Source organism: Sinohyriopsis cumingii, chromosome 12 (assembly GCF_028554795.1).
Source record: "Sinohyriopsis cumingii isolate HCF-2022 chromosome 12, ASM2855479v2, whole genome shotgun sequence".
Classification (NCBI taxonomy): domain Eukaryota; kingdom Metazoa; phylum Mollusca; class Bivalvia; order Unionida; family Unionidae; genus Sinohyriopsis; species Sinohyriopsis cumingii.
Window position 1 is genome coordinate 99,823,136 of NC_142972.1, and position 72,089 is coordinate 99,895,224.

A 72,089-nucleotide genomic window follows, 5' to 3' on the forward strand; every position below is an offset into this window, starting at 1 on the left:
CTGCAGCGCATCTCAGATATGTGAATATCACCTTTTCTACCGTCACTTCTAATGTATGCGAATAGCACTTCTCAAATATGTGAATAACCCTCGTGGCTGTCACTTGTGCATCTATCAATGGCTCCATTGATTTATAAAAATATCTTTTGAAGTACAATCAGGGATTTCCTGGTTGTCTGACATAATTTGGAATAATTCACAATACGACCTCTCCTGACTAAGAATACCTTTTTCGCTCATATATCACAAGGTAAATAGCATTAGCTCCAGTCGATGGAAACATATAGATAACTGTATTCTCCAAATTATCAACATTTTCAAACCTCTTAACTTACACATGCCTATTTTGCCACATGTTAAAAATTCTTGGTTTTTGCAGTTTGAAGTTTGGTAAACCTCGAGTTTGATCCAATATACGTGATGCTCGTGAGTGAAAAGTAACATATTTAGGCCTATGGCAAAAACCTGTCTGTGATACTCATCCTATTTTCGCCATTTTTATTCAAGCTTTAATAGTCGTCTACATTATCATGTCGAACATTTGATAAATTGAACGAAAGATGTACATCCACTGCTTTATCTGTATCTACTTTATATATGCTATTAATAATTTAAGTATGAGGGATGTAGCTTCATTTGTGACTGCTCTTACTGTATCATTCAATGACATTTTGAATGTGAGATATTAAGACCCATTTTACATGAAACATCTACTCTGGTCTAGCATCACCTACATATTCGTTCATATGTTCCAACATTTCTTTGTTTTCAAAATCATAATATTTTATCATTGTTTTTTCTTTATGATTTTCATTATAGATCCTGACTGCAAAATCATATACAGTTTCAATACCACCGAACTAAAAAACGGATTGATAATGAATATAAAAATATTAAGACATTTTCATGAAGATGATAATATATAAATTGTAATCATGGTGGAAATATATGTTAGGTCATTTTCTTTTCATGATCATTTAAATACGACATCCCCTTCAGCAAAAAAACGATAAGATACCTAATTTGGTAGATATCAGACTAGTACGGTATGTCAATCCCAAAGGATATATATTGATTCTTTAATTTTATTTTTTTCGAGATTGCTTTGAATAATAAACACCAGCAATAACTCCAGATTACTCTTTCTCTGCAATATTGAAATAAGTAACATGTACCTATAGCGTCTGTTCTAGACCCGAAATCTTTCTTAAGTAGATTATGGCATAATCTGCATTACTTAGTTTAGTGTGAATAAAACCAGGTAGCATTGCTATTCACTAGAGTGTGCACGGCGATGATTCAAGCCATTACAGAAAGGGGCCTTTTCACACCTAAACGACACTGTTAATGGGATTGTATTTTTTCTGATGTGACGTCATGTCAACATTTTCTTTGTATTGCATTTTGTGGGAACATCGAGATGAATAGCATTTCTCACTCTTATACGCATGCGTCCAGTGATGATGGTGATTAATATAGTCAAAACCAATAAGCAAGATTCCGTCCTTCATACACGAACCATTTAACTCCTTTCTATTGTTATTCTGCTCATGTTTTATGTTGTTGCAGATATCCTTGTAAATGTGAATTCGCGGTGTTGTTTTTTTTTTTTTTGAAAATTAATATATTCCCCCAAATAGTGCAATTATATATGACTTAAAGCTTGCCCTGTGAATCACATCCACGTGTGGACTAAATACTTATACAAATCTCCCTCCAAACATGAACACAGGGTTCTACTTATGTTTGCCTTTTTATTTACAAAATATTCTTAATATTGGCTATTAATCTTATCTAATCCTGCAGTTGCTCTAATATCACAAACTCATTCATTCACCCATCCATTATTCCATCAATCCAAATCAGATGTCCGCTACTCATGAAATATATCGACACTGAGGACTATATCCCGTCCATTTTTCGGTAGGTGTGTGTCAAGAGGTGATGGGGATGGATTAATTGGTGGTGTTGTCGGGTAATGTGCGAATTTTCCAGATGACAATCTTGTTGGTGCTGACAGGCATTCAAATATATCAAATCTACCCATGTAATGAGAGAATCATCCTAATTACGAATGTTATGCACAGAAACTTGTGTTCATTCTGAACAATCACAGTTACACAAAGAATGTCGTAATTGACATAATTATAACGACACATTATTTACGCTGTTATTTTACAACTGAATATCTTTAGACAATACAATATGGCGTTATGAATTGAACTATTATCATATGACCGACCCCTCTCTCGACGTTACATTTCATACCCTCGTATTTTGACCATATATTTTACCCGCAAATATAGCTTTCTAAGTACAAATGTCGGACTTATACACCCATCTTATAATCTTTTACGTACGAGTGTATTTATGCAGTGTAAAACCAATGGCTTAAATAACCACACGACATTGTTCTTCTTTTGTACTATCAACTACTATATGTGCATCAGTAAGTATTTAACATGATATATCCTTGTATCGACTTTCTTTATAATAGTGTTTTATCCATTGACTACTCATTTTCTCACGTGACAAAACTATTCTGCGATAACCTTTAATGAAACACAGAGATAAGATGTGATAGCTACAAAATAAAATTGGCAACAGCATAACACTGGCTAAAAGGTGCAAGGAAGAATATATATATATATATAGAGAGAGAGAGAGAGAGAGAGAGAGACAGAGAGACAGACAGACAGACAGAGACAGACACAGAGAGACAGACAGATAGACAGGCAGACAGAGAGACATACATAAATACAGATAGACAGACAAACAGAGGGAGGGAGGGAGAGAAATCTACTGAAAGACCCTTGATATGCAACATTTGTATTCTCCAATGAACTTTCTCCATCGGTTATATATCATCGAGTTCAATAAAAGAGATATCAGTGCCACAAGGTATCACTGATCCTTTTATAGTGACATGACTTTATAACAAACATGACTTGAAAGTTACCGGTATTATGATAAAGAGACTCAAACGATGTTGGCTGCTTTTGATCCTGATATCAACACATTGCCAAATAGTTTACACCATCGCTCTGCTAATCGTCGTATATTGATCCATTGCCATAACCTTTAAAGGACCAATTACTGTTCTTGTTTTAGAGAAAACATAGATATATTAAAATTACGGTTGTTGTTTAAGCAAACGGAACTGATTACGCAACAATTTATGCCTTAAAGGACGGTTACACTGGAAAGTATGAAAGCATGTTTCCTATTGAACGGATAATGCACATCGCGGTCCTACTATGTAATGGGAATGAAATTATTTAAAATTAAGTTCTATAAATGTTCTCAATACAATGGTCACACACATTATTTTAATAATCGACCGAAAGGATTGTTATTAATGGGATTTAGACTGTAAACCCTTATATTTTGTCAATTGTGACAATTAAATTATTCGTGGGATAAAACAACCCATAGTACTTGTTTAAATTATCAATGCAGCTCTATTGTTCCATTTATATCATAATTTCAAAGCTGATGAGATGCCTTTCGTATGGGTAATTGTACGGCTACGCTAGGGGGTCCCGAGTGGCCCAACCGTCTAAAGCGCTCACCGTTCCGGATCACTGCCATCTCACCTCTGTCAGCGTGGATTCGAGTCAGGCTCGGCTAACGTGGGTACGTGAGAAAGCTTGCCAGTAGCTTCTCGTGGGTCTGTGGTTCTTCCCGGTGTTTCCCAGGGTTCTTCCTCCACTAGTAATACTGGTCGTCATTGGGTTGAAAAATGAGGTTAAATCCTACAACTACAACAGCAAAGGCTACACTATTTGATCCAGTCTGGTTTGCTCGCGCATACGTTGCATGAATAAGACCGGACCACATCCAAGCTTGAAACAAAGGATTGAATATGTGGTTCAAAATGTGTTAATTGGATGAATACGTGTTGTAAATCTTTTGGCAAGTAAGATATCAAAACTATGGAAAGTTCTACCTTTACGCAATCTATTTATATACAAGAAACCTTCCAAGGGTAAACGGATTACATTGTTTTATTAGTTCACCTAATGAAAGGTCTATTTGACTGTTTATTTTGTGAATTAGCATAGTCATTTATGCTACATGGTTTTCACTAGAATTTAATTGTCCTTTCTTTCCTTAGCAAGCAAATGTGCATGCTGTGTTAATTGTGAGCAAGGAAAATGGACCGATACTCGTTTCCAAACTTGTACAGATCAATTTATGGCTTCAATATAAATAGCCGTTGTAAGCTTAACAGCTGGCCTTTCGATTAAACTACATTTACGTTATTGTTTACAGTGCACGCTGGAACGTATGTGGAGACTATGCAGAATTATTATGTTCTTTAGATGGAATGAGAAAATGAGATTCTCATAGAAAAAGCGAAATACATTAGTGCAAAGCTTGTGCTAAACCACCCAAGCGCGTTCAAAATCTACCGTTTCCTTTATCAAGAACATAAAACGTCAAAAGATAAATTCACAAACCGGAACAAAGCAAAACGCGAAAACGCGAGTACTATACGGTTTCTACATTGCGTTTTGCTGTAGACACGTACAATCAAATACAAAGTAAAAAATTAAACGATCTTGAGTAGTGTTACTTTGTAGTACTAGCAATGCATGAATAGATAACAGCTGACTCAAATCGACTGTTTTAGGAGGTCGGCAGACTTAGAACAGTACTCGCGTTTTGTTTTTTTATGTTGTTGTTTTTGTGACTGTCTTTTCTGGCTCTGTCAGCCTGACAAATTAATCGGTAGGCTGGTACGATACCATTGTAGTACTGCTTTCTGACAGTCTTTTTCTGGCATATTTCTTATTTCTCCGACCACCAAGTAGTAACATCTGTAAGTGTCTGATTCCATCCAGGATCAACCAGATCAACGAACCATCATTGTTAAATTGTTTCATGATTATTTTGAGGACCGCACTACCGTTTACATCCTGCAGGCACTGTTTAGCTGTTGTATTAATGCTTGAAAATGCATACAGTTATCATCAATATGATTGTTCTTAACATTTAATACATCTTTACGGCAACTTGTGTCTTTAACGAAATCGCAAAGCAAAGAACAAACTGGTATATGCCTTCAATCTTCTTTGAAATTGCTATGCCTGACTCCATAAATGACTCGATAAAGATATCACGCATTAACCTGGATTCATACAACTATTATGTAGGAAGTTTTATTTAGATGTTATACACTTATAGTGGTGTCAAACAGGTATTATTACACTGTATTTGCCTTCCAGGTTTAATGGGTTTCTTTGTGATAGCCAACACGCACTAGTGTTCATCGAGACAGCCTGGAAAACATAACCGTATAATATATTCCAACTCTACGGATTTTTTTGTTTACAAAGTATGTTTCAAAAAGAATATTGTGGATCAGAAAACTGTCCTAAAAATTTCTTCCTTTTTCATGTACTATACAAAACACATTTAAGACGAACTAAAAATTGCCAAATTTATAATCTAAGTGATCAGGAAAGTCGGTTGTAAGAGTAGTCTGTTACGACTCTACGGTCACAAACTTACGTAACAGAAAAGAAGCAAACCTAATAGGTTTTGTAAAACTTAGAAAACAACTTAATTATCAAAGAATTGAAAACGTGAGAGGAATGTACAGTATTATGAAGTGAGTCCAAGCTAGTTCTTACACGTTTTATGAAAGTCTTAAACGTATTAAAAGTCCTTATGAATTTCAAAACCGGAAATGTACTGGTCTACCAAAATGGCGTTGTCCATAATTCCTTCGTATGATTTATAACAGTTTTAGAATAAAAATTAAAAAAAATAATGAGCACCATTTTCTCCACTGAACAGTCCAAACACATGATTTTCCTCTCGAAAAATATCTGAGTGCAACATAAAACAGGTCTGGTGACTTTCAAGAACACAATAAGTGTGCATGACTTCAAAATCTGGAATAAAACTGAATGTTGAATTTTCTCCTTACGTACATCTTATATTACGACTGTATTTCGCAGTAGACAACGTTTGACAATATACACTATTGATTTTCATTACATTAATCATATTCATGTGATCTCGCTCAACCAATGGGAAACCACTTAATTTTTCTTCAAATTCCATACCCCATCAGTCACTGAGAAAATGAGTTGAAGGCGCCACTTTAAGTCTTCTTATTTATAGTATTACTACTAATTGTCAACATGCACGTAAATATCCATTTATAGATCCTATGCAACTTAATTTTTAACAGAGCTAAATTACGTACACAATTTATAACAAAAGATATTCTATACAGTTTACAATCATAACTTAAAATTATGAAAATGAAATAATACCATATTCCAGAATTTACAAAATATATAGCTTTACATGACAAGTCTAACGTTAAAGTGCGTCTGTAACGATGTCGGCATAGTCGCAATTAAAATAAACACACTATTTGTAAGTATGTATTTAAAAAGTATGTCCATGAAGTAACTTTATACATACATGTACTATCATGGAACAGTTTGATCTCTGTAATTCAAGGCCGTTACACCAGACGTAAGTGCTTTAATTATAGGAAAAGACTTAAACTGGTTGCTCTGTTTTAGTATGCTAGTATTATTTGCTAGTATTATTTGTTTTGAGATTAAAACATAGAAAATAAAATATAAATAGTGTTGTATGGATACTCAATTTATTCAGCTAAGGTAGCTTGACAAAGGTAAAGTCACAATGAAGCATATAATACAGTAAGTACACACATTTGGTTGTTTTTTATGAAAGAGAAGGACAGAGGAAACAGACATGAATTATACAACATAACTATTGTTCATTTTGTTAATAAAAATAATTTAATGATCGGGAGAGTTTAATGCCATAAACATTCAGCTACTTGATATGATTTTAGGAGCGGTGGTTTATTCCGAACATTGTTATGTCACGCAAAAATTCTAATTACGACATAATCTGTCAATAAACTAATCAAACAATAAATCGCATATACACATACACGATTAACAATGTGTGTGCAATAAAGAACCGAATATAGTTTGACTTAAAGCTCCAGTGGAGGTTGCATTTACTTAATAATTGCATATAATCCTTTTTCTTTGACACATACCTTATGTCATATAGTAAGGGAGGGGCCAGAAGTGACCGAGTGGTCTAAAGGGCTCTCCGTTACGGATCACTGCCATGTCACCTCTGACTGCGTGGGTTCGAGTCTAGGATTCGGCTAATGTGGGTATGTGAGAAAGCTTGCCAGTAGCTTCTCGTGGGTCGGTGGTTATTCCCGGGGTTTTCCCGGGTTCTTCCTCCAACATCAATACTGGCCGCCATGCATAGCCTACCGTGTGCTGAAAAATTGCGTTAAACCCAACAACAACATCAGCATATAGTAAGGGTGAACATAGTGGTCGAGCGAAACAAAAATTCGCAACCCTATATTTTTATATCAATGTTACTGAAAGATCTTCTTGATGTAATGATTTATTATTTTGATCTGATACGTATGTATCTATTTTTCTTCAAAATCGTAATCAGATTAATGTTACACAATGTATTCTTTGATTTATGGACGAAAGCTGTCTTGAATACAAGCTTATTTTAATGTATGCTATATCGGTTCACTGGGTTTGCAGATGGAAATGATCTCACAAAATGAAGACGAATTTACGGTTCAAGATTTATTTGTCTGATAATATATTTGAATAAACACATGTCAACAATAATGTGTTCATAATGCCCTAGTTCATAATTTGTTTTCATGGTCATAATGTTTTGTAAGAGATAAAAAGGTATTTATAATATTGCTCATTAACTAATATACAATATAGTTCATTACTCATGCAGCTACACGGTAATAGTTTTGACTAAGATATATATATATATATATATATATATATATATATATATATATATATATATATATATATATATATATATATATATATATATATATATATTTGAATGCAACAGGACAATATTACTAGGCAGAACGGAATTTCTTTAATCTTGTGTCTTTAATAAGAAGACTCGACACAATGATTTCATTCAAAATATAATATCAGCCGTGTATTTCATAACGGCGTTCACCAACCATTTCCAGAATTCTTCCAATTTAGCTTGATTTTTTTAACCTGGCCATTTCAGTCTTGTCCACTTGAAGCAGACTTTTCTCAGAGAGGCCGGAAGAGATATAACCATTAAATCTCCAATTGTCACTAAGATGATTGAATTCCCGTGATACAGTGCAATGCCCCGGCATTAAACTCGCACTATATGCTGCGTGCTAACTCATTTGAGATGATGAATAGCACAGGCGAAAAATACGCAGTTCTCTATGAGACCTAATATGAAAGAAACATACATATTTTGCATTCGAAGTAGCTGAGTCAATGTATCTGATATTCCTGATCGTATAGATCTGTTGATAGATTTGCACAAGTATTATTACTGATAATTTCTTTTCTCTTTCTCTCATTCACTAAATATAACAGAAATGGAATGGTGTTAGTATCATCATCATCATACATATTACCACCCAGTACGTGACTTATCCTCCTGATATGTGTTCCTGCTAAGCTCATAGAGGTCTTGATCCTTACTCACCGCTTTTGAAAGAGATGAATCATATCAGCACAAATTTATTTTTCTAAGGGACAAGGTACAAGGCACACATGTAAAGGACACTTACAAAATTGTGAATTAAACCATAAATAATCCCAAATGTTCTATCACAAGTTCAAGACGCATGTAATGTTCCGAAAACAATTCCATAAGTCTTAATTTTCCTGATCTTCCAATAGTCTTCAATGACTTGATATACCAATAGATTTCAGTTTAGTGATGCACAAATTGTGTTGCTTTGCAAGGCGATGGGTGCTATTCCTGGATTCTATAGAAGAATGCTTGATAAAAGTAGGTAGAATTAATATTTTAATACAAATAATACCATCATACAGGTTAAAAAATTTTTAGTTCGTACTTTAGAGAGATTCGAACCCAGGTCCGCGGGTAAATGGCACCCATCGCCTTGCCTGCACACACGAGCCCATATTCCCACACGACTAAGCACACAATAATATAACATGGCCTGCTGTATATGTGTTGATAATGGATCGCATACCAATATTCATTACAGACATCCGCTTTTGGCCTATTTGTTCATTCTTACCATTAAACTTGCTACATTGCTGCGTTGGTAATGAATGTTCAGAAGATCTACAAATCGTTTCCCAAATAAGTCTCCCAAGCACCAAACACTGCATCGAAGGATGCAATGAATGCTAACTAGTCTAAGATACTGGTCTACACATCAAACGTTCATCATAATAATGCATTGTGAACGGCTGGTAACAATGACCAATAATGTCAATATATTTGGATGTATAGTCCTTGAATGTCCACTAACTGATGTTAATCATGACTATCAAGCTCATGTAGGACCACCCACCCACCTCTCTCTCTCTCTCTCTCTCTTTATATATATATATATATATATATATATATATATATATATATATATATATATATATATATATATATATATACATTTGTGTGTGTGTGTGTGTGTGTGTGTGAATGCATGTTGCCATTTTGTAGCTAATCACAACATATATCTTTGATTTCATCAATGGTTATTTCAAAATATTTTGTTGCCATTCGAGAATTAATAGTCAATGGCTATAAAACTGCTAGAAAGAAACTTGATACCGGTATATGTCACACTAAATTATTACTGATACATTGATAGTCGTTGGTTGTACCAAAGAAGAACAATGTCCTGTGGTTATTTGTCATTATTTCTGCACAGCATAAATAGACTTATACTGTAAAGATTATTAGATGGTTGTATAAATTAGACATTTTTACGTAGAAACCTCTATTTGCAGGTAAAACATATCGTCAGCATACGGTGATATGAAATGTAATGTCGATGGAGGGGTTGGGTATATGATAATAGTTCAATACATAACGCAATGTTGTATTGTTAGTAAAATTAATATTCTTTTTATTGTTGTTGTTGTTGTTGTTGTGGGGTTTAACGCCATTTTTCAGCACGATAGGCTATGCATGGAGGCCAGTATTAATGGTGGAGGAAGAACCCGGAAAACCCCGGAAAGAACCACCGACCCACGAGAAGCTACTGGCAAGCTTTCTCACGTACCCATATTAGCCGAATCCGAGACTCGAACCCACGCAGACAGAGGTGAGATGGCAGTGATCCGTAACGAAGAGCGCTTTAGACCACTCGGCCACTCGGGGCCCCACCTTTTATTATTCTCACACCAATTTGCAAAGCATGTGTATGTATGGGGTATGATGTTCTGCCATTCTGCAAGTGCTTTCGTACGCTAATACCGCTCCGGTGGCCTAGTGGTTAGAGCGTCCGCCTCGGATGCGGGAGGTCGTGGGTTCGATTCCCGGCCGAGTTATACCAAAGACTTACAAAAACGGTACTAACAGCTGCCTCGCTTGGCGCTCAGCATTAAGAGGTTAGTGTTAGGACTGGTCGGCCCGGTGTCAGGATAATGTGACTGGGTGGGACATCATGCTACATGTCTGTGGCATGATGCCCCAGTGCTAGACATCACTATAAACTGCCACATTGCAGACATCGTAGCGATATGACTGAAAAATTGTTAAAGCTACATTAAAAATCCAAATCACATCACATCACATCGTACGCTAATATTGTCTGAGGAATGGTGAAAATCGAAACTAACATAAATGCTGATTTTATGTCCCTGAAAATTTTCATTAATGATAGCGATAATAAAATTTAATTAAAATAATATGTGTTATAATTCTCCTTTGTAACAATGATGTCTTTTTCCTGGATTCTTAGGTCCCTACTATTATGCAAACTACCTGTTTTTTTTCAACAGATAAATCATTGTACGCTTTTAAAGGCGTTGTGAAATCTTAGTACGCTATTTGATTATTTTGCGAAATCACAGTAGCCTAGTTAGTTATATTTCAAAATTAGAGTTCAAATGTTATATTATACGTATTTGTACTGCAACAAGATTATATGAGTATGGTCAATTTTCCGAAAGATGCTCTTCAGCGAAAGTCTAAATATTTTAAGTTGTAAAATAGCAGCATTAAGAATTTATCGTTATGGTTATTTTAAATACGTCATTCTTTGCGTGACTAAGCCTGTTAAGACTGAAGACAAGTTTCTATGCATAAAGTTTTGTAATTACATGGGTCGATTTGATATCTTCCAATGAGGGTCAGCTCCAATCGGACTGTTATCTGAAGAATCCACACATTATCCGACGACACCACCCGAACTTCCACCCACCCATCCTTTTTTTGCACAGACGTAACGAAATATGGATGGCATATAGGTCCTGAATGTGTTTATTTTTCATGCGTAGCAGACACCTGGTTAGGATTGATGAATGATTGGATGGACGCCTGAATTAGTTTGTGATATTAGGTCAAATGTTGGATTTTAAAACTTTAAAACTTGGATTTGAAACCTTTAGCAATCAATATTCAAAATAGATATCAATAAAACTTCAAACATAGATGGCGATAAAACCCTATGGTGAGTTTTCGAGGGAGATTTTTTTGCAAGTATTTTGTCACCACGTGGGTGTGTTAATAAAGTGCAGCTTTAGGTCAGGCGTCATTGCGTCGTTCTGGAGAATATGGTAGTTTAAAAACAACCCACCCACCCCCCCCCAAAAAAAAGAAAAACGCACAATGACTTTACATATACAATGATATCTGCAACAACACCAAATATGGATAAGGTAATAGTACAAAGGAGTTAAGTGCTTTGTGTATGAGGAAAGGAATGTTGTTTATCGTTCGTTTCCTTTTTGTCTCTATTAATAGCCATTTCCGTTGCTCGCATTCGTGGAAGAGTGCACGATGTTCCCAAATGTCGCACCCGCATTTTATCTTATCTTGAAATTTAATACATATATGCACACAGCATATGTGAGAAATTGCGATACATAGAAAATATTGACATGACGCACCTCCAGGAAAATGAAAGCTCCAAAAATAGAGTTGTTTATGTCTGAAAACCTCACTTTTTGTCATGTCTTTAATCATCGTTCTGCACACTCTAGTGAATCACAATACAACCGGGACTTAATCACAAAAGAACACGTAATGCAAATTTACCAGGATGTATTTAAGACACATTTCAGGCTAGGACAGACGCTATAGGCACATGTTCCTTTTTCTCAACATTGCAGAGAAAGAGTGAAGTGGATTTATTAATGCTGGTGTTTATTATTTAATATTATCTAGACAAAACTAACAACAGTTAAAGAATATATATATATATATATATATATATATATATATATATATATATATATATATATATATATATATATATCTCTTTTGGGATCGACATACCGTTTTATTTCCAGGTCTCCCTAATTAGGAATCTGATCCAGTTTATTCTTTATCCTCTAAGCATTGAAGGGAAGGTCTTCATTTGTTTATATTAAGCATATTTAAGTGATCATAAAAAATGGCCGTATATACATTTCCATCATGACTACAGTTTGTTTGTTAACATCATTAAGAAATTGTGTTCATTATTTTCCGCTTTTATGTCATTCCAATATGATATGCTTTCCGTCAGGATTTGTAAAGAAAATCATTAAAACAATCATAAAATATTTTGATATTTTAATAACAAAGACATGTTGTAACATATGAGCGAATCTGTAAGTCTGTAAGTCATACTTGACTAAAATAGATGTTGCAATTAAAATAGAATTACTTGCTCAAATTCAAATCGGCATTGCATGATATAGTACGTGCAGTCACAAATGAAGTCCCGTGCCTCACACTTAAATCCATAAATAACATATAGAAAGCAAATAAAGATAAAATGATGGCTTTACCTCATTTATTCAATGAATCAAATGTTTGACACAATAATATAGAAGACAATTAAACTCGAATAAAAATGGAGTTATAACTCTGAGCAACGCAAACACGATTTTCCCTTAGGTATACATATGTTACTTTCAGCTCACGGGCTTCAAATTTATTGACCCAAACTCAAAGTTTTCCCAACGCCATAAAGCAAAAAGTAAGAATATATCACGTTGACATGTGGTAAAATAGCCAAGTGTAAGTTAAGAGGATTTAACATGTTGATAATCTGGAGAATACATTTCTCAATAATTTTCTTTCGATTTTTACAATGCTATTTACATTGGGATATATTAATGAGAAAGTATTTTTAGACATTATGTCACATTATGAATTCTTCCAAACAGGCAACTATGAGAGTCGAGCAACGCTAATACGACTTCAAAAGATAATATTTTTTATAAATTAACGCATTTATTGATAGGTCTATGGACAGATAGGTGTATAAAAGCGGACAGCAAATGGGTCAAATAATTTTTGCATGGAAACCTATATTTTGACAGACTTTGACATATTACGAGTACAAACCAATGCTATCTCACATGTAAATATTAATATTTTGACAACATATATGGTCCGGAAATCGTTTGAATGCTTGAGAAGTGCCCGTAGCAAGGATTATTTCATATCAGAGAAGGTGATGTTCGCCAACATTCGAATAGACCGAAGAAAGGGGCAATTCATGTATTTGAGAAGGGCAGTAGAAAGGGGTTCTTCGTATATTTGAGAAATGAAAGTAGCACGGGGTTATTCACGTGTTTGAGAATTCGTATTGGCAAAGGAGTCAGTCACGTGTTTGACAAGTGAGATTAGGAGGTGATTAACATATCTGAGAACATAAAGCAGCAGAGGTTTTTCTCCACCTGTAATTTTGCACAGTCAGTACCATTCAAGACGAAAATGGAAAAGGCCTCACAGAAGCGAATGACATTGCCGAAAGATGGACTGAGAATTGCAAAGAACTCTACAACCATGAGTCCACAGGAGACCAAGATGTGCTTGAAGTTCCAAACTCCTCAAATGACGATTATTTCCCCATTCTCAAAGAAGAGGCTGAGTCAGCAATAAGAGCACTGAAGAATCGGACGGCAGCTGGCGTAGACAACATCCCAGCCGAACTTATCAAGAATGGTGGGGGGATCAGTGATAGAACTACTAACTAAAATCTGCAACAAGATCTGGCAGACAGGTGAATGGAAAACACAGTGGATCCAGTCACTGATTATAACACTCCCCAAAAAAGCAATCTCCAGCTGTGCCAAAATTACAAAATTATTAGTTTGATCAGCCATGCTAGGAATTGATGCTGATGATCATTTTCAACAGAGTGAAACACAAACAGAAGAAATAATCTCTGAAGAACAGGCCGGGTTCCGGAGAAAGAAACACAACAGAACAAATATTCAATCTCAGGGTTCTGTGTGAAAAGCACTCGCAACACCAACAAGACATCTATCATGTTTTCATAGACTTCAAAAAGGTCTTTGACAGACATGAGGCATCGTGGGCCACAATGAAGAAGTAGAACATGGATCAAAAGCTGACCAATACCATCAAGCAGATGTACGCCAAGGCTACCAGGGTCTGTGGGGGAATGGTTTCAGACAAATGTCGGAGTATGTCAAGACTGTATCCTGTCACCCACGCTTTTCAACATCTACTTAGAGCGCATCATGAGCGAAGCCATGGAAAACCACTGTGGTATAGTCAGCATTGGAGGGCATATCATCACCAACCTCCGCTTTGCAGACGAGATTGATGGGTTGGCAGGCAATGAAGACGAGCTTACCAACTTAATGGAGAACCTGGATGAAACATCTTCCAGATTTGACATGGAGATAAGGGCTGAGAAGACAAGGCTGATGACAAATAGTGGCAAACAAATCTCAGCCAAGATTAAAGTCAGAGGACAGGAACTGGAAACAGTGGGACAGTTCAAATAACTTGGTTATATAACCACCGAAGAGGAAGCAAGAGCAGACATTTTGTCAAGAGCAGCACAAACAACGGCAACTATGTTAAGCTAAGACCCATCTGGTGAGACAAGAATATCTGTCTGGAAAATAAAATCAGACTACTGCGAGCACTAGTCATCTGAATCTTTCTGTATTCATGTGAGGCCTGGACCCCAATAGAAGAATTACAACAAAGAATCCAGGCACTTGAAACGAGATGCTACAGAACGATCCTTGGTATTTCTTACATGGACCACATCACAAATGAAGAAGTGCTTAACACCATCTGGCGCTTAGTAGATATTAGGCGAATATGAAGACCTCCTCACCACCGTCAAAAAGAGAAAGCTGAAATGGTATGTCATGTCACTAGAGCCAACAGTCTATCCACAACAGTCATGCATGGCAGCGTCCAGCATGGCAGAAGGAGATGTAGACAGAGAAAAAAGTAGACTGATAACATCACAGAATGGACCAGGACAAGTTTTGCGGAGACACAGACACAGGCATTGGTGCATGGTCGAGACAAGTGGAAGGAACTGGTCAGATGTTCAGCAGCACAGCGCCTCGACGTCCACACTAGGTGAAGAGACTGATGATGATGATGATGATGATGATGATAATGACTTTTGCACAGAAACTAGTATTGAAATATTATTACATAAAGGAAAATATAATTTCATGAGAAAATGGCTGCATGAAACATTAATTTTAATGTCATTTCGATGAGGACTAATTCCTTGACTAACATGCGAGACATATATATATATATATATATATATATATATATATATATATATATATATATTTATTTATTTATTTATTTATTTATTTCAGACAGAACGGAAAGTGCTATCCCTGGATTCTATAGAAGAATCCTTGATGAAAGTAGGCAGACTTAATATTTTAATACAAATAATACTATCATATAGGTCAGAGAATTTTTAATTCGTACTCTACGGAGATTCGAACCCAGGTGAGGGAATATGGGCTGGTGTGTGAAGGAAGGCGATGTGTGCCGTTTACCCGAGGAACTGGTTTCTCATCTCCGTAGAGTACGAATTAAAAATTCTCTAACCTGTATGATAAATATACTATACGGAGATTTGCGCTATTGCTCACACACCCATAAACGTGCTTGATATTTCATGCTACATCAATTGCATTTCGACCATGCACTTCACCGAAAATGAAACAATTCATGCTACAAAGTCGCCAGTGTTAAAATTCGTGCGTAGGTGACGCACTTGCATATATAAAACGGACCCAGTGATTCCTTATCATAGGAGTTCACTATCACTCCCGACTTTTCCGACAGTAATTAATATATTCATGTTATTGAAGAGACGTTGTATCAAGTATGTATTTACATGATCCAGGGATAGTACTTTCCGATGTGCTTGATGTAAATTTCTGTATCTCCTTCTCTGTCTCTCTCTCTCTATATATATATATTGCTAATCTATACATTATGTAGCTAATTAGAACCCTTTGCATAGCACGAATCACAACGGAACTCTATTTTACATGAATAGATTTCTCAGGCGATATATTTTAAAGTAGTCCAAGGCTATATCACTACTCGAACGAAACTCGATACCAGTACAATACAATAAGGGCATACAAAATCTATAATAGTACAAAATAAGGAAAATGTCATGCGATTATTTAGGTTATAAAAGGACCTGTACGTTAAAAATATATTAGCTTGGTGTATGAACAAGAAATTTGTATTTAGAAAGCAATATATGCAGGTAACATGTGGTCACACACGGTGACATAAGATGTAATAGGAACGAGGATAGGGGCAAATGATAATACTGCAATTCATACGGGTATATTGTATTGTTAACACAATTATTGATATTTTATCATCATCGTACCACTTCGTGGGAAGGTGTATATACTTTGTTGTTCTGTATATGCCTGCATCCACAAATAGAGTCTAAAGAATGGCGATAAGTAAGACTAGCATGGGAACCATGCTAACTTTTTTCATAGACATTTTCATTAGTAATTGCGAGAACAAAAATTAATAATTAAATGAGTTGTTGTTCGAATTTGTAATAGGTATCGCTTTCTTCTGGGTTATTTAGTTACATCTATTACAATATAAACAACAACTGGAATAAATAGCTGTAATTTCCAATATATATATATATATATATATATATATATATATATATATATATATATATATATATATATATATATTCTGAACGCTTCTTATTTATGTTGAGAACTGTACGTTCTTTTCTTATGCTGTGAAGTGGGTGTCGCAAGTAAATTATGTTGCAAATCATTTTTTTATGTAATGATATTCAATATTTTCTTTTACTTGCGCGTTTAAATAGTTTCTGTGATGAAATAACGGTACAAAGAAATCATCTTTGAAATTATATTAAATATGTAATTGCTCGTTTGACAAAGAATGTTCAACATAAACAAATGCACAGTGTTTGTAATTGGCATGATTCGCTCATCATGTATTGATTACATGATTTTATATGGCGTATTTCAATGGTTACCAGCTCAAACCCGACTGTCATCTGGAGAAAATGCATTGTTTCAGCGGACACTACCATTACCTCCAACCCTTCCTGACACACAAAACGTACAAATTGCATGAATTTGTAGGGTACATTATTCAATATCATTTCTCTGGTTCAACATGAAATTATTATTAGGAAGAGTCACATAATAATTTCTTCCAAAATTTGACAGATATGACGGAGAACGGAGTGACCATAATATTAATTAGAAAGATAGTATTGTGCAAATTGATGTGTTTCTTTATATTGTGTGTTAAAAGTTTTACCATGAATATAGATATTAATGGTCATTCGTCAACACCATGCTGTATAGCGAACTTTTGTCCATGATTATACTTTACGATAATGATCATTTGTAAACAACATACTTGGATTTACATTCATTACATTTTTTTGCTTGGATATAACATTCTATTGCTGACTTTGGTAAGATTGTTTGCTAACTGTTTTGTCTTTTTACATATAAAAATGAAAATCTATATTCTCTTCTTTAGGTCACATTTAAAAGCTTGTGATAGATAATAACCACCATGGTATTTTTACCATTCAGTCAATCTCTGGTAGAGCCATCATTTAGTTCTGAAAATGAACAAAATGATTACAATTCGATGTCACATGACGTTACAATTGAAATAATAAATCTCCATAAGCAAAGTGGATGGATCATATGAATCCGCCAGGCTTGAATATAGATAATCTGCTTTTTGTTATTGCGTCCACGTGTAAGGTGGACAAAGCCAATTAGGAGAAATAATCCAATGCTTAGAATTACAATCAAGTGAATAAAGTATGGAAGTGTGTACAAGTCACACCTGTACTGCTTGTCGACTCCTGGCGCCGATAAACTTCTTCACATCTTCCGGAAGATACCAAAGTGTAGGTGCAACAAAAACTCTGAAGACGATTGGACCAAATTTCGGACAATAGGCATGGTATGAAAACCTGACACGAATTGCAAGTTAAACAGCATATATGCCAAATATGTGGGATATAAACACCGTCAAAGAAATTTGAAGCCGTAGCTTAGTACTGATGGATCAATTGCATTTCGACTTGTGGTTGCAAAATAAGTGAACTAGGGGTGTCCGCGTAAGATTGATCCTCAGCAGTGCCGAATTCCATTTGACGCAAGCAGCTGATGCCACTTACAATATCATCATCCAAGAAGAGGAGTATTTATTGAATAACTGGAAACTATATTATATGACTTCACTCAAACCCGACACCCGAGTCCTACTCTTAAATCAGAACATGGGCGGATTACTATGCAATCTGGGCACGTGATAGTGGGGCAGGGGGAATTAAACAATATATGAAGGACGCGAGAGACCATACCACATAGGGCCGGCTTCCGCTAGAGCGAAGACCCAACTGCCTCTCATACGCCTACCGGTTGTATGCAATTCCGCCTAAGAAGCAATGCCACAAATAACATAGTAGTATAGGGAATGGTATAAAAAATACACTGTGAGGTGTATTCGAAATTTTTCGTTTCTTCATTTTTGTCATATTTTATTTCTTTTTTAAAATTTCTTTACTATCAGTATTCCTTTAGATAACCTAAACACAAAAGTCAAGACATTTGTGGCGCGTTGGTCGGTTGAGTAAAATAATAATAAGTAAAGATTAAGAATTATTAAGATGCTGTACAAACAATTAGGATCATAAAGAAAAATACTGTCCCACATTAATGAAATATAGGGTGGTTACTAGACCAAACCATCAGGTCCAACGCACAATGCGGACTAAAATATAATACAAAATAAATGACCTATACTTGGCAATATTGGCACAACCCAAATAACCTTGTCGCAAATATAAGTTGGTTTAAGTCCAGAACCACCAAAACCGGTCTCAAAAGAAGACACCATTGGTAGTAATCAATTTAAAACTTAAATAATAAAGCTATGTCACATATAGCAGTTACAACTCAACATATCGAGGAGACGTAGATGTTAAATAAGGGTTGGTGAACCATACATAGTACGAAGAACCAACAAACACTTATTCGAAATTTCCGCACGGAGACAAAATTTACATTTTGAACAGGAGGCAAAATTGATACCAATATATATGGATTGTTGACTGTGAAGCCTTGGGGCTCCATTTTTGCCCTTTCCTCGGTTGACCCGTCAGGACCAAACGCGACGAGTAAGCGGTGCTCACATTAAATCACACGGAGGTTAGGCACTAATTTCCCCGGGCGAAGAACTAAAGATCTCACGGTGCGGAAATAAACGGGTCGCGCACGCCCGATTAGGTGAATGCGACCAAATTTAAGTTAATCAGTCAGTCTGACCATCATTCAGTCATTCCATTCATTCATTCCATTGCATTCACTCAAGGGACGTCGAAGAAGCAAAATCATAGCACCAGCTGCTACATTGAAATGGGGGAAGGCGAGGGGAAGGAACATCGTGCTGCACGTGCGGTCATGACGAACCTCAAGACTAGCAGAAAAGGGAGCATGGAACTGTGCATGTGTTAGCATGCTACAAACCCACCGACCAACTCATTCAACAGTCCAGTCAGTCAGCGATGATTCCTCCATGTTCAAGCTGGGAAGCAAATGCCACCAACCATATTGGACTGGAAACCAGCTGGTGTTTGCCGAACTGTCAAGCATCAGCTCTATAAATAGGCGAGATAACATTTTGGTTGGAAGGGAGTGCACTGTGCAATGATGGCCACCTGAAATTTAGAAGAAAACTCGCCAAAATCATTTTGCATCATGGAGATGTCAGGATGTCCGTATAAGCGAACTCGACGTCGAAAGGCTGAGTACTGACAATATTGCATGGGTGGATTGAAAAGGTTTGCTAATATCTTTATTTGATAAATCCTGATTTGATCCTTAATACACCGCCGTCAAAAGTATACCCTTTTACATAATTTTGCGTGATACAAAATTAACACGAGTAATTTAGATTCAACTGATTGATATTATTTCGGAAAATAGAAGTACACTTTGTATACAAAATTCGTATTAAATGTATGAATCATTTAATGAAATTTGTCTGACTAAACGGATTGCGCAGGTGGCTTACACAGTATTGGTAATTTACATTGTCCATTAGAAGAACTGCACTAAATTTGATTTAAGTACGACCTGAAGTTACAGTACTTCAGTTGGCGCTTGTTGTCTCTTGCCGGTCCCTCTTTTCCTCTTCCACGCTCGAACATTTACACGTACATGACGAAATGTGGAACTATATCCACTCGTCTAAATTAACAGTGCCTAGATGAGCGTGTAAGCACGGAACTGGACAGGAGCTATGAATGGTGGTTCCCAATCAGGTCTTGTATTAGATACAGACTTTAATGATGGGCATGTGTGTTTTTATTCCCGCCCATCATATGTCCCGTGGGGTATAAATGCCCTGGAATCGAACTGATTAAACAGCACACTTTATGTGCATTAAAACACTGGGGGAAGAGGTTCTATTGCATTCCTTCTCAATAATTAAACAGCCCGCTTTGCTGGCATTAACTGGTCGCGCATGCCAGATTAGCCATTGCGACCTAAATTTAATTTCATCATCATCTTCTATCTGACTATTCATTGTTGACTTGTAAAACCGTAAAGATGGCTTCCAAAGTAGCCATGTTGTACGATTCTCATACAAATTGACATCGTGTCAGGCAATACCTGAAATCCGGAAGAGATAGCAAATGTGAGAATGATTAAGGTAGCACAAGACCTGATATAAGAGATAATAAATCAGAAAGGGTCAAGAAGAGGAAGAGTGTACAGAGAAATACAGACTTCAGAATAAGCAACAACAACAGCAGGAGCAATAATGAGTTCTCCTTCCTCAGAAGCAGGCCGTATCCCATGGGAAAGCCTGGACAAGACGGGGGCGTAATACAAGGTGATAATAGAGATTGCCAAAACCCCATAGAAACAAAACAGCCCTTTACAGAGCTACCCCCTAAGTTTATAGAAAAGCATATTACTCGAGTGCCAAATTGTTGTTGTTGTGTGATGGTATGTTAGTGGTTTTGTACGTAAGAGATAGATATGTGTCAATAAACACTTCGTTTCCATGGCTTGTAGGATAGTGTGCAAGTAGTGTAGATTTGTATGCATGGGTGGCAGTAGAGTGTCTTTGTATGAAAAGGTGGAAGTGAGTGTTTATTTTAGGCCCGATGGTCCATGGTTTGGCTGTGATGTGTAGATTGTTAATTTTTGTATAAGGGGTGTTTTCCTTCACGTCCGTACTTCAGGCATATTAAACTGTGGTCGTCAGTCTGGCTCTTGTAGTTGGTGATGGATATTTAAACGTTATAGACATAACACTGAGATATTTATAAATAATAAATATAACGTAGCGAACCTTAAGCCATAAGTTACTAATTAATCAGTTACAGTTATACTTATAATATACAATTATGTATATGCCAAACCTTAGTTGAATAAAGTGATCATAAACCTAAGACGATCACGTCCAGCTGCATAATGCGGCAACTAAATAATTTAGGACTATTATTAAGGTCCCCAAATAAGATTATATAGTGGTCTAACGTCCAGAACTACAAGGCCTAGCTGCACAATGCGTTAACTAAATAGATAACAGTCATTAAGACCTCTAAATAAACAATATAAGGTGGCAAAATCCCTGCCATCAGGACCTTCCACGTAATGCAGAAAACAAACTATTCGATTTGACCCAAATTGTTAACGCTAGGAAAACAAATAACTTCTGGCCAGAATAATAAAATATATTATTAAAGCCATCGCTCTTGTAGATCTTCTTTCTTATAACAGCACAGAGTCTTTCATCAGAATTGTGCAGGTATCATATTGTACCTTTCGGCCACCCGGGATCAAAATTATACCATGGATAAGAAGGGTGTCTTCGCTGGACGTGGGCGCCTCACTTCCTTCATACCTGCCTTCCTCGTTAATTATTAGAGTTAGCTGTGTACATACGCGCGATTGGTTGAGGCTCATTTCCACCCTTACCGACTATCTCTTCACAAGAGCTTACACACGAATTGACTGGAACATAATTCCCGAAGGACTCCAACCGAATTAAATAGCTCATTATGAGAGCATACATGCGTAGGAATTGTAGCTCTTTTCGCCTCGTACGATTAAATAATTAGAGAGCCTTGCCGGCATAAACTCGTCGCGCATTCCTTATTGGCGAAAGTGATGTAAATTCAAAATAAGTAATTAAGTAAATCTGGCCACATGTTGGAAACGAACATAGTAAAAAGTAGCAATAATATTATCAGACATGACGCTAGCAATGGAATTACTTCCAGTCACGGCCATGATTGCAATGAAAGGTCTTGGACTTAATGTAGCAACTGGCTGGAGTATAAGAACGCAGGAGAAAAGGATTACTCTTCTGCTGATATGGGAGAAAACATATGATAACATAATAAGTAGCCCAAAAAGAAAACAGCCGAGAAGACGAAGTGGGGACAAAACAACATGAAGGGAGCAAGTTACCCAAACTCCGATGCCGAGAGTGCTAACGACTGAGGCTTATGTGGAGGAAATAACACTCACATCTGGTCGAAAATCTATCATGGGTCAGTCAATTTCAGAATCTACAATGACTCACTCGTTGACTAGAAGGTACATCAAAAACCGTTACCTCCATTAGAAATTACACAACAGAGGGTTAAAAGACAACAAATAAGGAAGGGCCCAAGTAAAGGAATATTAACACATGAAAAGGGAAAGAGAGATAAAATACAGGAGCCCACACCAACGATACTCAAGATTCCCGTCCGGAGCTCTATATCAACTAAGTCACCCAAAATAGATGCATCTAAACCAATACAAGAAAAGGATGATCCTAACAAAGAGGCTCACGGAAGTATACCAGCATATTTATGATAAAGCTAGTCAATTGATAATCGCAGAACACTATACAAATAATATACCGGATATCCAGAACATCGAAGATCATGATGTTTTGAGGGAGTTAGAAGCAACAAAAACCAACAATTCACAGACCAGAGGGTGGAAAGCGGCAACAAACATGAAAGCATATGTTAACAGACAATTGATTGTCCCACGCCGCTTGCATGGGTTATCGTTAGAGGGTTACATAACGTCCATGGACTTGAAGACGAAATCGGGTTGAGCTATCCCATCTAGCTGTAATCGAGGTATAGAAAGAAAAGTACCCCAGAAGTCGTCCAAGGCGTTCCAGTGACGTACCGAAACATCTGGATAGATACTTCCGCTCCAAGCAGATAGACTTCTTCCACTAACAGCCTTTTTAAGGGCTACTGATTGCCTTATTTGCCATAATGGTTTTCAGTGTGACTTGAAAACAGTTTTTGATAATACTTACGACACAACCATGATCCTTTTAATACACGTTCAAAATTATACCTTCTTCCCAAATATGAATGAACAAAATTTCACTGGTCACTTTGACCTAATACAGATATGATTGCGCTTTATTTCGTAACATAAAAGTAAACTATGTACACAAAATTCAAACATATGAAACATGTAAGGAAAATTGTCTAACTATCATTGATAAGGATAATTGCACAGGTGGTTCACACACCATTGGTATTCTTAAATGTCCATTAGAAAAACGGACTAAAATGGATTAAAAGTACGACCAGGGTTTTCAGTGCATCCAGTTTGAGCAGGTTGCCCCTTGGCATTTTCTTTTCCTCCTACCTTGCTCGGACCACAAATTGAAGAAATGTGTGACTATTCCCACTTTTCTAAAATAACAGGTGACTCGATGAGCGTGTAATCACATAACTGAATGGGTGGTTATGCCCAACAAGCGTCTTACCATAGATACAGACTACCACGATGGACATGTGTGTTTCCAACCCATCGTTTGTCCCGTAGGGCATAAATGCTCCGAAATCTGACAAATTAATTAGCACACCGTGCGTGCATAAATGCGCTGGGGAATGGGGCACTTTTTCGTTCACCCGCGAATAATTAATAAACCTTCGTATGAGGGTACAAAATAGTCATATATTCTCAATCTTCGATAACGACTTAAATCCAACAGTCAATCAGTTAGTCTGGCCACCCATCGTTGCCTGAAGAACAACAAAAAGATGAGTTTAGTTGCAAAGTTACTTGAATTCAGATGAACCTAGAATGTGCTCCTCGCCTCCTAGACGAGTTGGTTATGGAGTCGATATAATAATCAGCCAAGCTTGAAGAAGAGAAAAAGATAAAGAAAAAAGAAGTGGATGGAAAGAAGAAAACAATTTTGCCTCATTTCAGAGTTGTGAGGTCAAACCTGTGGTGAGGACACCGTCAACACCACAACGCAAAGCACCACAACCAATACCACCACCGAGAGCCGCTGTCGACCAGATAGAGAGCTGGGAGGAGGAATTGAAGAGGCAATGGCAAGAATGGAAGCCTAAGCGACAGTAGCCTCCGCCGACGAGCCATAGAGCAAGGAGGGAATGTGTCTTTAGAACCTCTAAAACAGAAGATTGGGGTTCTGAAGCAACTCAAATTCCCTCCAAACTCGGGGCCCCGAGTGGGCGAGTGGTCTAAAGCGCTCTCCGTTACGGATCACTGCCACCTCACCTCTGTCTGCGTGGGTTCGTGTCTCGGATTTAGCCAATGAGGGTATGTGAGAAAGCTTGCCAGTAGCTTCTTGTGGGTCGGTGGTTCTTTCCGAGTTTTTCCCAGGTTATTCCTCCACCATTAATACTGGCAGCCATATCTAGCCTATCGTGTGCTGCAAAATGGGGTTAAACCTCACAATAGCAACCATCAAAACTCCCAACAACACGCATCAATTGAGATAATAATTGGAGTAGACGTTGTGTGTGTGATGCTAGACCTGGGAAATGCAGGCATTGACCAGTGCATCTGGAGCTCCCAAAATCAGCCCTTATCATGGCTAATCAGATCTCTAGAAAAGAGAGACCGAGCAAGTTGCCAAACAATAATAGTCTTTGTTGGTATTGTGTGTGTGTCTCTTTTCCCTTAACAAAACAATTGTCCCTACACTACTGACTGTTTGTTTTGTGTGAAAGTGGAGTAGTGTGACTATTCACACTAACTGAATTTACTTTCCTGATAGTGTGTGTTTGTTCGGATTGCTGATTGACTGTATGTGATGTTTTGGGTGTTTTTTGTTTTGAAGAAGAGCTTTTCTTCTCCACTATGTGTTGGTAGGAAGTAGAGTGTGTTTTATTGGTAATGGTGTGTTTGTGTGTAAAATATGTAAAGAATAATATTTTAGGTCCGCACTATTATGTCTTTGGGTTCTTTGATATTTGATATGTGTAGTTGGTGTACGGGGATCTTTTTTTCTAAACGAACATGTTTGAGATTTATAAAGCGTAGCGTTCGTCAAAAGAATGCAATAAACGTGATAGGCCTAAATGTTGCATCAGCATAGAGTCTTAGAACGCAAGTAAGACGAATGACGTTATTGGTCATTTGGGAAGAGAGAACAACTGAAAATTACTGGAGTAGTGCCCATAGGAGAAGAAGACCGACGACCATTATAAATAAGGATGCGAAGACAAGGGAGCGTTTAATATCCATTCCAACTCATGCCACCGATGGCGTCAACACTTCCAAAATCCTGAGCGACAAATCAACTATAACTAGAACCAAAACTACAACTCCTACTAGATAGCCCCACCTCAGTTTAACACCGTCGCGGGATACGCCGCCAAGTATAACTACAAATACATATTATACTACCAGTAGGACAATGAAGTCTCCCCGTCTGAGTAATATACAACCCATGATATACTCGAGGGGCAATAAGGTTAAGAAGTATACTAGCATGGATCGCTCGTACAGTGAGATAATTGAGTTTACTAAATCTCAGGATGCTCGTAACAAAAAAGGAGACATCTCCTACAAAATCAACACCAACTATGGTAGCGCAAACTGTATGTACAACAATACCGACGTTAGCAAGGTTACAAACAACACAGTGTACAAGAGTTAGCCCATCCTCAGGAACGGAATTAGAAGAGTAGCACCTGCTATGTAAATTCATTTGCTATCCAGAATCAAACACAGAATCTGTACACTATGCTCTATGTTGTTCACTAGCTCCAGTCCAATACACTTATCTGACATATCTTTTTTATAGGAAACTTTCACTTCTCTTCCAACACTAGCATTTTCTCTTACAGGGAATTTCCAGAGTTGTTCCTCTAACGCCATGTAAATTCTATTGCGTTAAACTTTCAACAACACTACTGAATTCAATAGAGGTAGATACAATGGTGACGAAATATTTACGCTACTTTATCTGAAGAGAACTCGATATTTACAGACATTATAAAATTCCCTTTAAATTTGAAAAGTCACTACAATTTTTATGCATTCGCTCCATCGACTTTATCGTAGATTGCAAAAGTAGCGTAAAAAGGTTTTAGTGATGATTATTTATTAGTCAAATTATTTCATTTCACCAATCAAAGTAACACAAGAACACTTGTTACAACAGGTCTAGAAATGCTAAAATGCCATCGAAAAAAGGCAAGTTAAGATGGTAGAAAAGTCAAAACTTTCAAAAGTCCCATTTAGTACTAGATTATATTTTAAGTAGCATGTTTTGTTTAGTATTTTTATCTTCTTTCGTTTCATATTAATATTTAAATCGGTAATACACAGTTACTAGAATATAAATACGATTTTTTTACAAACGTTGCTCTTAGCAAGAAAATATTATTTATAATGTATCTAGTAATACATTTTTTATTGTTTTCAATATCGGTTTTGGTTTTTCGTTCTCTGTTAACTTTGAAAAATGTATTCGTTTTAATTTTAAATAAAGAAAGCAATTTGTACTCAAAGAGAAACTTCCAGCCAGACTTTTCTTAAATGAAAAGGATCAAAACAGAAAGGATTGCAATGTGTTTAATATTAACTTTCTAATCTCCTTTTGACTTCGTCAAAACATCGAAAGAGGTCAGTGAAATAGATTAACGAATAAACTGCTGAAAAATATATGTTTACTTCATACAAAGAATATTTTTGTTTGATATTTCACATTAATACAAATAGCTTATTTAGAGCCAAGGTAATTGGAGTTAATTGCCTTGCCCGAGGCACACCAGGGTAGCTCAGCCATGTTTGTTCTAATGGTTTGATTCACGTGCCCTTTATGCCGTGAGTCCGGCTCCGATATCTAGAGGATAATATCAGAAAGTGGTTCACACAAACACGATGGGGTTGGATGAGTGGGGAATAACCTACCACGAGCAATGCAGGTAAAAAAAAATTCATTAGCTGAAGATCTTGTAGACCTAGTCATATACATAAAAATTTGCAGATCCTAGATGTTCACTTAATTTATCATAAAATATCGTACGTCACACGTAAGTATATTGAGCGATGAAACGAATTAAAGGTACATTATATAATGTTAAGTTTTATTTCATTACAATTATGGTACATTATATAATGTTAAGTTTTATTTCATTAAAATTATTTGATTAGTATTGTTTCAAAATCGGAACATTTAGTACTTAACCAATAAACTGCTAGCAAGTATTCAAATAAGATACGTTAAAACAGTCTGTTCAGCAGAGACAAACTGATTCCTGCCTTTATATTGTCTACATACATAGTTGCTGAACATATCACATATGTTGCCATTCTTCGTTGTTCGAGACTATATGTGACTCAGAAAGATGAATGTCAGGCATCAATTCAATTTGAACTCCAGAGTCTTGTAACAAGTCAACATGTACCAATAATCTGGCACAGAGCCTAACTGGGGATAAAAGGCGTTCATTATTATATTCATCAGGACCAAATCTACTTTAGAAAACAAGTATGCATGTGAATGTTTACAGGAAAGGCTTCATAAGAAAGCTATGAAACGGATGGCTTGTTTTCACTAGCAACGGTATTGCATCTTCACTAGAGTCTATATTGACTAACATGAACCTAAGACAAACGGTACAATTGATATATATTTTGTTCGTCAATTAATGTTCTGGATTCACGAGATTTTCGTGCCAAAGCAAAATGTGTTATTTCCGTGCAGACTCTATTTAATGTGGATATAAAATTCTAACAATTAAAACTAATTGAAAACAATAACATATTGATAAAACTTTAGACTGACCCGATTGTCTCCAATTTCAGTGTATCATGTACCTAGGACTTTATTCCCCTAAAAATGCAAAGATTTCTTTCCCAATGGCAGTGACTCAAACAGAGTTCTAAATGCAAGGGATAAAATCTATTCCAATTCACCTCACATTGATAGAAAGTCAGCTTTTAGTTTACACATGTACATCATCTGGTGTGTTATTAGCATCAGCTGTGTATTTAATGATGGCTTTTACCAGCTTCTTCCAAAATTCCTCTAATTTCTCTTGGTTCTCGGCGCCTGGCCATTCCAGTCTTGTCCATTTAAAACAAACCTTTCTCAAAGAAGAGGGAAGGGATCTGACCTTCACCTCTTCCAGGGTCATCAAGATGATTGGTTTTCCTTGATACAGGGCTATTTCCGCCTCAAACTCGCACCATCGACTGCGCGCAAACTCCTTTGAGATGATAAATAGCACAACACACGATGAAGTGACGGCATGTATGATCTCATCTGAGATACTTACTCCAACATCAAAGTCTCGATCGGATATGCACACTAGATTCTCCTTCTGCCCGACTTCCTTCTGGAGTCTTCCCTCAAGGTCAGGAAAAATTTTATTTAACACAATGTTGCTATCAGAAAAGCTATATGCAAGGTACAGAAGAAATCTTCGCTGCACGTGGAAATTGTCATAAACAAACTCGTTGAGTTGCTTGCGGATTCGTCTGATTCTGAGGATTCTCCTATAATGCCGGAGGTATAATACAACACAGATGGCCACTATGATTGGAATGGTACATAGCGCAATAAGACCTCTATACCTCAGAAACTTACAACTATGACTGTAGGAATCAATGTCGTCCGTATAAAGTGAAATTAAACCCCCAGTTTCGGCGCAAAAAAGTCCATTAATATCAGAAATGTACTGACGTTTAGCTGACAGCCACCGTAAGACGTCTTCCTGATCACAACTGCAACTAATTGGATTGTTGGCTAGTTTAAGATGAATTCCGCCGGCCTCGCCAGTCGAGTTATTATACTCATGTGCAGAATCGTCAATCATTTGTCTTGTTCGAGTATCAATGGTCGTAAGACTGTTTGTACTTAGATTTACTGATTGCAGATTGACCAACCTATGTGACAGCCAGTCAGTATTGCGTAAGAAGTTATTTGAAACATTTAAAATCTCCAGCTTTGTATTGAATATAAATATGTCTCCGGGAAGACAGGTGAACCCATTTGCTGAGAGATCCAAAACCTCAAGGTTAGGGTTACCCCGGAACAGAACGCTCAATTCATCGGGATTAGATTTCTCCATTTTTGAAAGAGAGTTCCCGTTTAAAAGTAGTGTCTTGAGAGCTGTTAACTCAGAAAGGGCTCGGCTAGAAAGATATTCGCACAAATTTGAAGAAAAGTCAAATGTTTCGAGTCGGTTTAAGCCACTTGCAAGCAGGTCCATTCTCAAAATGCAAAGGTGATTTAAGTATAGTTCGCGAAGTACAGTGTCATTGGGGAAAAGACATTGACTTCGACCTACACAATAAAAAGTTTTGATTTTGTGACAGTCAGTGCTGCCGCCAATGTTAAACACTTCGAGACTCTGTAAGGGTCGTATTTTTGTCTCATTATGAAAGTATTTGCAAAGGAGATGATCCTCTCTAGGACGCTCCGATTTGTCATCTTCGCATGATTGCTCCATTCTACCTTCGGGAAAAGGAACATTTGAAGCAATGAGTTTCCGCAATTTTTTTAATTGTAGTATCGCTTTAAAGGTTTCTTGGTCGATGAAAACATCGTTTCGCGACACATCGAGAATTTCTAAGGATGGGACATAAAGGTTTAGATTTGGACTTGCAAGTATCTTTATGTTTGACTCAGGTATGTACAACACTCGAAGACTGGTATTTCGAAAACAAGTGAAAAACTCATCATCAAGCATTCCTTTAAATGTCCAATAATGACCATCGTTTATACCTTCTGCGTAAACTTCTTCTAAAGATGACCCTGATATGATGACAATTTTGAAGAGCTGATCAAAATTTAGGTCTCTCGAGGTACTAACATCTAGGTATCTAAGTTTGAGCCTTAACGACATATTAACCGGAACAATTTTTGCATTCTTTACATGGAAAGAAAGCTTTGATAGACGCGGCAAAGGTTCTAGTGTTTCTATTGGAAATAGTGAGAGGTTTCTTGCAGGGGTAGTTATATTACTGACAATGTACAGTTCTCTCAAGGATACAAATTTTAAATGGAAAAATGCTTCAAACGGAAATTCTAGAGAATTAACATTCTCATTGTTATTGAATTCAAGTCTTAAGCTTGTAATGTTTTCAACAGGAAAATCAAAGAAAGCGTCTGCTGTAACGTTGTTATCAACATGTTTGTCAAACACACACACGCTTGAATAGTTCCCAGAAGTTCTACACTGACAAACTGGTGCGCATGGTTTTGCTGTGCTCATTACTATCAAGGTCACGAACGTAAAAAAAAGGCAGACATCAGGGTCAGTCCTCATTTTTAGTTGATATGGAATCCTCTGAAATATAAGCCGTGCAATGAAGTTAATAACATATCAATATAGTTTAAGAATTGAAATAATTAGGTAGGTAGGTTGGAAGGTAGGTATGTAGGCCGGTAAGTTGGAACAAGTATCGATGCAAGGTTCGAAGAACTATATATATAACCTTTGTGAATGTTTTGCAACAAATCATTTTGCAGTGATGAGTGTATGAAAGGTACAATTTATGAATAGTAAATTAGATGTCTGCAAATAAATAAAAACAACTGGGTTCTTTTACGTTTGCACTAATATATATGTTTTATTTTATAGACGGTTCTGGGACTCCTCAATACATAGCAGAATCCGCCCATTAAAGTTATCGGCCCATAACAAACTCGGGCTACCCAAATCGGTCCATAAAATACTCGGCCATGTTGTTACATACTGGTCCCAAGATTTATATAATATTAATGCGCGTATAATATTCTTTTTGTCAACGGTCGTTTATTTGTTTAAATTCAAAATCACTTTGCTTCTCTTCCAACGGTCATTTTGTAGTAGAACTATAGGGACCAACATCACCATTCCACAATAATTAACTTATGTAATGCATAGTCAACAGCGTTCCGTGCCTCTATGTTAATTTGAACTGAGCTGAAAGTAAGCACATGTCTACCCTACTACGTGTAACTGCAGACATGAGCCGACACGTGCTTACAGTCGCACTTTTCATCTGAGTACTGTATATTTTATATCAAAAGGAAACATTTTTCCAGTATTTTAAGTTTAAAGCATCTCTGTCCTTGTAAGTAGTCTATATTAATTTAATCACAATGACATTTAAAAATGCATACAGATAAGCACACAGAGAAAGCATACATTTCTAATTCTTCTGTATGTATTTAGTTAGTCTAAAAATGTATGTCTTTGCCGGTCTGTGCCCTATCTAGTTCCATCTATCAATACCAACCTTAGTTACGTATTTTTTATAGAAATTTAGTATCAGCAGTACATTTTCGACATTCAATTTAGAACCTGTTTAGAATGAACAATTTTGTTCTGAAAGTTTTATTTTTATGACATATCAGGTACCAAATATTCAATTATAGCGACTGAACTGATGTTGTTCAGATATATTAGTATTAAATTGTAGAATAACAATTAATATTGAATATAATCCGAGTGATTGAGCCCAAATGACCACTTTGACACACACTTTAAGTTTAACAGCAAATAAACTGATAAGGAAAATTCTAAACATGCGATATTTTAACATTTTCTTTCAAAGATCCACAGCAAGTAATTGTTTGCTGTTTAGTGTTCAATAAGAAAAAATGTTACCCATACCAGATCAAATGTAAGAACCGCCTTCTCCGTAATGAGCGGAGTGTATTATTGGCCGAATCTGTAATGGTCCGACTTTGTTATGGCCGACTCCTTTACAGGCTGAGTATGTTATGGGCTATCGCCCGTCACCTGATATACATCGTGTAGAAATCGTGTCTTAATTTATAAACTTCACCTACAAATTTTGCAGGGAATGGAACATATGACGTGTTTACTGAAGTTTCTTCATCATTTTCGGGATTTGTTTTTGTTCATATATTCGATCTGCTTTTGGTCTAGGGTTTTCTGAGATAACAGTTATTATGTGTTAAATAGTTTTCATTCTTGGGTTTCATGTGATGAAAAATAGCATTAAACAAATGAATCTAAATGACGCAATCATGATTTGACAAATTGTATGAAAATAGTGTGTGTTTATGTTGTTTATTGCAATTAAAATCGCAACAAATACAGGTACAAGATGCGTTGAAGACTTTCAGATTAAAACAGAATGACGTTCACATGATACGTTTGAAACATTTACATATTTAATAATTAAATATCTTAGAAATTTTAAAAGTTCACATTCATTATTGATGCAAGACAATTTCTGCTTTATAAATACATGTCGGAATCATAATCTTTTTCAGGAACTGCGCCTTGAAATTGATAATCTTTTACCAATGTACGACCCAAGTGGTTATGATAGTTTGAAGTCTTCTGACTATCTTTTATCTGTAAAATGCCTACGTGGTTAAAGCATTCCAGTATGGTAATAAACAATGACATAAAAACGAGGACGAAATCGTAAAGTAGTGCAAGTATTTAACCAAGCTTGAAGAAGAAAAACCCTTTTATAAATACGGACGAACTTGTTCCAACCTGCAGTTACTAATATCACTTAATCGCAAAAAATATATTACCGCGATATAGCACATTTGATCTTCTTGTAGAATAATTCAACATATTTTAACTAATTCATGCCTCATACCAAATTATAAAAATGATCTTACCTAAAGTCTCAACGTTGCAAAGACACTTGGACCCTTGTATGTAGGAAACAAGACGTACGACTTATACATATACATGAGAGAGAAATAAGTGATTCCTTTTGAAATAGTTTGTCAAATACAAGCGTGCAGACAGATGATATTTTGTATTGACCCTTTTGCAATAGCTCTAACCATTACTTATGCAAAATTGTAGATATCAGTTTATTGGTGCTCATAAATAAAATACAATTGGTGAGGAGTATGCAAACATAGAAGGCGTGTGCAGTTAAGTCTAAAAATGCAAATTCGTGACACGCTATTAGTTATGTATAAGCTATGATTGACCGCAGGTGGGGGTGGGGTGTCGGAAGGGACATTCATGAACTTTCTAGACAACACAAATAAACAAGGAAATTTTTATATTTTGTCTTACGTATCTAGACCGTAATCATGTTTCAGAACACAATCAGATGTATATGTTATGTTTAGAAACAACCACGTAAATTGCTTTTGTTATGATCATGAATTCATTGCTGAGATGGCGATCATAATAGCAACTTAACTAGTGATCATATTTTTTAGTTGTTGGCTGAAATTGAGGTAAAGGCTTCATTTTGTCAGCCTTATCGTATAAGGCAATTACGTAAAAAGACGAGTAAGATCTGTGTTTCAATACACGAGCTTAGCTATTATTACGATAGTATGGTCTTACAATAAGCAATACAAGAAAGTGAGAAGTAATAAACATTGTAGCATTAAAATTCAACAAATAATTGACTTCCCTCTAATACAAAGTGAAAGTGCAAACAAAACCTTCGGTATTGCGATTTAAATTCTTAATAATTCTTAAATTACATACACATATCCTAATACTAAAAGTTATGAATGTCTATGTCTAAGGATCTTAAGTTTGTTATGAAAACAAAATAAATTAATTCGATAAACAAATTATAGTCCAAATGAATTTCTGGACAGATCAATAATACAATTATTCACGACTGAATAATTATTCCAATTAATAATTATAATTATTGTATATGATTCTACTTGACCTCAGATTTCAATAAACATTTTCTAATAAAAACTAATTAATTAATTATTAACCAATAATTTCAGTCTGGAAAATTCGAAATGCTTAGAAAATAAAATGTGAGTTATAACTTTAACGTCAGTTACTAAACGCTAGAAATATTAATCAAATATGGGAAATGCCCAATGTGCCAATGTATGACATTTAGGTGACATCATAAATAAATTCTTTCTTTTGCTTCTACCATATTAACATATCTATGTATATCTTTTGGTCACACTAGGCGAAGGTCGATGGCAATACAAAACAAAAGAGGAAAAACTATCGCATTGCATACTCGTCACCATTTTTAACTTCATATCTCAGGTGACTTCATTACACAGCTTTCTTTAGTTATATTTTTTCATTCATATCTTCACCTTATTCATGTTTCAGGATACAATCGAATGTATATGCTATATTTAGAAACATCAAGGTAAATTTCATATGTTTTGATTACGAATTCATTGCTGAGATGACAATAATCATAACAGTTTGTTAACTCATGATACTAATGATAATATTTTTTAATCCTGGTCTGACATTTGAAGTAAATTCTTAATTTAGTTAGCCATAACATATAAAGCAGTTAAGCAAAAAAGACGAGGAACATGTGTTTTCATACACGATCTTGCTATTATTACCACTGTATGGTCTTAAAATAAGTAATAGAAAAGAGTGAGACATAGCAAGCTTTGTAAATAAAAATTCAACAAATAATTTTTTCCCATGAATACAGGGAGAAAGTTTAAAGAGAACTTTATGTATTGCGATTTAAATTAAAAATATTCACATCATTTCGTACACAGGTCCTAATAATAAAAGTTCTGAATAAATTTAGTTGAAATAAAAATTAAATCTAACGCTGAAAGTGTTCGTGCGTCTGTGGTGGCCTTTGTCTTGGCATTGGACTGATAGTCTTTTGTTGAAACACAGTCTTATAATTCCAAGTTTGAATTAACTATAAATCCCAGTGAATATCTATGTCTAAGAGAAAAAAATAGCTTAAATAAATAAATCATAGCCCAAATGAATTTATGGACGCAACAATAATACAAATGTTTCTGCTATATCTTAAAGCACAAATGAACAATTGTTCCAGTAGCAAGATTATATAGTATTCTGCTTGACCTCAGGTCACACTTAGCATTTTCTAATAAAAACTATTACCTTATGGAACATTACAATCTGGAAAATTCATAATTTTTACAAAATAGTCATATTTTGTAGGTCTGTTACTAAGATTAAAATATAGAACCTGGAATATGTCAGGTACACCCTGGAGAATATGTTAGCATTGTCTTAGTTGTTATCATTACTATTATTACTATCTTATATTATTATTATTATTATTATTATTATTATTATTATTATCATCATCATCATCATCATCATCATTACTTTGAAGGCAGCGAAGAACAATCAAACACGTTTATGATATAAATTGCGTCATAATCTAGATCTTGGATCAAGTTGGGTTGTACATCGTTTTTACTTTGCAACAGTCTTTTGTCCACCGTGTCAGTTCAAAGTATAGACTTGGGTAACTTAAATTGAACGTATAGCAAAGGGGATAAAATAAATAATGGAGATAGATTCAGCAAAAGAGAACCATGACTATTCATAAAGGCAGTCTACAAAGATAAAAAGTTAACAATATTCCAAGCGAGTGACCCAAAACATCGTCATTATATACTGTCTGATTATTCTCTTTCACGCCTCAAAGAACCAACTATAAAAGGAGTTACTGAAGAACCAACTATGAGCAAAAACGAATTACGAAGAGGTCTTTAAAAAAAACAAATAAGGAGGTCCTATAATTGATTTCTCTATAATACAAAGTAAAAATTAAAAATGAGCTTAAGTATTGTCAATTAAATTCCAAATAGTACTAAATGGTATATCACTAGTCCTAAGGTATAGACTGTTTTGAATGAATTTCAGTTTTTAATGTGTCATTAACCTTCATTGAGCCGATGTGCCAAGTCTTTGTGTATCACAATGATATAATCAGAAAATCTTTGAATAAATTCACAATAATGCCAAAATAGTACAAAACGTCAACGAGTAATTTGTAATTCCAATTGATATTATTCACATGTACCATTTTTCTCATATTATGTCTGACCACATCTGAACGTAAAGTAGGAAGGAAACAGTTTTGTTTATTTTCAACCAACATACATACCGCCACCTGACATATGGCTAAGACATTGCCTTATAGTTAGGCCATTTATAATAAAAATTTAAATTTCAAAACAAAAGTTTGACAAAAGTCAGGTAGATCATCATATTTTCCAAGGAAAAACAAACATTGTCCAGAACTCAAAAGTAAGTAGGATGCTATTTAATATTTATCATTATTTAATCTACAATCATAGACAAAAGTTAGCTATGTAATATGTTGGTAACAAATGTCCATTACTGTTAATATTTATTTACAACAGTTAAACAAACACATAACACTTTACAAAATATCTTTCAGAATCATATTAGCGTTGGAAGGCTCTCTGTTATCTGTAAAATGTTTAGAAGATATCATTTGCATGACTATTACTTTACAATAAGTTTTTGGTTCAAATCATAGAGGAATATAATTTGCTCCAATCGTAGAAATATAATTATTGATGAATGTATCCCTCCATTCTCTAAATCTTAACGTGACTACATATTTTTCATTTGCTTTGTTGGATTTGTAAACATTCGTTTGTGTATGTGTGTGTGTGTGTGTGGCTATGTGTGTGAAAATCTCAGTATCGTCTATGATGTAACATATTACACAATTCAACTTGAAATAAAGGTTGCCTTTGCCAAACAAAGCTATGATTGGAAACAAACTTGTAAAACTCTGCCTTTCTATTGATACATATTCTTGATATTGAGCATTAAAATTGTATATTCCTTCTTTTTTTCTGATATTAGAATTTCATTAAATCACCCATCCATTGAACAGAATGCGTGCTAGATGTCTGTTCATTACCATGTGTCATCAATCTTTGTGGGAGGTGAGCCAGGATGTGCGATGGGGGTAATGGTAGTCTGGTCTGGTGATGTGCGTTCTCTATATATAAAATTTGGATTGTAACCTGCAGCCATTGAAAGACACCATATAGGAAAATGTAATACCTGATGAGCAAATTACAAACTAGATGAACAGAATAGTATATTTAATGTCATCATGCTTCAACACACAATGAATGGCATCGTGAAAATAATTATAACGATAAATTCTTTACACTATTATCTGCAAACTAAAATTATTCAGACATTCATGAAAAGGAATGTTCTGGGAAAGACACCAAGTTGATGAGACTATTTTTGGATACAATTACGATTAATATACCATCTCGGAGCTGACTTGTCAGTAGTAAATGGGGTCACCCTAGCCTCAATGGGAATTAGCATTACAGAGACCCCTGGGTCACTCTAGCTTCAATGGAAATTTAACATGGAGAAAAATTGTGGGTCACTCTAGGCTCAAGGGGAATTTAACATGGGAAAAAGTCTTGGGTCACTCTAGCCTCAAGGGGAATTGAACATGGGAAAAAAGTCTTGGGTCACTCTAGCCTCAAGGGGAATTGAACATGGGATTTTTTTTTTTTTAAATTTTTTTAAAAAAGGGGTAGGCAATTGAAAGGCTATCTCTTTTCGAGAAATATGGCTGGCCCTGAAAAGGGCCTTTGGGTTTATGTTAATATTAATATTAACATAGATGGCATCTGTCACATCTTCTTCTTCTTCTTCTTAAACTCCTTCTAACTGCCGGTCCATACACAAGTACCCTCTTGAGACATCCTTGTCTTTCTATGTAAACTCTCCTCATCCATTGACTAGTATCTATCCTATCAACAACAGTCCACTTGGACCGGACATACATGAGCATGTCCGTCCTAAACATCATGGAAGACACAAGGGTGGATGACTCAACTGTGGTCCACATCTTGAAGCGACGAAAATAGGTGAATCAATGCAGTGAACTGCGCTTATTTATAGGTACAGGAAGGATTGAAACGGATTGAATTCATTCACCAATCCGAACACGCGTTACAAAATTCAGTCAGCTCGCATCCAATCCGAAGAGAGCAGTCTGTGACGTCACGTGGTCTATATAGATTCGTTAGCGCTTGTGTGCAGTCAATCTATGCGACAGTGATTCAACATGACGGAAACTCAGAAAACGATCCATTGGGGTGCACCAGCAGGGGAGACTGCCCAAGGGAACCCGGACTTACTTTCAGAAGAGGTACATTGGGATTTTGTGGATTTTCTTACCTCGCAAGAATTTGTTCCGGAACCTTCGTTACCTTCTTCATTACCGCAAGTGGAGAATTTTAGACAGAGACAGAAAGAAGAATTGGAGAAATTTATGCAACGACAAAAGGAAGCGGAACAAGCTTTTCTCCTACAGCAACAGCAACAGCAACAAGAAGAGGTAAGAAAAAAACAAGAAGAAGAAGAAGTAGCAGCAAAGAAACAAGAGGGTGAAAATCAAACGGCTACGGTACTGTTGGACATTTTACCGGAGTTAAGAAGTCTGAAACAAATGTATCAGACTTCTTTATCACGACCGAAGAGAATACGACCTTCCCGAGCTAAACACGCCAACCCTGTAGTTACGCCTATCGTACTACCCTTAGTGATTTCAACCCAATCATCAGAAGTAGGCCTCGGCCGTGGCAAAGGCTTGAGGCAGTTAAAGTTGATTGGTTAAACTCACCCCTACACCAAAATAAAAAAGGCCCTTTTCAGGGCCACCCACATTTCTCGAAAAGAGATAGCCTTTCAATTTGCCAATAACTCAAAAATCAACAAAAAAAAAAAAACCATTTTACCCTTATAGTACGTGTCTTTTTTGTATGAGTGCGTGAGTGTAGCTTCTTATTTTAAAATCAAAACTCAAAGACACTTACCTTATATCATTCATGTATTCTTTTATCCATTTTTTACAATCCAATTCACAATTCACCACAGAACACTTTAATTAAAAGTTCATTGACTTCTTCTTTCTCCTTGTTTAGTCTCTCTGTTTTTTGAATTTCTTCACCGTTTTTTCCTCATTTTCTTCCCTTCTTCTTTTCTTCTCCTGTTTCTTTGCTTCTTTTAAATAGAATTGTCTTCTTTCTTCCTCTTCTTCCTCTGAAGAATCCCTCTCTTCTTTCGAAGAATCCCTCTCTTCTTCCGAAGAATCCCTCTCTTCTTCTGAAGAATCCTTCTTTTCTTCTGACTCCTCTTGTTTCTTTTTTGGGCAATCTGGAGACCAATGTCCTTTTTCTTTACAATAATAACAGGTATCTTGACTTTTGTCTTTTATAGCCCCTGTTTTTTTTTTCTTTTTTGACGGTCTGGACACTCTGAAGACCAATGCCCTTTCTTCTGACAGATATAGCAAGTATCCTGACTTTTATCTCGAAAGGATGGAGAGTAGTCCGTCGGCTGGTCTGAAGAGAATTTTCTAATGACCCCTCACAAAGCTCTGACGAAACGTTCCATCTGGGTAGTCTCTTCCATCGTTGTGCTCGGCTTGAGAGTGAAATGGATAGTGAAAGAACAAGACACACACCCTTTTATATACGCTGGTCTGCCATGACTATAAATTAGTCTATGGTGTTTACACTTGAGTCATTTGACGTTTTGCACTCAAGATGAAACGATCCCATTCATTCGAGAAGAAAGAAGAAGAAAGTAAGAGGCAGAAACGTGATCTATCGCCTCGTACCAGAGCTGAAATCTTGGCACAAATTCATGCCAGTGATTTTGAAGAGGACATGAGTGAACCAGAATTTGAAACCTCTAAACCAAGTTCGTCACCCTTAGTCAACCCTGAAAAATACTATTCCATTCGAGAGACGGAAAAGCGCTCCTCTAGAAAATTTGGAACCACGGCTTACACCTACACGGTGAAGTTTAAAGATTTCAAGGCCGACGTACCATTGGAGAAAGCAGAAGGGTTCATCACTGGGGTGTGGGATTCTTTGCTCACCGCACTCAAGCGACAATGTCAACCCAAAGAAGACGATCGCTTGACACTATCCATAGATCACGACGGTTTGAAATCCCCTGTTTGGATCGAGTTTAGCAGACCCGCAGAACTAACCCCTTCCAAAGTCATGGACAAGATTCAACACGTACAACAATCTAATGACCAGTTTGACATCACCGATGGTAAAGCCACACTGAAAATGGCCCACGTCACCCTTCCTCAAGGGACTGGACGCAAAAAGATGTTATTGGTGGACGACCTTCGCAACACCAAAACAAGTCTCGTCCGAATTAACAACCCTCATGACCAGATGTGTTTAGCCCGAGCCATCGTGGTGGGACGAACCTATGCCAACAAGAACGACACGACAGAATGGAAAAGAGCCTGGAAAACTATTCGACAATCGGACCGAGCCAAACAACGAAACGAAGCAGAACTCCTGTTGCAACAAGCTGGTCTGTCCAAAGACACACCCTGTGGCATTCCTGAGATGCAGAAATTGCAAGATGCCCTAGCTCCACGCTACACCTTGAAAGTGCACCCTCAAGAAATGCGTGGGTCTCTGTTGTTTCGAGGCCAAGATTTTAAGGACGGAAAATACATTCACCTTTATCATCACGATGACCATTTCGATACCATTACCAGTATCACCGGATTCCTGGGATATGTTTATTATTGTGAGAAATGTGACTATGGTTATAACTATCGAGAGCAACACAAGCATTGTGGATGGAAATGCCCAGGATGTTTAGCCTCTCCACCCTGTCTGAGCGAAGAACCAGTGACTTGTTCAACTTGTTTGCGCACGTTTGTCAGTCCTACCTGTTACCAACAACATTTGAAAACACAAGGTTCACAGAAGAAATGTGCTTGTCAACTTGTGAGAATGTGCCCTACCTGTGGACAAGGCATACGTACCAATAGTACCAAGGCACACGTATGTCGAGGAAAGAAAAAATGTCACATTTGTCACCACATCGTGGACTTGGAACATCAATGTTACGTGCAAAAATACCAACCCCCACCAGAGAAAGAGGACGGTCACAAGAAGAAAGGCAATTTCATCTTTTTCGATTTCGAATGCATGCAAGAGACTGGCATTCACATTCCTAATTTCTGCGTGGCTCATCGAGCGTGCGAGAAGTGCATTCAAGAACCTATCTTCAGTCATTGCCCTCACTGCAGCAAGATTCCTGGAGGGCGTGAAAAAATCTTTCGAGGACCGAACACGTTAGCCGATTTTGCCCAATGGGTCTTAGACCCCATCGACAAGACGTGGAGCCAAGAGGACATCGAACGTTACGGAGATTGTCATCGTCAAGCCACGGTGATGGCTCACAATTTCTCCGGATACGATGGACAGTTTCTTTTGAGATACTATACGGAACAAGGCACCGAGCGTCCTAAAGTGACTTTGAACGGAGCCAAAATCATTTTCATGCAAGTGGGACAAGTACAGTTTAAAGATTCGATGAGGTACTTGGCCGTGCCTTTGAGCCGAATGCCTAAAACGTTTGGAATGACAGAAATGGCTAAAGGGTACTTTCCTCACTTTTTCAATACAGAAGCCAATCAACACGCCGTTCTACCCCATTTGCCTGAGGCTCACTATTACGACCCCGACAACATGCGTACCGAGCAACGAGAAGCTTTCTACGCTTGGTACCAGGCTCACGCCTCGGACCCTTTCGACTTTCAGGAAGAAATGCTAAAGTATTGTCGTTCCGACGTGGACATTTTACGACGTTCCTGTGGAAAATTTCGAGAACTGTTCATGGAACACGGAGGGGTCGATCCTTTGAAAGAAGCTTCCACCATTGCCAAAGCGTGTTCCTTAGTGTATCGACAACGATTCATGCCTGAAAAGACCGTGGCTGTCATCAGACCTCAAACCACCCACTGTGTCAAGCGTCAATACTCGGTCAAAGCCCTACGTTGGTTACATTACTTGTGCGACAAGGAAGACAAGTAGATTCAGCATGCCCGCAACGGAGGAGGCGAAAAGACCATCGGAACGTATTCGGTCGATGGCTGGGACTTAGAAAACCCCAAGATCGTGTACGAGTTTAACGGTTGCTTATTTCACGGATGTCCCGTCTGCTACCCTGACCGTGCCACTAAAAATCAGTTTTTACAACGAACCATGGAAGACTTGTACCAGGACACTTGTCAGCGGCGCCTAAAGTTAGAACAGCAAGGATACCAAGTGGTGGAAATGTGGGAACACGAATACGATCACCGTATGAAAACCGATCCCGAGTTTAAACGCCTCGTGGAAAGTTACCAGTTCATGGACCCACTGAACCCTAGAGATAGTTTGTACGGAGGAAGGACCAATGCCACCTGTTTGCTGTACCAAGCCGACGAAGAGAAAGGATAAGAAATCAAATACTTGGACGTGTGTTCGCTGTATCCCTACGTGTGCAAATATTGTCGCTTTCCTGTAGGGCACCCGCAATTGCTGACGGAACACATCGACCTGAAAAACATTCGACAATACGAAGGCTTGATCAAGTGCAAAGTTTTGCCTCCCACGAATCTATACCATCCCGTCTTACCTCACCATTGTCAAGGCAAACTGATGTTTCCCTTGTGCCGTACTTGTGTCGAAACTTGCAACCAAGATCAGCCTTGTCATCACAGCCAGGAAGAACGGGCCTTGACGGGAACCTGGGTCAGCGTAGAATTGTTCAAAGCTCTGGACATGGGATACCAACTGTTAGAAGTGTACGAAATTTGCCACTTTCCCAAGATACAACAGTACCACAAGGGTGACCCTACTCAGAAAGGCATTTTCGCCGACTACGTGGATGCCTTTTTGAAACTGAAGCAAGAAGCCAGCGGCTATCCTTCCTGGTGTCACACTCCCGAAGACCAAATTCAATTCAAAGAGAAATACTATGCACAAGAAGGCATCTCTTTAGACCACATCGAGAAAAACGAAGGCAGGCGATCGTTTGCCAAAGTGATGTTAAATTGCTTGTGGGGTAAAATGGCACAACGACCGTGTTTACCCATGACGGAATATTTGACAGAACCTTCCCGCTACTTCCAGATGATTCACGACAAAACCAAATACATGAAACACGTGGACGTCGTTCGAGAGGATTTGATCTTGGTCAATTACGAAGAAGATCTGGACTTTGTACAAGACGACCCTTTTGGAAATGTCATCATTGCGGCTTACGTGACAGCCCATGCTCGCTTAAAATTGTACGAAGCTTTAGAACTGTTAGGGGAACGCGTCCTGTACTTTGACACGGACAGTTGCATTTACATCCATCACCCGATTCAACATCACCCTGACATCGAAGGAGACCGTTTAGGAGCCTGGAGAGACGAGCATCCCGACGACAACATTCTAAGTTTCGTCAGTGGCGGCCCCAAAAATTACGGCTACGAATACCGGGACAAACAAGGAGAAGTGCACACGACGTGCAAAGTGAAAGGACTGACTCTGAATCATCGTACCAGTCGAGTGGTCAACTTTGGGGTATTGAAAGAAGCCTTGCAATCGGGAGAGGATGGAAACTTTAAAGTGACCACCTATCAACCGAACAAGATTGTACGTTTATCCACTCACCACATCGTCAGTCGACCCTTGGAAAAAGTCTATCAAAGTGTATACCAGAAGCGAGTGCGACTTCCCAATCACTTTACGTTGCCGTACGGTCACGTCGGTATTGGTCTGTATATAAAAAGGAACCCTAGGCAAGATCGATAGTTCATTGTTCATTGAAGTAACTTACCATGTCGTTGACGAAGAAGAAACCAGATTGGTTTGGCTTGGACCCAAGAGGTGGCCCAGTATGCACGAGAGTTATTCAAGGAAAAAAGTTACTTTTCAACCCGTGTTAGTGACGGTGCCAGAAGAACCCGTCACCCAGGACGGGACTGTCGTGGACAGGCCTGAAAGACCCTTTCGGGAGGACACTTGTGTGACCTTACCCCCTACTATAGAACTGGTTAGAACTTTACCCAAAACATGTTGTACAGACACTTGTGTTTATTCCACGTTCATGGTTATCATGTGCCTTTTATTCTTGTACTTAAGCCTTTGGCTTTTATCTATTTTTGTCTTTCGTATTCATGTTTGAAAAAAAACATTCAATAAACGTGTTCTGAAAAAGTATATAAACTCTTGTCTTGTTTGTTTTTCGTGTCACAAGTGACATTTCTCACACAATGGCTACCTCTGCTGTCTCTGCTCCCTCTTCCTCTACTGTCAAAGTCATCGACGAACACGTAGATCGTGCCAGTTGGGAGGCTTTGTATCTTCGCCATCCCTTTAACATGTTCATTGCTGGACCTAGCGGTTCAGGCAAAACCGAATTCGTCAAACGTTTGATCGAACATAAACATCATTTGATCGATCGGCCACCTCAACGGATCGTGTGGTGTTACAAAGAGTGGCAATCGGCGTACAGCCTCTTGCGAGAAAGTCAAGGCGATTCCATCGTGTTTGTGGAAGGCATTCCTAAAGAAGACGACGGCATCGTCTATGACTCCCGTCAAACCCATTTGGTCATTTTCGACGACATGTTAGGAGAAGACGAAGAAGAAATTAAACTGTGGTTCACGCGCAAAGGGCATCACCGTAATGCTAGTGTCGTTTACATCACCCAAAATTTGTTTCAACAAAGTAAAGCCCATCGCACCATCAGTCTCAATGCGCATTACGTGGTCTTGTTTAAAAGCCCTCGAGATAAATCGCAAGTGCAAGTCTTAGCCAAACAGTTAGGAACGCCTTGGCTGACTCAGGCGTACGACGATGCCACTCAAACGCCACACGCCTATTTACTCGTCGATTTGAAACCTACGACCCCCGAGGATTTGCGATTTCGTACCCACTTGTTTCACCACTGGTGCCAAGACGGAGGGCCTGTCCTGTACACGTCTCCGTCCTCGACTTCATTTCACTCCCCATCAAAAAATCTATAAAAACCTCAGACCCTTTTTCGTCTGTCTCACTCTCAGCGCGAACATGACGTCCCTTCCGTCGCATCTTCCCGTCAAATTGATTCGTGCCTTGTATGGCATCAGTCGAGAAAAAAATCCACAAACACGAGCTCGTGTCTTAGAAGCTAGTCTCAAAGAAGTCTTACGATGGTTCACGGTGATGGCACGTCAATTACTCCAAGGAATCATTCAGATTCCTCATCAAACCAAACGCTTTTTCGATCGAAACAAAGTCGCTTTGGTCCAACTGGCCGATCCCCGCATCGACACTCAAACCAAAAAACAAATCATTTTGAAACCTAGAGCGGTACTCTAGGAGGGGTCATCATTCGCTCACTTTTAAGATGGGATCCTAATGCCCCCAAAGTTATCCCCAAGACAAAAGTCCAACAAAGCCCCAAGAAGAAAAAGACAAGGTCCCCAAGGAGAACTTCTCCAGTGGCAGGACCCTCCTCTGACCAGACACCGCCACCCCGGAAAACGAAAGAAGCAACCAGAAAAAGAAACAGAGAAAAAGTCCCCAGAAAAAGAAAAGTCCACAGAAAACTAGTCGCAAGAGAGGCACTTCGGCCAGGACGCAACCTTACACTCGCAAACCACGACCTGCCACGGCGGTGACTGCGTCTCCGGCAGCCTCACGTTTGTCCACTTCTCCGTTAATGACACCCAGAACTGAAGAGTACTTGGAGACGTTGATCACACCAAGAACTTCTCCGTTGATGACCCCCAAAAGAACTTCCCCAGTGGCAGGACCTTCCAATTTAGTGGCAGTGGCTGCTGCTCACAAAGTACCTTCTCCCAAAATCAAAGTTCAAGAAAGATCGGGCATGTTACAAAGTTTACTGGATTTGTCCAAGCAAGAACTGGCTCGATTTAGCCCGTTACGTACCCCTGCACGATGTGTCATGCCTGTCCTCAAACTAATACGACGTAAAGACAATCAGTGGCGACGCGTTCCAGTATAAAAAAGGCCTGTGACCAAGTCGGGTATCAGTGTTTTTTGGTGCTCCTGAAGACTCAAAGATGTCACCCTCCAGAAAACCCCAAAGAAAGAAAAGGAAAGGACTGCCACAACGTTTAGCCAAACATGGGGACATGTTATCTGTCCTGTCCAAAGCTTCTCCACCCCTACGAAAAAAACTCATTCAAACAGCCTCCAAAGAGGTCATCGATACCGTGTGCGAATGTTGTTTGAACGTTTTGAAAGGCACGATCCCTTTGTCCAAACACCAGAAACAATGCTTAGGCAAACATCGTCACGTTCTTCGCCAAATGGTTCAAAAGAAAATTCCCATTCGTCAATAAAAGAAGATGTTAGTGCAACGTGGAGGTATTTTACCTCTCTTGTTAGGCCACATACTGAAAGCAGTCTTGGGAACCATGTTGGGAGGACTGGTGGGAGCAAGATAAAAAGGCCTCGGAAGTTCCAAGATCTCAGAATCGACCACTGACAACCCCATGGAAGGACGAAAACTAGCTTTAGTGCCTTACAAACGATGGATGGAATACCATCGGTGGCAAGAACAACACACCCCGCATTTACCTCCCAATCCCAATTTGAGCGAGATGTCCCAGTTACAACACGAATTGCAGTCCTTGATGGATCGCCAAGATTTGTCCGAAACAGAAAAATCGCAAAAGTACGGTCAACTCTTGCAACGACTGCAACTCTTTCACCAGAAAGCTTTAGACGAAACAGCTCTACCCACTCTGAAAGATTTTAAGACCTTGATGAAAAGTCCAGCACCATCACCAGTACCAGTACCAGTACCAGTGACCAAGACAGAAAAAGGAAAAGAAGAAGAAGAAGAAGGGTTTCAAACTCCACCAGAAAAAGTACGCAAGTTAACAACACCACCTACCTCCAGAATTGGATGGATTAAAAAGATGATGGCCACCCTTTCTTCCTCACAAGAGAAAAAGAAAGTGAAGACAGAAGTGAAGACAGAAGTGAAACAAGAACCGATATCCCCCGCTCAGACATCCTCCTCCTCTTCAACACCTATTGCCGGTGGCACACGCAAAGCATTGCAATCCAAGAAAATACCCCAAGAGAAAAAGAGTAGCATCCTCCAAGAGTGGGTGCCTTATTAACACACCAACCAACACAAAAAAATGGAAAAAGTCTTAGCCAGCATTTACTACGATCCCTCCCATCCTGCAGGTTACGCAGGAGTTCAAATATTGTATCGTGCTGCCAAAACGCGACTGAAAAGTCTCCGTTTACCTCAAGTGCAACGATGGTTACAAGAACAAGCTACCTACACTTTACACAAACCCATTCAACGCAAGTTTGCCAGAAGTCGCACCCGAGTGGAAGGCATCGTTCATCAATGGCAAGCCGATTTAGCCGATGTCTCTCATTTGGCCAGCAACAATCGTGGCTACAAATATTTGTTTTGTGTCATCGACGTTTTTTCCAAATTTGCTTGGGTCGTACCCTTGACTTCCAAATCGAGCAGCGAGTTAGTGCGAGCCCTGCAACGGGTGTTGAAGCAAAGCGGTCGTCACCCTCTTCGATGGCAAACGGACAAAGGTACCGAATTTCTGAACCAAGCTTTCCAAAAAGAATTAAAGAAACGTGACATTCATTTTTTTTACCACCGAGAATCCCGAAACCAAAGCCAGCATCGTGGAACGTTTTCAACGCACTTTGAAAGAACGCATGTGGAAATATTTTACGCATCACCACACTCTGAAGTACATCGACATCTTACCGCACCTGGTGCAAGCGTACAACCAATCTTACCATCAAAGCATTGGACGTTCCCCGCAAGACGTGACTCCCGACAACGAAGTGTTGGTGTTTGAGCGCCTGTTTGGTACGTCCCCGACGAGGGCTGTCCCCAAGAAAAGTGGAGACTTGGCCGTAGGAGATTGGGTGCGCATTGGCAAAACCAAACGCACTTTCGACAAAGGTTACTTACCTAACTGGACGACCGAATTGTTTTGCGTCACTGGACGAGTGCATGGCCGTCATCCTGCCGTCTATAAATTGGAAGACATGAACGGAGAAGTGCTCAAAGGAACGTTTTATTTGCCCGAGTTACAACGTGTCACCAAAAAAGAAGACGACGTGTACGACATCGAAAGTATTCTCGAACGCAGAACCCGTAAAGTGGGCAAACGACGTGTCAAAGAAGTCAAAGTACGTTGGAAAGGATATCCACCCAGTTTTGATTCTTGGATCGACGCTTCGCAAGTCATCGACTATAAAAAGAAGTGACCATCATGCCTTTTCACACAGACGCAGCTACGTCGACCACTCCTCCTTCCCCTAGTTCTTCTGTGCAAGATTTACAAAAACAACCCTTGTGGGTGTGGTGTGGAGAACGTGTGCCTAAAACGCAAATCGTCTTTTTCTGCCAAATCTTCGTGGTGTATTGTGTCATCGGGGCAGCCATCGCCAATTTGAGTTTGCAACAAGGAGACAAACAATTGTGGACCATTTTATTGAGCAGTTGCATCGGTTACCTGCTTCCTAATCCCTCCCTGAAATTCACCTCGAACGGGAACCACGGGAACCTTGTGTCCAGTGCCAGTGCCAGTCACCACTCCAACCACAACCAGAACCCCATTTTGGGCGGAGACACGCCTCTGACGTCCACTAACCCCTCGGACAGCCACAGAACTCTGGAATTATGAGTCACCAAAACCAATTTTACTTAACCTTACCCAGTGACAGTTCCATGGAGGTGTTTCCCAAGAACACGTTGTGCTGTTACACGGCCAAATTACCTCAAGCCATCCAGTTAGATCACGAAGCCCATTGGGAAGTGGCTTTAGTAGAAATGATTCACCCGACCCAAGTCCTCAATGTCCTTCCCAATCAAAATTTTTTTGATGTGGAAGTTCATGACGAACAAATGCAACAGTGGATGGATAGCAATGTCAAATATGACAAGAAAACCCGTACACAAAAGTACACCACCTATCACTTGTTCATTCCCCCAGGCTATTATTTTAGTGGTCAACATTTAGTCAGCGCCATAGCCTCCAGGTTTAATGTCGTGTTTCTGAAAGCTTTGGAGCATGTCAACAAAAGTGTCACCATGGAGTACCACAAAGCAGCTCGTCGCTTCTTGATGAAACTTGAACGAAGTAAAATCGTGTCCATTTTATTTTGTCTTGAATTGTTTGACATGTTGGGCGGAGACATGGACATGAGAAAGACCATGCTCAAGAAAAACGAATTACCCATCGTTTACGACAACGAGTCTTTTAGCAAGTTATTTCGTGCCCCGGTAGAACTGAACCAAGGACTGAATTTGATGTTCGTGTATTCCGATGTGGTGGAGTACAACGTGGTGGGACACACCTCCGTACCGTTACTGCGTGTCATTCCTTTCAAAGTAGATTCTGTCACGAACGCTGACGAGGAAGGTGGAAACACTTACCACGTCCACCGCGAATTTGTCCATCCTCACTATTTGCCTGTCAGCAAGTCGTATTTGGACACGGCCAACATTGCTATAAAAGGAGATCTGGGACAAAATATTCCATTCACCAAAGGAAAAGTCACGGTAAAACTCCATTTTCGAAAACGGTTCTCTCACGACTCGTAAGTAAGTCATGTATCCAGTGTACCGAGGGGTTGCTCGACAGCGAGGACACGGCTTAGGAGACATGTTAAAATCCGCCTTTCGTTCGGTGGCCCCAGTGTTGAAACCGATGGTGACACGCGGATTGCACGCCTTGAAAGATGCGGCACTGACGCAAGGCAAAGAATTTCTCCAAAATGTCATCATCGACAAACAAAACCCTAAAGAAGCCTTCATGAGGGCAGGCAAAAATGTCTTGCTGCAAACGGGCAAAGACATTTTGGGTCACCGAGAGACACCTATAAATGCCCTGCACGCTACCGAGTCAGGCATTCAGCAAGGACAAGGCAGAAAGAGACGACGAAGAAAACACCCTTTCACCAGACTTCAAGCGAGAAAGGCCAAGAAAAGAAGAACCGTTCGAGACTTAGACGTTTTCGATTATTGAGAAAAGAGACAAAAAAAATGATGCACCGAGAATCTTGCGCTTGTTCCAAGACGGAACTGGACCTGTTTGCCATGCCCCCCACGATGATGACGATGCAAGAATCCCAATGGGTGGAATTTCACCCCGTCTCCTCACTGACTGATTCCGCTCCCATCGAGTTTGAAATCAAAGGACAGCCCGAAGATTATATCGATCTGAATAGCAGTTACTTGTACCTGAAAGTCAAAATTCTAGATAAGACTGGAGGTCCTATAGACGATGAAGCAGTAACTCCCGTCAACAATTTCATGCATTCCTTGTTCAGTGGAGTGGACTTGTACTTGAATAACAAACTGGTCAGTAGCAGCATGGATACTTACCCTTATCGTGCCTACCTGGAAAATCTCTTGACGTACGGAATAGATGCCAAGAACACTCATCTCAATGCATGTGTGGTATGGGAAGCTGACGAACCTACCAAGTTTGAAATATTGGAAACTGATGAAAAGAAAGACAACAATGATGGATTTGTAGAACGAAGAAAGAGAATCACGGGAGTCGACACAAGTTTAGAACTGATGGATCGTTTGCATTTGGACATGTGGTTGCAAGAAAAGTATTTGCTGAACGGGGTGGATGTCCGCCTGAGACTGAATCGTAGCAGTGCCGCTTTCCATTTGATGGCTGATAGTGACGGTTACAAAACCAAAATCCAAGAAGCCAGACTCTACGTACGCCGTGTGGAAGTGTTACCTAAAGTGGGAAACGACATCAGTCAGACGTTGAGCAGAACGACCGCCAAGTATCCCATACGACGCGTGGAAGTGATCGAAGATCATCTGTTCCAAGGACAGTTACCCAAACGTTTGATCGTTGGTATCGTCGAGAATACAGCCTTCAACGGAGCTGCCGAAAAAAATCCTTTCTACTTTCAACACTTTGGCGTGTCCAAAATCGAAGTCAGTCGCGATGGCAAAACCTTGTGTACCCGACCGTTTGAACCTGACTTTGCCAAGAAGAATTACTTGAGATCGTACTTGTCCTTGTACGAAGCCACTGGACAGTTAGGAACCAATACCAGACACGGTATTACGTACGAGGATTATGCAGGAGGCTATGCTTTGTGGGCTTTCGATTTCACTCCTGACCAAGGCAGTGACGAGGGACATTTCCACCCTATAAAATCCGGCCAGATTCGTGTGGAAATTCAGTTTAAAGACCGAGACCCTGATGAAACGGTGAACGTCATCCTGTATGCAGAATTCGATAATACGATAGAAATCAACAGTTTTAGAGAAGTCATCCTAGATTACTAGAAACCATGGAAGACTGTTATCCCTCTTTACCTAGTGGAGAAACTTTTATTGTTGGATTATTGTTAAAAAATGTTAGAGTTGTTGTTGTTTAGTGTTAAGTGATTTTTGAATAAAAAATGTTGTGTTTTGAAAAAATTGTTTGATGTTATACTGTTGGATTATTGTTAAAAATGTTAGAGTTGTTGTTTAGTGTTAAGTGATTTTTGAATAAAAAATGTTGTGTTTTGAAAAAAATGCCTTTGTCTTTTGTTTAGCTATAAGAATGTTGGATTGATGCTCTTTCATTTCTTACTATCCCTCTCATGACACTCACTAAACGTTGCGACTCAAAAACCGTGTGGGGGATGTTTTCATTCACGTCCGCGCTTTGACTTTAAGAACCGGGTTGTTTCCAGTCTAACCATCCATTGTCGACTCATCCTCCTACGAAGATGTGCTCCAAACTAGCTAAGCTCAACGAAGCCTACGTGAATTTGCATAGGGTCAGACACAGTCTGATACCGAAGCCAGAAGAAATAGAGAATGTGAGAATGTTAAAAATCACTGAAGACCTAATAGAAGAGCTCTTCAGAGAAGAAATGAACAGGGAAAAAGAAGAATGGACAGAGAAGTACAGACTTCAGAGACAGCAGCAACAGCAACAACAACAACAACAACAGCAGCAGCAGCAACCTGAAGCTGACAGAGGCTTTGTCGATTGTCGTATCGACACCAAAGAGTTCTTCTCTTTCCGAAGAAGCAGACCTATCGCCAGAATGTCTATCCTCAGAGGACATCGCATTCTTAGAAACTAAAAAAAAATACCATAGCAAAGAAAAAATACAGCCCTTTTCAGGGCTACCCCAATACTCTAGAAAAGAAATAACGATCGATTTGCCAATGTGTGTAGGTAGAGTAGTGTGAAAATAAACACTAACTCTTTTTTTTAAAAAATGTGAGGGTATGTGTTTGTGTGTTTGTGTTTGTAAGTGGTTAAGTAAGTTGGTATGGATAGTAGATTAAAATGATGTCTTTTTTTTTGGTGTTTGAGGTGTAGATTAGGAGTTAGATTGGATTGCTTTGCGTATGTGGATAGTCTATTGAAGTGATTTATAAAAAAATTTTAAAATAGTGATGGATAGCATAAAAAAGTGAGTGAGTGTTTCTTTTAGGTCCGCGCGTTGTTGTTTTTTTTGGTTATGATCTAGGTAAGATCAATTTTATGTTTTTTAGGGGGATGTTTTCCATCACGTCCGCGCTTTCACTATAAATTGAAACTCGCTGGGCAGTCTAGCTACCCTTGTTGATTGATCAACACAAGAATGAATAGCAGAATAAGCAAACTTCTTGAACTCCAGATACATCTGGAATATGTCAGGCGCCTGTTAAATGAACTGGCCGCGGAGGCTATAGTAGAAGAGGAAAGAATGAAGAACGAAGAGGAGGAGAGAAGACAGAGGGAAGAGGAGGAAAAGAAACTAGAAGAGAGGATGTCGTACAATATTCCCGAGACAGAGGATTGGGGTGTTGAAGCGAATCATCCTCCATCTGCGCTCCCCAGAAGAAAGGTGAAAGGAGACTGGGGAAGAAGATGCGTGTGTGGCGCTAGGCCAGGAAGGTGCAACCATTAGATAGGTGCATCTGGAGTTCAAAAAAAAACAGCCCTTTTAAGGGCTACCCAATACTCTAGAAAAGAAATAACTATCGATTTGCCAATGTGTGTGTGTAGGTAGAGTAGTGTGATTATAAACAATAACTCTTTTTTCATAGTGCGAGGGTATGTGTTTGTGTGTTTGTGTTTGTAAATGTTCAAGGAAGTTTGTGTGAATAGTAGATTATGGGTTTCTTAGCGTATGTGTTTGTGTGTTTGTGTTTGTAAGAGCTCACGTACGATTGTGTGGATAGTAGATTATGTATTTGTTTATTGTTTCTTAGCGTATGTGGAGAGTATAGTTTGGGTTTTATTATATGAAATAAGAAAGTAGGGGATGTTTTCCTTCACGTCCGCGCGTTGTTCGGTCATGATCTAGGTAAGATCAATTTTGTTTTAGGGGGATGTTTTCCTTCACGTCCGCACTTTCAGTATAAGAACCCACAACGTTCGTCGTTGGAACCATTCTACGGAATAAAGGAAAGAAAATGGTAGCTGTAACAGAATTGTTTAACCAGTTAAAGGACATTTGGTATTGGATGGTGGATGGAGCTTATGCAGTGGAAAGGATTGAACGTGAGTGGAAGTACGAAGTAACCAGGGATTTTGTAAGAAGGCAAGTGACAAACCTAAAATCAGCCATGGATCTGGTGGCAGAGATGATAGAAGAAGAAGTAAAAAGACTAAGAGGCTTTATAGATCCAGAGTATGTAAAAATTGGCCACTTGAAAGAAGCCATGGATAATGTGCTAGAAGTAAGGTGTTTTTTGGAAGAAGTAATGGAATGGACAGAGTGGTCCTTTGTCAAAAAAGGCCTGGACCAGATTAAGAAATCGGAACAACTTATGAGAAAAGTGATGGAGGAAGAGGTCATGAAGATCAAAGACAAGTGGAGTAAAGAAAGAAAGGAGAAAGAAAACTTAAAGAAAAAAGACGCATTTGAAAAACTCAACAGCAATTGGATAAAGATACAAGAGAAGTTCAGGGCTATGGGGCACCCAGACTGGTTACCAGAAAAAGAAAAGAGGAAGAACAAAGGAATTTTGGGAAAGATTAGGGGGTGGATGAGGAAATGGAGGAAATAAAAGAAGAAGCAGAAGAAACCCAAAGGCCCTTTTCAGGGCCAGCCATATTTCTCGAAAAGAGAATGACTTTTCAATTGTCTACCCCTTTTTTAAATTTAAATTTAAATTTAAATTTTAAAAAAATTTAAAAAAAAAATAAAATCCCATGTTCAATTCCCCTTGAGGCTAGAGTGACCCAAGACTTTTTTCCCATGTTCAATTCCCCTTGAGGCTAGAGTGACCCAAGACTTTTTCCCATGTTAAATTCCCCTTGAGCCTAGAGTTACCCACAATTTTTCTCCATGTTAAATTTCCATTGAGGCTAGAGTGACCCAGGGGTCTCTGTAATGCTAATTCCCATTGAGGCTAGGGTGACCCCATTTACTACTCTTGTCAACAAGCTATGTAGGGTACTGTGATTTCAGAATACAATCAAATAAAGTTCAGATATTACATAGCATCTTCAAAAGACACGTACAGTGGTGTTTCGTGGGTTGAAACACTTGGCAGTTTATAAAAGTGTCCGAATTACCCGCAAGACAATAATACATTTTACGAATGAGATTTATAACTCATATTATATATTATCAGTTTTTATTATTAATATTACTAATGGAAATTACAAGGGAAAAAATCTGTATTCCCATGCTAGTCCCACGTTTCACAATTTCTTAGATAATTATACCTGTCTGGATGTACGTCTAGAATATACCCTTTGATTAGTGTTGTGTTAATAATAAAAATAATAACATTTTAAATAACAATACAAAAAATCGTTATCAATTCAAGTATTGTCACTTACCACTCCTGTGCCCGCTCTCCTCTGCTTATGGTGACTATATGTTGTACCTGCAAAATGAATTACTTTTATATACCCCATACGCATACGTAATTCTGTGCAAATACTGACCTAAATAATTGCAAGCACTAACAAGCAATATCAATTCATCTATTGGCCTTTGTTGTCACGTGTCGTCTGAGACATTTTCTTTCCAGTGTAATCGTCATTGACGGCTAACTTTCTCACTTGGTAACATAATATGTTGAAATAACCACTCATCTAAAACAGAAATGTGTTTCTGATTAGATCCATAAATGTTGGCTACAGAGTAACATTGATTAATCCTATAGGTGAGAACTTGATAGATATTCCCTTTAATAACCTTCTAATATTTTGATTAAAGTCTTAGGAATCCCGTGTCATTGTTAACCTAGATGATACATAATTGTCCACATGCCCGTTTATCAGCTAGGCACGAATGTCTATGCCATCGACTTTAATGCATTATTTTTGTTGATATGCTTACATGCAGGCCAAGCTATGGGCGTCGTTACCCGCGGACTCTTGTTCGAACCTCCCTAGAGAAAGAAAATTCTCGAATCTGCAATATATAGGTTATCTAGCCTGGTTGTCAAGTAATTACACCAAAAACCTCAGCGAGCTGAGATCAAATTTGTTTTCAACATTACACGGGACTATTTTCTCATGGGTTGTTCTTCCCTTGTGTAAGAATATCACTGGTCAACAGTGAAATCATTACTGACTTGAAAAGGCCCTAATCTGTAGTATTTTGGTGTGCCGAACACGAATATAACCTTGAAAAATTTGTATTGGCTCTCGTTTTGAAGATATTCATATACCTCATTTTCTATGTTTCACTGTGTAAATTTCTCCAGTAGGACTGCAGCAACATCCGGAATAATGATGTAACATTGCATAATACCATCATGCTCACATCATCCACAGTTGGTTGCATCATTTTCTGATGCAATGCAATACTAATGCCATGCGGCTGCTGAAGTAAGTTGACGTCAGCAGTGTACTATACATGTGTAGGCCTATTATACTAATGCCAGGCGGCTGCTGAAGCTGACGTAAGCAGTGTACTATATAAAGCCCAATCAGATAGGTTCAGCATTTAAAATATTTTAGACGTTGTGCGAGACAGTTCAAGCTACTGTTACATAAAACTTATTATTTTATCCATTTACGTACAATAAAGAACAGTAACGCCTCGATAGTGTGTTAATACCGCGGACAATTTTTGCTATATTTGTGGGGAAGTGACATTTGCCAACCAGAAGAAAAGTATCAATTCTCAAGTGAAGAAGGCATATCATCTTTACTTCGGATGCAAGGTTGGTGACCAAGACAAGCCTTGGGCTCCGCATATATGCTGTGCTACATGTACAACACAGCTTTCACAGTGGTTGAATTGCAAAAGGTCATCAATGCCGTTTGCAGTCCCAATGGTGTGGAGAGAGCCAAGCAACCACCTAAATGACTGTTACTTCTGCTTGGTTCCTCCTCTTTCCGGCGGAATAACGAAGCGAAAGAAGTCGAGAATAGTCTACCCAAACATTCCGTCTGCATTGAGACCAGTTCCACATGGTGAGGGACTTCCTATTCCAGAACCTCCAGCAGAATATTCTCTTGATTCATCTGACGAAGACAAAGGTGAGTCGACCTGTTCTTCTCCTGGTCCATCAGCATGCAGTGATCCAGATTTTCACTGTGGTGCATCATCAACCCCACACAGAATAACACAGGAAGAACTAAATGACCTGATTCGTGATTTGGACTTATCAAAGAACAAGGCAGAATTGCTAGGATCAAGACTCCAACAATGGAATCTTCTAGAAGAAGATGTCACAATTACTGCATATCGAAAGCGCCACCAGCAATTGGAGCCTTTCTTCAGAAAGGAAAGTAATCTGATATTCTGTTCCGATATTGAGGGCCTCATGAATGCTTTAAAAATCACTCATGACCCACAATAATGGAGACTATTTGTGGACTCTTCGAAACTGAGTCTCAAGGCTGTGCTTTTGCACAATGGAAACATTCTTCCATCTATCCCAGTAGCGTATGCTGTCCACATGAAAGAGACATACGATAACTTAAGGCAGCTACTGAATTCCATTGAGTATAACAAGTACAGCTGGCACCTCTGTGGTGATTTGAAGGTAGTTGCCCTTTTAATGGGACTGCAGCAAGGATATACAAAATACATGTGTTTCTTATGCGAGTGGGATAGCCGAGCAAGGGAAATGCACTACATGAGAAAGGAATGGACTCACAGGCAGAATGTAGCCATTGGAGAGAAGAATATCCAACACCCAGCTCTGGTTGAGGCTCAGAAAATCTTGCTACCACCCCTTCACATCAAACTAGGTTTGATGAAGAACTTCGTGAAAGCCATTGACCGGACTTTGCCAGCATTCCGATACCTGCATGAAAAATTCCCTCGACTCAGCGAAGCAAAGATTAAAGAGGGAGTTTTTGTGGGTCCTCAGATTCGAGAGCTTTTCAAAGATGACCGGTTCAACAACTTGCTGGAAGGTGACGCGAAACAAGCATGGAATGCTTTTCGCCTAGTTTCTACAAACTTCCTCGGAAATGTTAGGGCAGAAAACTATAAGGAACTAGTAGAAGACATGTTGATGAAGTATAAGAAACTTGGCTGCAATATGTCTCTAAAGATTCACTTCCTTCATTCCCATTTGGATTTCTTTCCTAGCAACTGTGGTATTGTTAGTGATGAACACGGCGAACGTTTTCATCAAGATATCGCAACAATGGAACAAAGATACCAGGGAAAATGGTCCACTACAATGCTGGCTGACTACTGCTGGACACTCCTCAGAGATGCTCCCGAACAGCTGTACAAGAGACAGGCGAAGAAATCTAAGATGTAGTCAATGACTTGATTTTTTATAGGTAGGCTATTACAGTTGACCTTTTACTATTGGAATGCATTTCGTTATGTAAACATTAATTTCTTGCAGATTACAAAAAAACTAGAGCCAATTTTGCAATTTGACTGTCATATTCGTGTTCAGCACATAAAAATTGATAAGAATTGACTAATTTTATTTCAGTAACATGACTTTTGTAAAAATTTGTTGTCCAGTGTATTTAAATACCTGTTTCTGGGCAGTATTAATGGAAAATAATCCTCTTGATGTTCTCAGTTCCCAAATATGTGCGTAACCCTTTTGGTACTGTCAGATCTCAAGTGTGTGAATAACCCTTCGATGCATTATGCCTAACTGAACTTTCATTTAATTATACCTTTGCTAATATTTTAATGTTAAATCAGAATATAATATATGTAAGTGGGTCATGATGGGGTCAGCTATCCAGTGTGGAAAAATATATCGCAACGATCATTGTACGCTTCATTTACAGAGCGTTCAAGGTAGAAGTACTAGCCCAAAACAGAAATCAAGTTGGTTATTTATTCCTTATTCCTTATTCCCGATTCAATAAGGAATAAGTAACCAGTTACCGATTCAATAAGGAATAAGTAACCAGTTACTTATTCCCGATTCAAATATTTTCACGTACATTTTAATACTTATTCCTTATTCACACGTCTTTTTTAATATTTTTTTTTATTCATTATTCCCAATTCACTGTGTAATTGGTTACTACGTAGTTAATGCAGATGATGGCTTTTTAGGGCATGCGGTGGTGTAATTCTAACCTGATAGGAGAGTGCTATATGAACCTAAATATAGACAGATCACTGACTACATGTAGGAATCGTTTAGGATATTGATAGGAATACGTGTTTTGTAATTTGATATAGGATTAATTAGTTGTGTTAGGCATTTGGGTCGTGTCTTGTGTTGCATAGCGTTAAGTATTAGTATTCGGGTTCGAAAAGCTTGCTAATGACTCAAGTAAAAGGGAAACCACAAAAAACCATACAAGTGTGAACTTGGAGATTTCTCGTGTGTGGTCGTCATGTCCTTAGATGAGAATTGTGTGAAGTATTTACGAGTTTAAGAAGCCTTCAGTTGACTTGAATATTGTCTTAAAGTCCTTGGAACTGGGGAACTTAGCATACTTGTAACCGATTTCCAGAAATTGGGGTTATAAAGGGGAGTGGAGGACAGGTAAAGCACATGACGCAAGAAGATGCTATCTTGCTTATACAGTTTGGTCGTTATGTATCATCTTTAAAGAGAGTTGACGAGGACCCTTCATGAGATGTTATCTCTAGAAGATAGTGTAGTAACGAAAGTCCTGAGAAATTTCGTTGAGCCGATTTCGAGAAATCAGCTAGATGACGGAGGTCTCGTACGATACATATAGTAAGATTATAACATAGAACCTTCTTTGACATTTTATCTCTAGGGGATACAGATCCGTCCACAAAAATGTCCTTACGAATTTCGTAGAGAGGAAACAGCATAATAAGGGACGCCCTATGGGTATCTGGTATTACCCCACCCCCACCCCCGAAAAAACCCAACAAAAACAACAACACGCAGATATTAATATACTGCATCGATAGTTTGTACTAATTTAACACCTGCTAAGAGGATTTTGATTTCCTTCTAACTAGGTACACGTTCTAAAAGCTTTTTTTTTATATAAAAAAATCGTAGAGACGACTACGAGAAATCTACTGTTTGATGAAAGTCGAGGAAGACACATGCCGTGAGAACATTATATCTTTATACCGTTTTGACATGGAACCTTCTTTTATATTTTATCTCTAGGGGATAGAGTCAACTCTCGAACGAAGTCCTGGTGAATTTCGTCGATAGCAAACCGCGATATAAGGTGCGTCCGACGGGTACCAGGTATGAAAAACAAGCACAGATTAATAGACTGAATCAAAGAGTTTGTACTAACTGAACTTCTGATTAGAGGATTTTGATCTCAACGCCTGTTGAACAGTACGAAAGTAGTGATCCGTCCTAACAGTATGAAAATTAGAAAGAAAAAAAAAATTTCCAGCCTATTTTCTAGAACATCGCGGCTAGATAAAGCAATCAGAACTCTTTAGATGCTGTAAGATGATATCTTACGTTTCCATTTGAGCCATTACGTCCCCTCTTTTAGGTTTTTACATGAACCCTTCTTTGATATTTTAATCCTAGGGTATAAAGTCCACTAACCAAGGACGTCCTGACATTTCGTCGAAAGAAAACAGCGAAATAAGGGCGCACCATGGTGTAACAAGATAACCGGGTGGGATTTTCGGATTCACAACAGAACACTTTTGACGATGATATAACTACTAGGTTTAATAATGGATGACTTGCATGAGCAATTAATTAATAATTAATTAATTATGAATATGTGCGTGTATATATAATCCGAATATTGGATTTAATTAACATAAGAACGCACAGACTTGATGAAAAATAAAAATTTTTAGCAAATACAAAGACAAGAGGTGAATGGTTCACAACGATTTGGCAATGAAACGATGGATATAGTTTACTCAGGTAGTAAACGATGTAAAATTTTACTCAAGTAGTAAAATGCATTCATTCGGGTAGCGAAATTATGGTGATAAAAAAAGAGGGACAGATATACAACTCATCTGTACAGTCCCTAAAGATACGCTTTGTTTTACGAACCCCAAAATTAGCCAACGTCTAACAAATTACATATATGGAGACACTCCGTCATCAGTACACTTTGTTTCAGCTCCACGGCTGCTACAGTTCAGCTTCACAGCTGCTACAGACTCTGGACACTCGGAACACTTCGAAACACTCGGAACACTCCGAACATTAGACCCTCCGGACATTAGACATTCCGGACATGCCGGACATCAGACACTCCGGTCACCCCGGACATTATAGACACTCCGGTCACTCCAAACACAGACACTCCGGTCACAGACAGACACTCCGGTCACATGCACCGACACAGACACTTCGGTCACAGACGTTCCTGTCACAGACAGCTGAAAATATATCCAATACCGTATACTATACATGACACGGTCATAATAACGTAATGACGTTATACACGGTAAATTATATAGATTACATTATCAGCACAATAATTACAAAATGACAGGTTAAAAAACCTAATCTTGCTCGATAGGAATCGTACTATATTAAACAGTTTTTTTTGAGAAAATGTAGCTTTTCATTACTAATATAAATCCCTCGTTAAGTAGAAAACGAGAATAGAAATATGTGCATTATGGGAGCAGGACATTACCCCCCTGTCAATTACTCCACCTGCAACTACCCCCCCCCCGCCATTACCTCCCCCCCCATCAATTACCCCCCCCCCCCGGTATATTACCCCCCTGCCATTACCCCCCCCCCATATTACCCCCTGCCATTAGCATCATTTAGACATACAGATACAAAATCGAACTAATGCAAATACGACGAATTTAAAGTGTACACAAACACAATCTGATAATCCGTGCTCAATTTATACTATTGTTTTGTCTTCAGCTCACTGAATAAAATTCCAGCAGAAATGTTTTCTAATTAAGTGTACACAAACACAATCTGATCAGAGTATTGGCTTCACAACAATAAAAATGATTTTATCAGTTTAATCTGTGGTCCATCTATACAATTGTGTTGGCTTCACCTCACTGAATATACTTCAAGCAAAAATTATTTCTATGCGCATGCTCCAGAAAAACTATATATATATATATACGTTCTTTAAAATATATATCACCAAAAATATTTTTACCATGGATAAAGTTCAGAGCATACGTGGACAGCAATCATTCCTGAACGTGATAATTTCTCAGCAACTTGGAGGACATCCAGCGGAACCAACTCGAAAGAAATATCGTGACTGCAATGCTCGGATTATGAACATTGTTAATGACTTTGCTAATAGAGAGCACTTAGAATACTTACGAGGGATTGCACATAGCATTCAGCTGTAATCTTATAAATATAACATTTTATGGTAATATAACATTATGATATGATGATTTAACTATTGAATATTCCAGGACAAGTATATGTTTTCAAGGCTGAGATTCATTTACTAAAAAAAAATTTAAAATAAATTCTTTTGAAATTTATTTTAATTTATTATTTACTCTTGGGATATAACAAGTACATGGGGAGGGGGGTAATGGCAGGGGAGTAATATACCGGGGGGAGGGGGGGTAATTGATGGGGGGTAATGGCAGGGGGGTAGTTGCAGGGGGGTAATATACCGGGGGGTAATTTCCCAGACCCGTGCATTATACTGCGTAAACCAAAGCTACATAGCAAAGATTAAAAAATAAAGGTGGTAGTACAGTAGTTATAGGTTATAAACTAGAAATTAATAAACTTACATACCTCGACGGCTGAAGATGTGCAAGTTTTTGGAGCAGACTGCCGGCTGACAAGACTATTCCGTATTGTAAAGAAACTTACGTACGGTGAAGTATTTATACACAAACATAGTCTGTGCATTATATGCATTGGTTCGTCCCATCGAGAGCACTTCGCACGTGCGGCATGGGATGAACCGAACTCACTATTTCGAAATACGACACAATATACATAAATCATCCTCGGGTATCGTTGTAACAAAAAACGAAACCCGAATACATGTATTCAATAAATAAAAGAATCTAATTCCGTGACAATACTTCTCATCTAAAAAAAGTGGTAACACTTTTAGAAAAATCACGGAATGTGAACATAAACAATTGTTAAAACTTCCAATTTGAATACTGAACGAAAATGATCTGCTAATTCACCTTACTTAAAAAATCAGCACCCACATTTTCCGATCCTCGAATCGCTTCGATCCGGAAACTATACGATTACAAGGACAACGCCCAACGCACCAATCTTGCATTGGTGACCTTTGCTTTGTTCAAGTATAAGAGAGACTGATGGTCCGTTTGTAAGGTAAACTCTCTCCCGAAAAGGTACGTATGAAATTTTCCTATCCCTTATACTAAGGCTAGGCACTCCTTCTCAATCACGGAGTAGTTTTGCTCCCTAGGGAGCAATTTCCTGCTTGCATAAGCAATGGGCAATTTCATCCCCTCTTGCTCCTGTAGTAAAACAGCCCCAAGATCCGTATCGGACGCATTAGTCCTCAGCACAAAAGTTTTGTTCAATTCTGGTAACTTTATGATTGGTGTACTTACCAGTTTCATTTTTAAAGCATTAAATGCTTTTTCCTGGCACACCCCCCAGGGAACTTTATTCGGTTGCCCATTCCTAGTCAAGTCTGTTAATGGGCTGGCAATAGCCGCAAAATTGGGGACACATTTCCTGTAAAACCCAATCAAACCTAGGAAAGATCGTACTTGTTTTTTAGTTTCTGGTCTAGGTGTATCTTTGATTGCTCCTATTTTATCTGGGTGAGGTTTCAACTGACCGAATCCACTCACGAGATGTTCCAAACACTCTAGGCTAAAATACGCTATACTACATTTGGTGGGCTCAGCTATAAGATTTGCAGTGTGAAGTCTATCGAACAGATCCCGTAATACCTTAACATGTTCATACATGGGTATGTGTATAAACAAAGATATCATCTACAAAACTGTCGACGTTTTCCATACCGTTTAACAGTTTGCGCATGAGACGAACGCATGACGCACCGGCGTTGACTAAACCGAAAGGCATAACTTTAAATTGATAAAGACCTTTCGGATTCGCGAATGCCGTTAATTCGCGGGCATTACAGCGATTGGTATCTGCCAATATCCCTTGGTATGGTCTAATTTGGGAATGTATTTATGACCTGCCAAGTTCGAAAAAAATCTTTCCATATCTGGCATTGGTTCTGCGTCGAACACGGTGATGTTGTTCTATTGCCGAAAATCAATGCAGAAACGGTTATTCCCGTCTTTCTTTCTGACTAACACAACAAAGGACGAGTACGGAGAACTGGAAGGTTCGATCACTTCCTTGTCTAACATTTTCCCCACTTCTTCGTTGATTGTCTCCCGCGCATTAAAGGGTATTGGATATTCTTTAATCCTGATCGGCTCAGAGGTATTCAACTTGATCTCGTGTTGAATCAATCCAGTACGGCCCGGTTTGTCCGTAAACACGTCAGGGTATTGGGACAAAACCTCCAATATCTGTGTATGCTGACCCACTGATAAATTCGGGCATGCATTGATCTGGTCAATACCTTCTTTCCCTACGTTAGTGGGGTATTAAAGGGGCATTTCTGTACTGGAGACGATTCCGATTCGTCACACGACTTATCCTGTATCACCGCTATGCATACTACATTCAAGACCCGTTTATCTATTGTTTGTCTAGGTCTTTCTAGGTAGAGTTTAAACATATTGGCGTGAAATATATTGGACTTACCCTCCACATCAATGATTTAGTCCATTTCGCCTTTCACCTGTTTGACTTCCATTGGAATAGCAGCTTATTTTTATTTGTTGGGAGAAGCACGAACACTTGATTGCCTACATCAAACGTTTTACTCCGCGTTCCTCGGTTGTAGTACTTCGCGTACCTACGACTAGATTTCGCGAGTTTGTCTTGCGTCATTCGACTTCTTCGTCCGCGACTTCGTTTGACCACAGTTCGCGTAAAATGCGCATAGGACCACGAACTGTCCTACCGTACAATAGTTTAAACGCGGAGAAGCCAAAGCTTTTATGAGGAACCTCACGATACGCGAACAGAATTGCGTTCAGATACCTATCCCAATCCTTAGGTCTTTCCACATACATACTACTACTACTACTAATAATAAGGACTTTGTATAGCGCCTAATCTTTACAACATTAGACAACACCTACAAGATAAAAAAAAAAACATATATAATGATAACATTACGAACACAAACACCATGAAATTAAAAAACATAGAAGAAACAAAAACATGCTGAGTTTATTTAAGGTAGGAAACATTATTAGGTCTTTAAGTTTTTTTCCGTCGCAACATTTGCTTCAACGTCCCGTTGAATTTCTCGACCAACCCATTGCACATATGGTGGTAGGGTGTCGTGCGCAACTGTTTAACGGACAACAACCTTCTAATTTCTGCCATGAGATCTGAGGTGAATTGAGCGCCACAATCCGTAAGAACCTCTTCGGGCACTCCGACCCTGCTGAACATGTCATCGAGCGCTTCGGATACACGTTCGGTTTCAATCGATGGCAAAGCTATGGCTTCGGGGTATCTGGTAGCGCAATCTACCAGCGTCAAGATGTGTCGGTTTTTCCGATTTGTATTTGGACATATAGGTCCCACAATGTCAACGGCCACTCATTTAAACGGAGTATCTATCAATGGCATTTGACTTAACGGTACTCTAGTTAACCTGCCCTTAGAGACAGTTTTCTGACAAACTTCGCACAAGCGACAGAACCGCGCTACTTCGCTATTGACACCAGACCAATACAATTCTCTTAATACCCTCTCTGTTGTTTTCTTCATGCCTAAATGACCCGCCATACTCGACTCCTGCGTGACCTTGAGAACATGCGACCTGGATTTATGGGGGACCACTAGTTGCAAGAACTTCCTATCAAGTGTAGAGTATTCCCTATACATTAAACATTTTTCAAGTAAGGAATTTAGAGGAACGCCCGTTCTTACACTTCCTCACGGTACCCAATAATGCTTTCTTCGCGTTTGCACGTAGAGACGCGTCACATTTTTGCTCATTCTGAAATCTGCGCGGCAGATATCTGTAATGGCTTCCGGTAATTTTAATTTACGTAAAGGTTTGTTATCTTCCTTTACCTGAACCCTAGCTTACAAAGCTTGGATGATCGGGAATCGGAAGTCTGACAGGTCGGAAGCCTAGATCCTTGTACATTGCCAATCGTAAGTTCATAGATCGGAATGGCTATGCATAACGTTTCCACGTTTTTGCTCTCTCTCTCTCTCATATTGTAACTGCATTTGTTCTTTCTTGTAACTGCATTTGTCTTTCTTTCTATTTTTCCCCGCTTGTATTTGCGTTTGTTTTTGTCTTTCTTCTTTCTGAAGCTCCAGCTTCCTCAACTCCAATTCCATATTGTACTTTAATTCTAATTCCTTCACTTTTATTTCAGAGTCAGATACAGACTTACTGATCGAAAGCAAAGCATTTTTATCCAAAAAATTCTTTTCTGCCAAAAGCTGAACCAAAATATTTCTCATTTCTTGTTTCGTTAAGGAAGCCTTTACCTCAGAAATATCGTATTTTCTGGAAAGTTGAATCAATTCATCTTATTTAAAAAGATCTTATTGTTCCTGGGTAGGATTTGAAAAAAAGATTTCCACTTTTGTTGACGTTGTAGAAAATGTTGGTCAATTTCACTAAGACTTCAAAAACATAGGGAATTCAAATAAAAAAGACATTAAAGTTGTCTAAAATATTTTAGCCAAAATTCATAATCCCGGATGAGCCCCCAATTCTCATGTTACATGTTTCGGCTCGAATAAACAGCATCGCAAGAAAGAATGAAAACAACAAACTTTGAAAAATGTAACAAATAATTTATTTCCCTGGGAAAATGCTGTAAAAATAAAAGAATAAGAACTTACGGTTTTAAGAATCAAAGCCAAAAAACAAACTCCAAGAATAACCCACGAATAAAAGTTTAGAAGTCGTAATACTAAAATGTTTTGATGATTTCAAGTTCGAGTCCCGACGAAGAATCCAAGATGGAAGGCGATGACGTATGCTGTATCCTGTTCAATCTTGTTGCCTACAGTTCCTTGTAGAAACACAAGAAATAATCCTCCGGTTTTTGAAAACCCAAAATTATTTTTACGAAATGTCTTATTTTAAGAATTCTGTATGAGCACAACAAATATTTCCAGAGAAACGAATTAATCTTTTAGAATCCAAATAATCTGAAGAAAAATTAACATATAATTAAAAAACTGGCTACAACAGAAGGAAACGACTTGACATCAAGCGTTTTTAAGCCCAGACTGTGAGATCGATCTCTAAACATCACTATTTAATCTAAGTAATGCGCAATTTCGGAAATGTCTAATTACAAAATAGAGGATCACGTGATCATGTTTATATATAAAATATCACGTAGCCCCTGTATCCTTGTTACTCCGAGAATAAAAGTTGTTTACTTCACTAAAAGCTATTTACAAGTCGAGGTTCATATATCCAAAACAGCCACGATCTCAACCTTATTATTCCCACAATAAAAATAAAAAATAACTTGTTCACGTGACTGTTACTAATTTTGAATTAAGGTCAAGAAACAGGTCAGCTTTATGTTTACAAAAATGAAGAGTCAGGGTCAAATTATTTTCTGGAAAAAATTCTATTTCCTAGTAAACGAAACTACATTATTTTGACATATAATGACATTAAAAAATAAAAAGATTTTAAAGCTGACAAATAAATAAGATATAAATTAAGTCAAATATAAACAACAGTGCTCCAACGGTGGGAAAATGTTATAGAAAACTAGTCGAGCCGATTCTGAGAAACGTTTGGCTGTATAACGGATTTGGGTACACTGCCTGCCGTAAGAAAATTATATTTTACGTATACAGTTGGGACATTACGTTCACTCTTTGAAGAGTTTTTAAAGGGACCCTTCCTTACGATTTTATCTCTGTTGGATAGAAGCAACCTAAGAAGGACATCCTGACGAATTTCGTCGATAAGAATCAGCGAAATTAGCGGGTTCCTATGGTTATTGGGTATGAAAATTCACGCACAATGTGGACAGATTCGTGAAATATTTGTAATATTCAAACCCCATCTAAAAGGAATTTGATTTCAACGCATCTTCAGCTATATCTTACCTGGTATCGTTTCCAACATGAGGAAAAGTTTTAAAAAAGTCGACAGCCGATTTTGAGATTTTCTCGGTTAGAAAAAGAAGTTCGGTATCACACATGCCGTATATATGTATATATATATATATATATATATATATATATATATATATATATATATATATATATATATATATATATATATATACCAACTTATGCTTAAGATTTTACATTACGTATACAATTGGGAAATTATGTACCCCCATTATAGAGTTTTGACATGGACCCTTCATTGATATTTTATCTCTAGGAAATAGAGTCCACCTACAAAGGAAGTCCTGACGAATTTCGTGAAGACGAAATAGCAAAATAATGGGCGCCTTAGGGGGTACCGGGTATTAATAACACGCAATCGTGTATAAACTATATCTATGGTTTGTACTTATGGGACCCTTACTTAGAGGATGTTGATTTCAACGCCTCTTATACTGTTTCGAAATAAGACCCCTTTCTAACAGCAGAAAAAGGGTAAAGAAAATTAGTCAAGCAGATTTCGAGAAACTAAAGAAAGGAAGTCGAGCAGATCACATGCCGTTAAGATTATATACATGTGGGCCACATTACATCCACTCTTTAGACAGTCTTGACATGAACCCTCCATGGATATTTTATCTCTAGGAGATCGAGTCCACCTACGAAGGAAGTCCTGACGAATTTCGTGGAGATGAAACTGCGAATGAAGGGGCTCCTTAGGATGTACCATCTGTGAAAAACACGCAAACTGTGGATCAAATTAAGCTAAAACTTGATCTAACTATAAAATGACTTAGAGGACTTTGATTTCATCTAGTTTGGAATCAGTTCCCACAGTAGGAAAAGTTTGTAGAGAATTTGTCGCATACAACACATACCGTTGGAAGATTTTATTCGATGTATACAGTTGAGACATTACGTCGTACCCTATCTACAATGGAGGAAGTCTACCTACCAAGGAAGTCCTAATAAATTTCGTGAAGAGGAATTGGTGAAAAAAGGATCATCTTGCGGGTGCAAGTATGAGAAACACGCATCAATTGTATCAATATATGTTTACTAACTGAACTTCTACTTGTAAACTATTTATTTCAACGTCTCTTCGGGAATGCCTAGCTATGTATCCGTTCCAACTGTAGGAAAGGTCTGATTAATATTTATTGAACCGATTTCACGAAATTGTCCGCTAGATCAAGGGGATGGATACAATGCATTTATTAAGAAGATTTTTTAAATAAATTTTTTACATAGACACTTCTTTGACACTTATTCTCTATGGGGCAGCGTCGACCCACGACGAATTTGTTTGAGAGGAATCAGCGAATTAAGGGGCACCATGAGTAGTGAAAGGGGTGAGATTAGCGTCAATGGGAATTAGCATTACAAACACCCCCTGGGCGAGATTAGCGTCAATGGAAATTTAACATTAACCACCCTGGGCGAGATTAGCGTCAATGAAAATTTAACATGGGCAAAAAACCCTGGGTAAGATTAGCGTCAATGGAATTTAACATTGGAGAAAGGAAAAAAATGGAAATATTGAGATTAGCGTCAAAGGCATTCGAACAATGGAAAAAAAAATATCGATTCTAGGGACAAAGGCAATTGAACATGGGGAATAGAGTTTGGGTCTGTCTAGGGACAAGGGGAATTGAACATGGGAATAGAGTTTGGGTTTGTCTAGAGACAAAGGGGAATTGAACATGTTAGAAAAAAAAATACTTTAGGGAAAAGGGGAATTGAACATGGGATATATTTTTTTTTTAAATTTTTTTATAAAGGGGTAGGCAATCGAAAGGCTATCTCTTTTCGAGAAATGTGGGTGGCCCTGAAAAGGGCCTTTGGGTTTATGTTAATATTAATATTAACATAGACGGCATCTGTCACATCTTCTTCTTCTTCTTAAACTCCTTCTAACTGCAGGTCCATACACAAGTACCCTCTTGAGGCATCCTTGTCTTTCTATGTAAACTCTTCTCATCCATAGACTAGTATCTGTCCTATCAACAACAGTCCACTTGGACCGGACATACATGAGCATGTCCGTCCTAAACATCATGGAAGACACAAGGGTGGATGATTCAACTGTGGTCCACATCGTGAGGCGACGAGAACAGGTGAATCAATGCAGTGAACTGCGCTTATTTATAGGTAGAGGAAGGATTGAAACGGATTGAGTCCATTCACCAATCCGAACACGCGTTACAAAATTCAGTCAGTCCGCATCCAATCCGAAGAGAGCAGTCTGTGACGTCATGTGGTCTATATAGATTCGCTAGCGCCTGTGTGCTGTCAATCTATGCGACAGTGATTCAACATGACGGAAACTCAGAAAACGATCCATTGGGGTGCACCAGCAGTGGAGACCACCCAAGGGAACCCGGACTTACTTTCAGAAGAGGTACATTGGGATTTTGTGGATTTTCTTACCTCGCGAGAATTTGTTCCGGAACCTTCGTCTCATTCTTCATTACCGCAAGTGGAGAATTTTAGACAGAGACAGAAAGAAGAATTGGAGAAATTTATGCAACGACAAAAGGAAGCGGAACAAGCTTTTCTCCTACAGCAACAGCAACAGCAACAAGAAGAGGTAAGAAAAAAAACAACAAGAAGAAGAAGTAGCAGCAAAGAAACAAGAGGGCGAAAATCAAACGGCTACGGTACTGTTGGACATTTTAGCGGAGTTAAGAAGTCTGAAACAAATGTATCAGACTTCTTTATCACGACCGAAGAGAATACGACCTTCCCGAGCTAAACATGCCAACCCTGTGACTAAGCCTATCGTACCACCCTTAGTGATTTCAACCCAATCATCAGAAGTAGGCCTCGGCCGTGGCAAAGGCTTAAGGCAGTTAAAGTTGATTGCTTAAACTCACCCCCTACACCAAAATAAAAAGGCCCTTTTCAGGGCCACCCACTTCTCTCGAAAAGAGATAGCCTTTCAATTTGCCAATAACTCAAAAATCAACAACAAAAAAAAAAACATTTTACCCTTATAGTACATGTCTGTGTATGAGTGCGTGAGTGTAGCTTCTTATTTTAAAATCAAAAGTCAAAGACACTTACCTTATATAATCAATGTATTCTTTTCTCCATAGTTACAATCCAATTCACAATTCACAACAGAACACTTTATAAATTGCATTCACTTCTTCTGTTTCTTTCTTTTTTACTCTCTCTTTTTTTTTTCAATTTCTTCACCGTCACAGTCTTTTCCTCCTCTTCCTCCTCACTTTCTTCCCTTCTTCTTTTCTTCTCCTGTTTCTTTTTCTTCACCTGGCTGCTTTCTTCCTCTGAAGAATCTCTCTCTTCTTCTGAAGAATCCCTCTTTTCTTCCGACTCCTCTTGTTTCTTTTTTGGGCAATCTGGAGACCAATGTCCTTTTTCTTGACAATAATAACAGGTATCTTGACTTTTGTCTTTTCTAGCCCCCTTTTTTTTTTTTGACGGTCTGAACACTCTGAAGACCAATGCCCTTTCTTCTGACAGATATAGCAAGTATCGTGACTTTTATCTCGAAAGGAAGGAGAGTAGTCCGTCGGCTGGTCTGAAGAGAATTTTCTAATGACCCCTCGCAAAGCTCTGATGAAACGTTCCATCTGGGTAGTCTCTTCCATCGTTGTGCTCGGTTTGAGAGTGAAATGAATAGTGAAAGGACAAGACACACACCCTTTTTATATACGCTGGTTTGTCATGACTATAAATTAGTCTATGGTGTTTAAACTTGAGTCATTTGACGTTTTGCAGTCAAGATGAAACGATCCCATTCATTCGAGAAGAAAGAAGAAGAAGAAAGTAAGAGGCAGAAACGTGATCTATCGCCTCGTACCAGAGCTGAAGTCTTGGCACAAATTCATGCCAGTGATTTTGAAGAGGACATGAGTGAACCAGAATCCGAACCCTCTAAACAAAGTTCACCACCCTTAGTTAACCCTGAAAAGTACTATTCCATTCGAGAGACGGAAAAGCGCTCCTCTAGAAAATTTGGAACCACGGCTTACACCTACACAGTGAAGTTTAAAGATTTCAAGTCCGACGTACCATTGGAGAAAGCAGAAGGGTTTATCACCGAGATGTGGGATTCTTTGCTCACCGCACTCAAGCGACAATGTCAACCCAAAGAAGACGATCGCTTGACACTATCCATAGATCACGACAGCTTGAAATCCCCTGTTTGGATCGAGTTTAGCAGACCCGCAGAACTAACCCCTTCCAAAGTCATGGACAAGATTCAACACGTACAGCAATCTAATGACCAGTTTGACATCACCGATGGTAAAGCCACACTGAAAATGGCCCACGTCTCTCCTCCTCAAGGGACCGGACAACGCAATAAGGTGTTATTGGTGAACGACCTTCGCAGCACCAAAAAGAGTCTCGTCCAGAT

At 38.4% G+C, this 72,089-nt stretch overlaps 1 protein-coding gene across 1 annotated transcript; it reads right to left on the reverse strand.

Annotated features, from left to right (window-relative positions):
* Positions 1-23,750: 23,750 nt before the first annotated feature.
* Positions 23,751-55,057, reverse strand: LOC149787081 (toll-like receptor 4). Its single transcript, XM_089977605.1, has 2 exons — positions 55,011-55,057; positions 23,751-30,940 (listed from the first exon to the last, which is right to left on the reverse strand). The coding sequence occupies exon 2, from the start codon at positions 30,917-30,919 to the stop codon at positions 28,592-28,594; it is 2,328 nt and encodes a 775-aa protein (XP_089833731.1). The 5' UTR covers positions 30,920-30,940; positions 55,011-55,057; the 3' UTR covers positions 23,751-28,591.
* Between the last annotated feature and the right edge of the window lie 17,032 nt (positions 55,058-72,089).

What these genes read in the sequence shown, in the direction of transcription:
- LOC149787081 (XM_089977605.1), bottom strand. Translation starts at nt 30,919, where the DNA reads ATGAGGACTGACCCTGATGTCTGCCTTTTTTTTACGTTCGTGACCTTG.